A 72,089-nucleotide genomic window follows, 5' to 3' on the forward strand; every position below is an offset into this window, starting at 1 on the left:
GTCTCCTGGATATACACGAACCCCAGCGCCAACCACACCACAACCTCCTTTTCTGTATAGTTAATCTTTTGAGATATATCTGACTGATCTGTTTCTAATTTCTCTTTCTGTGTTTTTAAAAAATACTTTCCTTGTTATTACTATGTGGTTTATATTGCACAGCCTACATCTATAACCTACCAATTTGAAAAGATGTGAAATTAGCTTCAAAGGTATATCTATTCTTCACACTATTCCAAGTTATACTGTCCTGTCTTTTCCTTTCAAACTTGCTGATCTCCCTTTAGTATTTCTTGTAAAGATGTCCTCTTCTTGATAAACTCTCTCCATTTCTGTTTATCTGTGATATTTAAAACTCTTCCTCAGTTTTGAAGGACAGTTTTACCAGATAAAGAATTTTGGGCTGGTGTTTTTTTCTTTTTCAGTACCTAAATATATCATACCATTGTCTTCTTGCTTCCATGGTTTCTGATGAGAAATTGACAATCTTATTGAGGATCCCCTGTATGTGAGGAATCACTTTTACTGCATTCAGAATCTCTCTTTAGTAGTAATCTCTCACTGCCAGGGAGGCTCATTCCCAGGTGTCATGTCCCACCCTGGGGGGAAGGTAATGGATTTACAGGCTGAGTTTGGCTTAGAGAGTGGCCACATTTGAGCAAGATGGAGGCACTCAGGAGGTAAATCTTAGGCACCCTGTAGCTCTAGGCCTAGTTCATATTTCAGGCATACAGGCTCATAAGCATAGACATCAGTATCAAGGGCTCATTGTTGGACCATCCTTTACTGGTCTTTGCCATTGCACTTGGGGGACTGTTGATGTTCCATTGGGGATTGTGATAGAGCTCCCCTGGCTAGGAATTCAGCACTCCCTCACTTGTCATTTGTAACTGTAATTACTATGAAAATATCCAAACATTTCTATGTACCCTGTATACATGCCCTGGAGAACTCCCTCCCAAACATGTGCCCCCATCAAATAACATCCCACACCAGTGTTCCTCCCCTGCTATAGTTGAACATCTCTGTGGTCCAAAACTTCTTCAAAATTGAAGCCTAGTATATTGCCAAGTTCCATTAACAGTAAAATGGAATATAGTGATGGGTTTAAAGGTTAGATATAAAATACATACTAATTTAGAAAAATTAAATAAAGAAAAAATTAATTGACAAAATGAAAAAGTTTTGTTTTTCATGTTTTTGCCTTTCATCACTGCAATAGGTGTTGCCCTGTATGTACAGTGGCAAGGCAATTTCTTTCATTTCTTCCTCAAGTGTCTACATCCTTTCTTTTTCTTTTTTTTAATTATTAAGTTTGTCTTCACAAAAGTTTTAGATCACAGTAATTCACATATACAATATAGGATACTGCCACATCTTCAACATCAAACACTTTGTCCCTTCCCCAGCAATGATCATTTTCATGTTCATATTGTATTTGTTGCAGCAGATGTACAGATATTGAAATATAGCTTTCAAACATGGTTCCATTTGGGTTTACATTATGGTTTATATTTTAGACTATACTATTTTCTAAAATTTTAGATATCTTATGTTTTACCTACTTGACTGCCCTAATCCACTGGGAGCCACCAATTATCTTGAGAGATACAATTTCCTCTGTATAGGAACATCAGCCCTCCTCAGGATGTGGGTATACCTTCAGTCTCATTGAATGGGTCTAAACCCAATGATATAACCCACTATGACAAAATGAGCACTCACATGCTCTCTAGAAGCCTACCCTGTGTCAGATGAACTCCTTAAGCACCTTAAAGTGGTAACCTTCCTTATTACATTTTCTAAAGAGTTTTCTCAACATTATAGTTTCAACCACATACTTATAATCTCCTATTCAAATGTTTCCCCAAAACTCTCCCCAATTTCTTGGGTCATCTGACCCACCCTCCCATCCCTAGCCCCCCTCAAGCCTGCAAAGCCCCACCCAAAGTTATCCCTATGTCTCCCATTTTATCCCTTCCCTGTACAAATATTTACCTCCAGCTTGTCATAGATTTCACCCATGTAGCTGTCAGCTCTAAACCTTCCTCTCCCCTCAACTTTCTTTAAGCCTATCATCCAGTCTCTAGCTCTCTAAGACAGCCTGGTTCTCTCTTTTCATTATCCTTCAATGCCTGGGTTTCTTCACTCAACATAAGGTCCTCAAGATTCATACATGTTATCACATGTGTTTGTACTGTATTTCTCCTTATAGCTGAGTAGTATTCCATTGCATGTGAATACCACATTTTATTTATCCATTCATCTATCCATGGGCATTTGGGTTGATTTCAACTTTTGGCAATAGTGAATAGTGCTACTATGGACATTGGTGTGCATATATCAGTTTGGTCCTTGTTTTCCGTTCTACTGGGTATATATCCAGCAGTGGAATTTCTGGGTCATATGGCAAATCTATAGCTGGTTTTTGAGAAACTGCCAAACTGCCCTCCAGAATGACTGGATCCTTCTGCATTCCCACCAGCAGTGGATGAGTGTTCCCATTTCTCCACATGGGATTAAGATGATATCTCATTGTAGTTTTGATTTGCATTTCCGTAACAGCTAGTGATTTTGAGCATTTTTTCATGTGCTTTCTAGCCATCTGTATTTCTTTGGTGAAGCATCTGTTCAAATATCTTGCCCATTTTTAAAATGGATTGTTTGTCTTTTTATTTTCAAGATACAGGAGTTCTTTATATATGCAGAATATTAGTCTCCTATTAGATATGGTTACAAATATTTTTTCCCATTGGGTAGGTTGTCTTTTCACTTTCTTGACAAACTCCTTTGAGGTGCAGAAAGCTTTAATTTTGAAGAAGTCCCATTTATCTATTTGTTCTTTTGCTGCTCATGCTTTTGGTGTGAAGATCATGAAGCCATTTCCTATTACAAGGTCCTGTAGATGGCTCCCTACACTGCTTTCCAAAGTCTTTATGGTCTTGACTCTTATATTTCGGTCTTTGGTCCATCTTGAGTTGATTTCTGTATAAAGTGTGAGTTGATAATCCTCTTTCATTCTTTTGCATGTGGATATCCAGTTCTCCAGACACCATTTGCTGAAGAGGCCATTCTCTCCCAGTTGAATGGGTTTGGTGGTTTTGTCAAATATCATATGACTGTATTTATGAGGATCTATATCAGAACTCTCATTTCTGTTCCATTGGTCAGTGTGTCTTTCCTTGTGCCAATACCATACAGTTTTCACTACTGTAGCTTTGTAGTATGTTTTGAAGTCAGGTAGTGTGAAGTCTCCAATTTCATTTTTTTCAATGTCTTTGGCTATTCAGGGCCTCTTTCCTTTCCAAATAAAATTCATAGTTAGTTTTTCTAGTTCATTAAAGAATGCTGTGTTGATTTTTATTGGGAGTGTATTGAATCTGTAGATCAGTTTTGGTAGGAGAGATATCTTAATAATATTTAGTCTTCCTATCCATGAACAGGGAATATTCTTCCATTTATTTAGATCTTCTTTGATTTCCTTGAACAGTGTTGTGTTGTTTTCTGTGTATAAGTCTTTTACATCTTTGGTTAAATTCATTCCTAGGTATTTGATTTTTTTTTACTTACTATTGTGAATGGTATTTGTTTCTTGAATTCCTCCTGAGATTGCTCATTATTGGTATTTGATGTTCTGATTACTATGTGTCTTAGAGTATGTCTATTGGGATTTATTCTCTTTGGAGAATGCTGTGCTTCTTGGCCATGTATAATTATGTATTTCATAAGAGTTGGGAAATTTGGGGCTATTATTTCCTCAAATATTCTTTTTGCCCCTTTTCCTCCTCTTCTTCTGTGACACCTGTTATACATATGTTTGTGTGCTTCATGCTGTCACTCAAATCCCTGAGACACTGCTCAGGTTTTTCTATTTTTTTCCTCTATCTGTCCTTCTGGTATGTCTGATTTTGATTGCCCATCCTCTAGTTCACTGATTCTTTTTTTCTGCCTGTTCAAATCTGATGTTGTATGCCTCAGTGTATTTTTAATCTCTCTATTGTGCCTTTCACATTCTTTTTATAATTTCAAATTCTATTATGTTTTTTTTTGTACTTTAAAATTTTTCTTTATGCTCACACATTGTCTTCTTAATACCCTTTGTATCTTTATGCATATTTTCCTTTATCTCCTTGAATTGAGTTAGGAGATTTGTTTGAAATTCTTTGGTTAATTGTTTCCAATTCTGAGTCTCCTCTAAAGTTTTAATTTGTTCCCTTGGCTGAGTCATATCTTCCTGTTTCTTAGTATGGCTTTTAATGTTTTGCTGATGTCTGGAAATCTGATTATCTTGATGAGTTAACCCTGATGGTCATTTTCTCCCTCTTGTCTAGGGTTTTCTTGTTGATTGGCATTGTGTTAATTCTCTTCCTAGACTCTTGATCCAACTTATGCTGGGCCTTTAGAATAACATGAGTTTAACTGATCAGATTTTCTCACCCTATGTTCATCTGATTCTTGCCCTGGATATGTCATTCAAATTTTAAGATTGTTCTTTTTGTGTGATTGGGAGAAAGCTTCCTTTCCTCAGTTCCCCCCCCGCCCCCCCCCCCCGGAATCTTAAACTCTTCTGTTGGTTTTTGTGCAGAAATTTCTCCCCAGCTCTTATGATTTGTTTAAATTCTCTCCCTCATTCAGTGCCATATTTTCCTTATACTTTCAGTTCTGGTAACCTCATTCTTATGGTAGTTAAGTCCCCCCACCATTTTTTTTCTCTGTGAGGTTTTACTGTCTCTGCTTTCTTCCCCGTTAGGTTCTCCTACCAAAGGGAGCCAGATAGAGTCAATCCAGAAGCTGAGTCATTCAATAAATGTCCATTCAGCATCTACGGTATCATGCTGACAGTAACTGGATTGAGTCCACCATTGGTCACCACCATTCTGCCATGTTTGGTTTTTTTTCCTCTTGTTCCCTTTCTGGGGGTCCTTTTCTATGTAGCACTCCTTAATATCTCATATTCTGCCCTGGGTCTCTGCAGAATTGCACCCCTGTGCCTGGATATATGTGGAGTTCTAACTTGCTGTTCTGAGTTCCTCTATAGTGTATTTCACTGGTGGAAGGGACCTGGGCCACTGCTTCTAGAGAACTCCTAAGCTTTGTGTGAGAATGAATGAGGAGGAGGGGAAGAGGATCATTTGGTCTGGGATGGAAGTTTCCTACCTGATATTTTTCTCTTTCTTTGAGTCAGTATTTGTGGACTCCTTTGCCAGTCTCTAATGTCCTCCACAGTTTTAAGCCATTGGAATTTATCCTTAAATTTGCTAAATTTGTGAGGAGGTATGTATCCATCAGTGAAAGGGGTACAGATCCAAAAATACCAGAAATTTGTTGGCTTTTATAAAGGGCATTTATTTGGAGTAGAGGGTTACCATTACCACGCCATAAAGCATAAGTTAATTCCCTCAACAAAGTCTGCTGCCATGTGTTGGAGGAAGATGGCTCTTCATCTGAAGATTCTGTGGTCCCAGCTTCTTCCAATATCAGCTGCAGGCTGGGGTAAGTCTTGTCTCTTTCCCAGGGCTCATTTCTCTCCAGGCTCAGCTGTTCAGAGCTCTGGTCTCTGCAGCTGTAAACTATCACACAAATGGCTCATCTCTCTTCCCTGGGCTTCTAACATGTCTAAGGAGCCCTCTCTATTCCTCTGTGTTCTTCTCCTGTATGTTTACTTCCCAGGGTTCCAGTATCAAAACTCCAACTTCCCTTCTCTACAGTGCAGTTTCACTGTGAGTTCCCACCCCCTGGTGGGTGAGTCATCACCCATCTAGTGATGTGGCCCAATAAAAGCCCTAATCATAATCACACCCAGAGGAAGAGACCAGTTTACAAACAATCCAATATCTATTTTTGGAATTCATAAACAATATCAAAGTGCTAGGTATTTCAGATGATGTTTCATGTCACCATGTTGATGACTTACTCTGCTTGTTGGTTTTTTCCCCCCTCATTTGCTATCATAGGTACAACTCTTTGGGGCATATGCTATTCTGTATAGAAGAAAAGATTATCAGTGACTTTTGCATTTCATATAATTTGCCATGATTTCATATGTTCAATCTCCTAACCAACATCATCTCCTCCCTAACAAAATTTACCTCTTCTGAATCTATCAAAATCACTGGGTCCTAACAGGAAATTTCAACTGATTGAGAGAAGGTAGAGTTGATCAGTTGCAAAAGAAAAGTCTTGAAAAAAATTTTAAATCTCAAAGAATTTGTATTTCTAATATATTTCTCTCCCTTTAAATCATGTTTGCATTTGTTAGCAAGTGACTTTAAATCATGTGCTCCTTCATTTAACTTTTCAAGTAGATATATCTTAGTAAGTTTCTTAAACATAACTATACCTCCTGGTCTCAAATGTTTTAGGTAGCTCCTATTCCCTCTTTCCCTTGAGATTTTGAGAAAGCCATCATTTTACTCAGGTGATGGATATATGATGAAGACACTAACAATAGCATCACCTGTCATATCCCCTTAAGTGCAACTAATGTACCAGATATTATACTAGGCATTTTTCACATACTTATTTACAACATCTCTATTTAATCTTGCAACAACTAGGAGTGAGTACTGTTATCCCCATTTTACAATTAAAGTTACTAAATCTAGAGAATTTGAACTGCATGCTCAAGTTACTTAACTTGTATGAACAAAGATTCAATCCCACATTTATTTAACTCTAAACCAGAACACTTTCTAATACAGCTTTATAAATACAAAGTGTTGATATTTGTAAACAATAATGTGTATTCAATATAACCATAATTCTATTTATTGTTAATCAAACCAAAGAGCATTCTTTCCCAAAAGTAATCACATTAACCAAAGTTCCATAAGAGAAAAGGTTTTTAAAAAATAAATCAGGAAGTAGAAAACATGGCAAAATTTTAACTGCAGTTTAAGAAATCTTTTTTTCCAACTAGTGACTCTAAATTTAATCTACTTTTTGTTTTAGTGTCAGTTCTCTTATACTGTGTAACATTATAGCATTGGTATAAAACAGATATTCTAATACTGTATAATTTTCCTTTCCATAAGTATAGCCATGAAAAGTGGTTCACTGTCAGCACACACAAAGCCATGTTTACCATGAATTTTACTTTAAATAATACAAAATTCAAGGAGGCTTTCCCAATATTAGGGTGCCATTACTCTAATGGAGAATGATTTTCTGATAATAAATTTGTCTATAAATTAATCTGAATATTTTTCAAAAGTTTATTGATTACTTTTAGCATTAAGACAATATGGGTAATATTCAATAATGCAATATAGATTTCAATAACAAATATAATAAGAATAAAATATAGTAACATGGATATCCTTTCCTGGTTTATTAAGAATTGGACAAAAAAAAAAAAAAAGATTTGCATCAAATACAATTCTACTCTATGAGAGGATTTCCATTATCCTTTCATATATCTATTGCACACTAGATGATGGATATTGGACTGTAGCTGGCATGAGTAATTGTCTTGAATATTCTAGTACCTTGATTATTTAAAATATAATATTTTAATGTATAACATAGTCATTATAGAACATTTTTGAGCTTTAGAGAAATTTAGATATCATCTGCTTCTGGATTGATAAATCTATCTCATTTCAAATACCAACTAAGAAACTGCTGAAAAGTCTATATTAGAAAGGACTGAAAATTCATACCCAGATCCATCAGTGAAGAAGGTTGTGTTTGATTAATTATGTTTGTCATGGGCACAGGTATAGAAGCATCAGTATATATGCTCTGTATTTCCCGAGCAAAATCTAGTCTGACCTGAGGGTAAGCACATTTTTCAATGTAATATGAAAGATTATTCCCTAAATTTCCAATATAGAATTTTTTAACATGCTCTATAAATTTGGAATCTATTTTCCTTCATATTTTAAAGAATAATCTATCTTTGTTCTCAAGGGTAGATTTAAAAGGAAAACACTAAAAAATGTTTTCAAATAGTTTGGTCTTTCTCAGAAATGGTGTCAATGATATATTCTTGTTATTCAGATCTAGCCAATGGTCACTTCTGCCTATTGTACATTAATGTGGGAGGGCTATGGAGAAAAAATAACCATCTTATTGGAAAATAGACTCAATTAAATAAAAGGACAAAAAAGAAAGTTCTGTAGGTTGAAATCATCACATTGATATATACCCAGAAGCAGCTGAAATCTTTTTTAAATCAAGAGTATCTGTACAATTTTATTGATGTGAAATTCATATAACATAACTTAACAATTTAAAATTCATTGTCATTTAGTACATTCATCATATTGTGTATCAACGTTATCTAATTTCAGAACATTTTTATCAACTCCAAAAGAAATCTCATACCCACAAAAGGAGTTATTCCATGTTCCCCACTTCCCTCAACCATTAATCATCATTCTGTCTCTATTGACTTGCATATTATAAATATTGCATAAAAATGGAACCATTTTAAAAAATGACTTTTGTATCTGGCTTAAGTTTTGAAAACAATTAGCATGTTCTCAAGTCTTTTCCATGTTTTAGTTTATACCATTACTCTAGTCCATTTTATGACTGAGAAAAATTCCAATATATGTATATAAGACATTTTGGTTATCCATTCATTATGTGAAAGTTATTTGGGTTGTTTTTACCTGTTACTGTAAATAGTGCTGATATGAACATTTGTATACAATTACTTGAATATTTTTCTTCAGTTTTGGGGCTACCAAGGAACAGAATTTCTACATGATCAGCTAGTTCTGCATATATCTTACTAAGGGATTGCCTATTTTCCTTAGTGGTTGTACCATTGTACGTCCCTAACAACTGTTTACAAGGATTCCAATTTCTCCACATCCGCCCCAATAGTTTTTTTTTTTTCATTTTTTCTCTTCTTTGTTTTCTTTTAAATGTTACATTAAAAAAATATGAGGTCCCCACCTCCCCACCCATGCCACCCCTCCCACTCAACAAACTCTTCCATCATTGTGAAACATCCATTGCACCCAGAGAATACATTCTGGAGAACTGCTGCAGCACATGGGCAGTGGTCCACATTGTAGTCCACACTTGTTATGTTGATAACAATTGTCAATAAAATGGTCTGGAAACTGGACCTTTATATTGCTCTATTACATCTTTATTTCCCTTTTTAACATCCATGGCTAACAATGTCCTACCAGATCAGACCTCTTTCTCTTCCTGTGCTAATCTGTCAATCTCCCCATCACTAAGAAGAAGAAGTCCTTAGTTACTAGTCTTGTCTCAGGGCCTTTACCCTGGTCATTCCTTTTGCCTAGAACACATTTTGCTCAGATCTTCACATCATGTAATTTTTCAAGAAATAGTTATTGACTAAATGAATATGTGGCTGGAAGGATGAATAGTAAGAGAAAGGCCCATTTTCACCGGCTGGTTGCCCAAGTGTGAATCTTAGTGTTCAGATGTCTTTCTCAGATGACAAAGCAGGGACATAAGTGCACTTTAGAAAATACCTGTGAATATCTCTCTGCTCCTGCGCTATGCTGCTCTCTTTGTTTTTTCCAGCCTCCTCCAATGTGATAAGCTCAAGGAGCTCATAGGTCTTCATTGGATTCTCAGGAAAGACAGTATTTAGAGAGTGTTGTTTTATTGTTGTGTTGATGATGTTACCAGCCACATATGTTAGTATACTTGCTAGAATGGAATTGTAGGTAGTGGACTAGCACCAAGGGAAACATCATCTGTAAGAACTGAGTTCTTCTCTAGGGCTTAAAACCCCACATATGAAGTAAATATTAGGCCCTAAGTCTGTTATAAAACTTGTAAGTGATCTTCTTTTACAGAATCTTCTTTAGCCATGTAAATATTTGTTTTTATGATTTTAAAGCAAATGGATGAACAGACTGTCTTTTGACAATTACATGCTATCTTTCAACAAACAATACATATGGCAGAAGAAATTGTTACTGACAATATATAATAGATCTCAATTTAAAAGTTTAAGATAATATGCTCATGTGATATTACCAGGTTTTGTTTTGATTTGTCCATCATAAAAAGTTATATGTTAAATAAGGATATGTTTCCCTCAGTTGGCCTTAGATATATTGAAAATGTCATGTGTAATCCATTTTTAGTGTGTTGTTTTTTACTATACTTTGGTTTTATGTACTTGATCTAAGTTAATTAAGAAATATTTGAGGAAAGTTTTATTATTTTTATTTGTTGTCTTCATCAATTATTTTCTTAAAAACTGAATAACAATGTGGATGTCATTTTTAATTCAGGTTTAATTAAAATGTGAACATTTGAACATTGATGTGAAAAATTTGAATGTTACAGTTGTAGTAGAAGCTCTACTATGTTTAATCTTTGTTTTTATGGACATATATGTGCAGTCCACAAAAGGAGACACAGATTCCCAGTGCCACTGACAGGAATGCAAGCAGACACAGAAGAACATACAGTGAATGGACACAGAGAGCAGACAATGGGGGGGGGGGGGCGGAGGGGAAGGAGAGAGAAATAAATAAAAAGAAATCTTTAAAAATGCAGCAACAAGGAAACAAATGAAAAAACTAACTCAGTGGCTCAGTGGTTAAGTGCTGGTTTCTCACATATGAGGTCCCAGGTTCAATCCCTGGCCATGGAACCTCAAAAAACAAAACAAAACAAAACACAACAATTCAAAGCCACTTACCTGCCAGTTCCAGTCACAGAAATTCCTCTATTGCTTTATTATTTCCATGAATATTATAACACCAGTTTGTTATTTCATCTGTATACCAAGTTCTCCTAACTGGCTTTCCTGTTCATAGAAATCCTCTAAATAGAATATGTGCCAAGAGCTAAAAGCATCTGTAAGTAGTTAGGATTTCTGCCTTGATCCTCATCGTCACCAGGACTAACAGGGAGGCCTAGGCCCACCATGGCCCCGGGCCACCACATGGCATTGATCTGCATCTTCTGCCCAGAGGCTCAGAGCTGTGAAAGGGGCGCTGAGTGAGAGTATCTCTGTGTCTTGTAGGAACCAGGACCACACAGAGGACAAGGGGAATTGTCAGCCTTCCAACAGCACTCAGGGAGGAGACTGCTCAGGGGAGGGCTGGTGAAGAAAGACAATGAACAGGATTCTGCCGACCAAAAATAGCACTTGTCCTGAGCTTATGGAGGGATGGGAGGGTTAGGGAATAAAAAGGACAGGTGTGGGAAAGGAGATATCATAAATTGTCAGGTGTCCATGAAAATAAAATCATACGCAATTGTGTACACCTGTAAACAGAGTGATACAGAAGCTATATTGTGAACTTTTAAGTTAATATGCATAGACATATAAATAGGTAGACATTAATATTGGTGCGACTAACATTTTTGAACAGTTTGTACTGAGCTCAGAAAATGCTTATAAAGTCATGTTAATGAAGAAAACAAGATACAAAACTGCACATACAACACAGGCCTACAAAAGCCTGGGAGATAAGATTCTAAAATGTTAACTGTGCTTCTCCCTGTGGGAAGGGAGTAGTGGTGGGCGTTCACTTCTTTATGCCTCTATCTATCTCTAACATTTAAGAGCACATATTACTTTTACCACTAGAAAACCAGGGGCAAATTTGAGCAACAACTAACAGGGAGAGTGAGAAAAAGCCCCCAGCCGGGGCCCACTCCCAGGGAGCCATGGGCTGTGTGGGCAGCCCCCGAGCTAAAGCTCTGCACCAGGGCCTCTTTCTTGAGATCCTTCCAGGTGTCAACCAGGGCCTGCCAGCGATGGTGGCCTCCTGCTGCAGGGTAGCCTCCATCAGGTTGAGAGACAGCTGGGCAATGGCCCTGCAATTGCCCAGCACGGCCTGGTTTATGAGCTGTGGTCACAGGAGGCCAAGGCTTTAGATGGGGTGGGGCCTTTCACAGGAAAAAATGAGGCTCAGGAGGGTGGTTGGGGGGGGGGCTGGAGGTGTAGCCCAAAGGTTAGGGGTCCAGGGGTGGGGGATGAGGTGCAATGGCAGGTCTGAGTGATGCTGAGGAGTCCTGAGGGGTCAGTAGATGCTCCCAGGAAGCAGCCTGGCACTGAGCAGGCACCTGTGGTAATGGGGTCAACTTTCAAGGCTTAACCTGGTCCCTGAGTGTGGTTAGCTTTACCCCAACTTCAAGGTCACATAAGGCATTTGTTAGAGAAGGAGAAAGGAGTCAAGCACCCCAGTGGGGTCAAAGGGTTTCAATGTGTTTTATAAATTTGTTCCAAAGCAGAGCGCTCCTGTTGTCCGATACCAGCCATATAGCATTGTTAAGAGCATGTTCTTTTTTCCTATTATCAAGTGAGATCAGTGCTAGAGTATTCCTTGGCAATCCTCCCAGTCTTTCTCACCTGCACATGTGGCAAGGGAGGATAGAGAGGAGGCGGACAACTCTTCACTATGTGGTGCTGTTCTGTCACTTGGCATCCCTGACTCTTCTTAAATGAGGGTGGTCTTCCCAATTCCCTCTTCTCCTAGCCACTGAAACAACCAAATATGTCTCCACAGATTTCCCAAAGCCTTCTGGGGACTTGGCTCTGCCATGAGGCAGGGGTGAGAACCCTGTCAAGCTCTGAGGGTAGAAACCCCAGTAACAATAGCTTTTTAACCAATCCTGAGGTTTGATGCCAGCTGTCCTTACTAGCTGGGGGGTCACTGGCAAGTTCTTCCTAAATCTCCAGTCCCACAACCAGGGTATGGGGAAAATGCTCTTTACAATGTTGGGATTATGTCACATTAAATGATATAAATGCACACAGACCACAAACAGTGCTGGTAGTTATGAGTAAAATAAGCACAGGAACTCAAACACTGCAACAAGCAGAACACTGATAGCTCAGAATCTCCTAATGAGTAAAATGTTATAAAATTTAGGAACTTCTCATTTATCTGAAGAAGAGAGCTATCACTGCTGAGGCCTCTTTTCTTGTCCTTCCAATAACCATGTAAGTATTATCATCACCATTTGATGGACTTGAAGTTCCAGGCTCGGACTGAGACATTTCCGGAGCTTTCCCATGTGGGCAGTGTGGAGGGTGGGCTGTTCTCATCCCCAGTCTGTGCTTTGCTCATGAGACCAAAGTGCAGAGTGGGGCTGAAACTTCCTGGGATTCTGACACCAGACTCCTTGTGCCCTGCTATGCTGCCAAGAGGTCCATTATCTGGCAGGCTCAGCTGTCTGCACATGGTCAGGAAAGCCATGCACATACAACACACCCCTGACAAAAGAAGTGTTCCTGGAATGGAGGGGTTGCCTTTACCTTTGGAGACATCATTAACAACCCGGAATTTTTTATTTTCCACCCCTAAGAAAGCAGCTGGGGGAAGACAGGGATGTGGACGGGGGAAGCAGTGGGGACAAAATCAAGAGGCTGCTGTGGTTCAGCAACAGGAACTGGAAGCCATTGGAGGAGATAAGAACTAGAAAACTGGACACAGCAGGGAGGGGTCATTTAGGAGACTGCAAACCACCCTGAGGTCTCAACAGCCCAAGAGATGGTGACGCATCAGGTAGCTCCTTCTGAACACGGTGGCTGAGACACAGCAACCTCAGTGAATGGTGACAATCTCCCAATATGTCTGGTCCCCGTGAGACTATGAACTTAGTCCCCCTGCCTTAGCCCCTGCCCAGCAGGCACTCAGGACAAACATCAGCACTCAAGACAATGACACTATGGTAGATAGGCATGGTTTAAGATGGCAGGGAAATAGGAGACTTCTGTTAAAAATATGTACAATCATAAAGATGCTGATTCTGAACCGTAAGTGGCCAGCCAGTTACTTGGAAATGTTACACATGAGAAGTTGCTGGGGCATCCTCCCATGGTCCTGATGATGAAAAACATTCACCATGGCTTCTTTATATATCAGCCTGTAGACATCAGGTTGCATGAGGTAGGAGATTTTTTCTATGATTTCCACATATTTCTTCAACGCATTTTTTAGCTAGAAATGATGAGGCACCATTTAATGACTCTCTCTTTTCTTGGAGAAATCAAAAGAAACAGAAGGGTATCCTTTCAGTGAAGCAGAAATCACCAAGGAGCCCATCCACATGCCAACACACGATCAGCTCGCAAGAACTCAAGTGAGTGCAGTGCTTCATCCAGCTCCTTAACGCACTGCTTTCAGAGCAAGAACTTCTTGGCCACCTTGTCCCACAGCTCTGACAGAGTCTACAGAGAGAAGTGGGGCCAGGCTGGGAAGCAGGAGGGAAGGGCAGGAGCAGGACCTGGGCAGAGGAGGGTGGGGAGGAGCGGCCATGGGGGTCCCTTACTTGGATGGTGCAGTCCTTGAGGTTGAAGTCATTGTCCACCTCTGTGAAGAGACTGGTGGATGCCATCCTCAGACTCAGCCAACTTTTTCAAAAGAAGCACTCCCGGCTCCACGATGTGAGGCTCCATTTCCTAAAACAGGCCACGAGGGTGACAGCTGCAGCACTCATGCCCTCCTACAACAGGGCAGTGCAGGCCAGGTCTCCAGAAATGATCATCACCTCCTAGCCCTAAGGAGCTGAGCCACTGAACCACAATTTTTTTTTTTAATATTACATTAAAAAAATATGAGGCACTGACCCACAATTACAGCTGAGGACAAGAGGCAACCATCTGCTTCCCATCACAGCCTAGCAATGGCAGCTGCTTATTAAAGAACTGGCTGAATGAATTTCCAGTGTACATCAGACAAGGAAACTGAGTCTCAGTGAGGTCATGTGACCAAGGCCTCAGCACTCATGAGTGGCAGTTGAGCTCATATATCCTTGGGATGCACATGGGAAGGTGGTAAGCTGGCATCAGGTACTGAGGCAGCTCCAAGAATCTAGAGCATGTGAATCCAGGCAGGGGATACTAGGGGAGAAAGTGGTGAGGGACATGTGGGGGTCAGAGAAGACTGGGGAAGGCAAAGGTTTGCAGGCAAGAAGGCTGGTCTCATTTAGGAAACATTCTAGAGAGCACTGTGACTAGGGACAGGTTCTCTGGAATGGAAAAGGGGAAACAAGTATGGGGGTGGGTAAGGCCAGTGGCACTGAGCAGTCAATGGCAGCACCTACGACTGAGCAGCAGGGTCACTGACTGAGTTTTGACATCAGACCTCAGGTCCATCTCCCAGTTGACCACTTGCATGGTGTGTGACCTCAGGCAAGGCTCTCTAGGCCTCAGCAGCAAAATGGAGAAAATAACAGAACCTAACTTCTGGAGCTGTTCCAAGAATTAGGGGACCTATTCTCATCTCGAGCTCAGCACCTAGCCAGCATGCACTAAAAACTCAAAAATGGCTATGGCAAGCCACTGTGGACCTGCAAGCTGGGGTGGAGAGTGAGGGTGTGTGCCATGATGAATGTACCTTGGGACAGGCATGTGAAAGGAAGAGGAGGGAGAGGGAGATCCTCCCCATCCTGATTTGCATAAGTTCACCAAAGCTTTCTCATAGATCTTTTTCTTGTGGTCTCTTTGCCCTTGAAGGGTGATGGTGCTTATCTTCTCAGGCACTAGGGGAGAAGCAATGGAAGTGATAAGGTTGCCCTCAGAGCTCCAGGAAAAGGCAGCACAGGCAGACATGTGTACCCTGTGGCCTGTCTTAGAGGATGGAGAGCAAAGACAGGCAGCAGCGACAGAGGCTTATGGAGAAAGGGAAAGGGACCAAGGTCTCAGATACACAGTTAAATGCAGAAAAGAAGTTCCAGAATGGTATTTCACAGATGCAAACACATATAAAATAACAGTAACCAACACTTACATAGCACTTACCACGTGCCAGGTATTGGTCAACTCAATTAGTCTTCCTAATGAGGCCAAAAGTCAAGTTCTATTATTACATTTATTTTTTTCACAAGTGAGGAAGCTTAGGGTGGGGGTTAAAGAACATAGATTGCAAGTGGCTGAGCAGGGCCTTGAACCTGGGCAGTTTGGTTCCACAGTCCCCACTCTCACCCACTTGGCCCAGGATCCCCTGCAGATGTGTGGGAAGCTGTACAGTCTGGTTTAACAGTGACCCTCCCTTGAGAGGAGAACAGGTGCTATTACAGAGGGGGAGTTTTTACGTTCTGCCTTATCTTCTTCTATACTGCTTTAATTTTGTATGGTGATCATATATTACTATTTTTAATCATAAAGAAAAAGCTTTCAATATTGGGTAAAGAAATAGTAGGAGAATGTAGTATGAAGGAAGAAAATGTAGACTGTGAAATACTATCATGAAACTAGCAGTAAGGTAACTGGCATCATTTGGCCACCTGTTTTCCAACAGTCAACCCCCACTGTGCAGGCAGCACCCCAGCACAAAAGTGAACCTCACACACTTCATGATACACAAAAGGACCTCCTTTGCTCAATAGCCTTTCCGTGTGGCTTGCTTCTATATAGGGAAAGTTCATGGCCTTGGGAAAAGTGGGGGGAGTGGGGAATGGGGTGTATGAAAATCCCCTATTTTTTTATGTAATTTTTTGTGTGATGTATGCAACTTTTAAAAATGAATAAAAATTACATTTTAAAAACTCTTTGCAGAATTGAAGGGAAAAGTGGACAGTTCTCCAATAATAGATATTTCAATATGCCACTTTTCAAAAAATTTTTGTCTTTATTTATTTTTTCAATGTTACATTAAAAAAATTTGAGGGGCCCATATACCCCCTACCCCCTCTCCCCACTCCTCTCCCCACAACAACAACCTCCTCAATCATCATGAGACATTCATTGCATTTGGTGAATACATCTCTGAGCACCACTGCACCTCATGGTTAATGGTCCACATCATAGCACACACTTGCGGCGGCTTGCTCGGTCGGTAGAGGTGGGGTCTGGCTGCGGACGAGGGGTCGGTCCAGCTCTGGACGAGGGGTCGGTCCCGCTTGGGACGAGGGGTCGGTCCCACTTGGGACGAGGGGTCGGTCCGGCAGCAGACGAGGGATCGGTCTCACAAGGGGTTGCGCGGTTCGGCTGACGGGGTCGCCCGGCGAAGCCGGCGACGAAGGGGTCGCCCGGCGAAGCCGGCGACGAAGGGGTCGCCCGGAGAAGCAGGCGACGAAGGGGTCGCCCGGAGAAGCAGGCGACGAACTGGGGACAAGGGAGGCCAGGCCCTTGTCGGGGGCTCTCAGGACTGGAGGGCGCACGGCAGAAGAACTACCGCGGAGACAAGGTAAACACGCAAGTCCACTTTACTGAGGGAGAGGCAACAGTTTTATAGGGGCTGGGGAAGGCTGATTGGTCGAAGCCACGCCCTGTTCTGATTGGTTGCTGGCGAAAGGTCAGTGGGCGGTACTGGACGGGGGAGGGGTGGTGGTTAGGGATTGGCTGTCGCTGTTGCTGGGGGAAGGGGCAGGGTTTAGGGATTGGTGGCTGCTGTTGCTGGGGTGGAGGGCAGACTTGAGTTTCCCGCCCACGCCTGGCTATTGCTGCTGTCGGGGGAAGGGAAAAGGGCGGGCTGGATTTTTCCGCCCACGCCTGGCTGTTGCTGCTGTCGGGGGAGGGGAAAAGGGCGGGCTGGATTTTTCCGCCCACACCTGGCTGTTGCTGCTGTCGGGGGAGGGGAAAAGGGCAGACTGGAATTTTCTGCCCTGCGCCTGCGCAGGGAGAAGGAAGAAGAAGGGTGCCGCCCCACAAGGCATCGGGTGGCGCCATCTGGGAGGAGGGGTGGCCGCGGAAGCATGGCTGCCGAGAAGGGGAGACCCGAGGGCACTCTGCGCCCATGCCGAGCTTCCTTCAGGGGTGGCGGTGGGCCCGACCAACCACCCTATTATGGGGGCAGCGGAATTAGGCCTACCGCGGCCGCTCCCCTGCCAGGCCAGCAAACCACACTTCAGCCCGAGGGGTGACCGCACACACTCTTCCACAGTCCACCCAGTGGGCCATGGGAGGACATACAATGTCTGGTAACTGTCCCTGCAGCACCACCCAGGACAACTTCAAGTCCCAAAAGCACCCCCACATCACGTCTCTTCCTCCCACTCCCTACCCCCAGCAGCCACCATGACCACTTTCTCCACACCAATGCTTCATTTTCTTCGATTACTAATCAAAATAGTTCATGAATAGAATATCAGTAAGTCTACTCTAATCCATACTCTATTCCTCCATCCTGTGGACCTCAGAATGGTTGCGTCCACTCCACATCTATATCAAGAGGGGGCTTAGATTCCACACGGATGCTGGATGCAATTCTCCTGCTTTCAGCTGTAGGCATTCTTGGCTCACTGGTGTGGTGGTTGACCTTCTTCACCTCCATGTTAGCTGAGTGGGGTAAGTCCAATAAACCAGAGTGTAGGTGTTGCAAGTCTGTTGAGGCTCAGGGCCTGGCTTTCATAATTGCTAGAACATTGAGACAGAAGATCATTAAGGAAACAGAGGACCTGAACAACAGCACTGTAAACCAATTATACCTAACAGCCATGAACAGAACACTCCACCCAACAAAAGAAGACTATACATTCTTCTCAAGAATGTGCATCATTCTCCAAGATAGACCATATATTGGCCCATAAATCAAGGGTTAGTAAATTTAAAAGGATTGAAATCATACAAACTATCTACCTCACCACAAGGGAATGAAGCTAGGAATCAATAAAAGAAGGAAATCTGAAAAACTTATAAATATTTGGAAATTAAAAAACATAATTTTAAACAACCAATATGTCAAAGAATAAAATCACAAAGGAAATTAGAAAACATTTAGAAATGAATGAAAGCAAAAACACAACATACCATTAACTATGGTAGGCAGGGAAAACAGGGCACAGTTTATGGATACAAATGCCCACATTAAAAAAAAAAAGATCAAAAGTCATTAACTTGACACCTAGAGGAATCAGACCCAAAGTTACCAGAAAGAAGTAAAGATCACAGTGCAGATAAATGAAATAGAGAAAAGAAAAACAACATAGAATGAACACAACCAAAAGTCAGTTCATGAAAAGATCAATAAATTTGACAAACTTTTAGCTAGACTGAAAAAAAAAAAAAGAGAAAGAGCACAAATAACAAATTTCAGAAATGAAATAAGGGTCATTACGACTGACCTTACAAATTAATGATTATAAAAGAATAATATGAACAATTGTATGCCAACAAATTAGATAACAAGGATGGAATGGAAAACTTCCTAGAAACATACAAATTACCTAAACTGATTAGGAACTAACAGAAAATCTCAACAGAAGTATAATAAGCAAAGAGATTGAATTGATCATGAAAATCTCCCAACAAAGAAAAGTGGAGGACTGGCTAGCTTAACTGCAGAATACTATCAAACATCCTATTAATCTTTCTCAAACTCTTACAAAAAAGTAGAGAAGGAGGAACCACTTCATAAATCATTCTATGAGGCCAACATTACATGATACCAAAGCCAGATAAAGACAGCAAAGAAAATAAAATTACAGACCAATATATCTTAAACATATAGATGCAAAAATCTTCAACAAAATACTGGTAAAATGAACCCAAATGTATATTAAAAGGATTATACATACATTGCTGGGATTTATTCTATGAATGCAAGAGTGGCGCAAGAAACGAAAACCAACAGAAATCATCACAATACACCACATTCCTAGAAAGAAGGGGGAGAAAACCACACATGATCATATCAAGTGATGCTGAAAAGGCTTTTGACAAAATCCAACATCCTTACAGGATAAAAACACTCAGAAAACTAAGAATAGAAGGGAACTTTCTCAATATAATAAAGAGCATTTATGGAAAACCCACAGCCGCCATCATACACAATGGCAAAACAATGAAAACTTTCCCCCTAAGACCAGACACAAGACAAGGATGCCCGCTGTCACTACTGTTGTTCAAAACTGTACTGGATGTCCTAGTCAGGACAATTTGGCAAGAAAAAATAAATCATTTTTAAAAATAAATAAATAATTAAAACTGGTTTAGATGATTTTTATGTTATTACATTTTACCACAACCTAAAAAATTGTGGAGTTTCAAAACAAAAAGGCTTATCAGTTTTGAATTATCAAATGAAATTAAGAGGTCCTTTTTGATCACAAATCCCTACACCAATCATTCACGATTAAAAATTGTAGCCCTTTACTTAACTTTCAAGTAGTTTTTTCATTTGAGACCTGGGAAACTAAAATCCTCTAAATTCCATTTTTAGGTGGTGGGGAAGCAACCCTGCCCAGAACAAAAGCAGCAAACAGTTTAACTCTGGTTCACAGTGTGTAAATGTGCAAAATCAAGCTGACCGGTGAAGGCAGCTACGACCACAGAGCTGGATAAGGTTCCTGCCCTGCCCTGCACCACCATAGCACCCACTGGGAGTCCACTGGAGGGGCCCAATACACAAACAATGGTCAGGGCTTCTGCCACCACCCCACCCCCTGACACCTGACACCCAAGGGGAGAATACCCTGAAGGTTGTTGCTGAGCAGAAAGGACACACTGGGAGCAGCAGGTGCTTCCTCCAAAGAGCTCCCAGGAGACCTGCCCTCGGGGCTCTGTCTTGCCCAGGCCAGGTGTGCCCTTCCCAGCAGGAACAGAGGCTCACCGACAGTGTCCCTGAAGCCCTGGACTTCTCCAGCAGCGGTGGTGCTCTCACTCTCTTGGGCTTTTTCCCTCTGGGCTGCTTTCTTTTCCCTGAAGCACAGAGAACAGAGCAGCTCTTTGTCTCTTAGGAGAGTCTCTTAGGAGCAGACAGGCCTCTACAAATGAAGACACCACCCCTGCCCTCAGGGAGCTGGTCATGGCTTTGGGGTCCAGGAGGAAACAGAGAATCTGAGGGGGCATGACCAGCTACATAGAGCCAGGGCTTTGCTAAGTGCTCAGCATGTGTCATTTGCTCTGGCAGCATCTTATGAGGGAGCTGGGTGGCTGTTTTACAGGAGGGGAGACAAGGGCTTAGAGATGACACTATAAGCAGCAGCCCTGGCACTCCATGACAGGCCCCTGTGATTCCAAGGCCCAGGGCACCAGGCAGGGGTCTACAGGGTGGGCAATCTGAACTCAAGCCCCCATCAGGCTGAGGTGGGGCTTGGGTGGGCAGTGGATTTGCCGATCTATAGGTAGTTAAGGGTTCTGAGGGTCAGAAGCCTTGGGGCAGGTTACCCTGGAAGGTCAAAGGGGAGGGCAAGGCAGAGAACTTTACTCAGCATTGGATCAGTCCCTGACCCTAAGCCAAGAACTGACAAACCACGAAGGGGGAGAAGGAGAAACAAAAGGCGGGTGGAGGAGCACTGTCTTCTCTTCCTGAGTCCCAGACTGGGCTATCTTGTGCAGAGTTTGGAGAGGGGAAGAGAAGCCCAGCTCAGCCCCCTCTCACCAGAGCCCTGAGGGAGAAGAGGTGGCACCTCCTTTCCTTTCCTTCTACCTCAGTTGAGGAGTCTGACCTCGGGGAGCTGAAATGACCTGCTTGGGAATCTCAATCTAACATGTTCAGAGCAGAACTTCTGGTTCCCTGCCTGGGACTCCCAGGACCCTGTTCCCTGTCCAAACCATCACTAGAGGTCTCCTGCCGGCTCTCTCACAGCCTCTGCCTTGGCTTCTGAACCTTCCCACAAGTTGGGGTAGGGGAGCTGCTTATTCACTTACCACCAAGGCCTCAAGCTCCCTGCGGGTGGGGCCTCCACACTCAGTGCTTGGCCCCAGCTGCTCAGACAGTAATTACTGGCATGCAGGAGAGTGGAGGGAGAAGCAAACACTCCTGCAGGGCAGGTTTTATGGCCTCCCTCTTTCAGGGTAAGGACCTGTGCCTTCACTCATACCTAGGATTCATCCTGTAGGAGCTCTGGTGTTTCATTTTGTTTGTTTAGGAGGTACTGGTATTGAAACTGGGACCTCATACGTGGAAAGCAGGCACTCAACCACTTAGCAACACCTGCTCCCATGATGAGTTCTTTTTGAGTTTCTGAAGTCTCTGAGCTACACACTGGATGTGGGGTATGGGGTGTGGCTGGACAGCAGGATGTACCTGTAGAGCACAGGGTTTTCTGTGGCCCAGTCATTGGGCAGACTATGCACCCAGTTCTGCTGCCAAGGAGACAGCATCTCCCCTTCAGGAATTTCCACCTTCTTCATCAAGGGTGTCCTGCTGCTCTTCAGGCTCTCAGAATGCTCCACCACCTGCTTCCTGCTGACCGCCAGGGAGCGGACCAGATGCACCTGAAGCCACAGATCAGCGGGTCAACACCACACACTCCCTGGCACCCTCAGGCCCACCCTGCTGCTCTTAGAAGGTCAAGTGGTTGCTGCCCCTAGAAGGCTCTTTGCCTGCACCACACACACCCTGGAAGAGGGTTCTCCCTGTCCTTAGATAGTCACTTAAACTGTCCAAGGTGTTCATGCTGGGCTTTCTTTTATACTCATGAGTAACTGGAAAATATGGAACTGACTAGAAAGAGGGGGTTGGTTGAGTAAACAGGGTACATCCATTCAATGGAAGGTTATAAAGATATTTATAATGAGACCAACAAAGAATTATGACTAGGGGAAATGCTCATGTGATGACATTGTGTGAAAATATTAATTAAAATATTTTTAAAATTATACAGTATAATTTCAAAATTTGAAAATGCACAGAAAAATGACCAGAAGGAAATAAGCCAAAGCACTAAGAATGGCTTGTTGCAGGATTGTGGGAGTAGTTTCTTTAATCATTTCTTTGCCTTCTTTATATTTTGTTATTTTGAAACTTTCTAGAGAGAACATTATTCAGGACTCAAATTAGGAATGAAAATCCTTTTTAAATAAGTACTGCAGGACTCCAAAGGAGGGTTCAGTTCTGTGTGTTTCTTTTCAGAGCCTTGCTTTGTCTGTACAGTACTTTATACATCACAAGGAAATTTCAACAACCTCAATGGCCATCAGCACAGGCTACTTTAATTGTTACAGGAGGCCCCAGGCTGAACAACAGACTTCTGCTCACACTGCCCTGGGATAGGGTCTCCAGATACCAGCGAGGGGCAAAAGCACATTTAAAACACTGGCAGAGAATCAAACCCTTTTCTTTTCTTTTCTTTTCTTTTTTAAAGAAAACAATAAACAAAAAACCCAGTAATGCTTTTATGCTTGGGGAAAAGAACCAGGGCACAGAAAGATTAATTCTGGCTATCTTTAACTAGCTTAAATTTTAATTTAAATGTTCTAATCTTCAAGATGAGAATTTTTTCTTTATCCACACATTTTAAAAGCCATTAAGAAGGAATTTTAAATTCAAAGCAATGTCAAAATCCTTTATTTAATTGGCTTCCCCTCCAGGAAAGCCCTCAGAGCAAGGGGAATTTGGGTATGGGGTGGGGATGGGAGGAGCAGAAAAGGGCACCAGAGAAGGAGGCGCTGGGGGGGGAGGGGGAGTCGGGAGACAAGGAGGAAGGCGGGGCCGGGGGCCAGTGCCTGCCGCAGCGGGGAAGACCTGCTGGTAGACCCTCCCGCAGCGGGGAAGACCTGCTGGTAGACCCTCCCGCTCGCGGCCCGGGTCACGCGCCCCGCTGACCGCATCTCGGTCGCCCGCCGAGCGGCTCCCCCTGGAGGCGGCTGTCTGGGACCTCGCCTGGGGCGCGGCCTCAGGTCCTACGCGGGAGGCTGGAAGGCGCCCGAGAGCGAGGGTCGGGGAGGCCCCGCTGAGCTCCACCTCCCCAGGGCAGAATCCCCCAGGAGGCGGCTCTGGCCCCGGCGCGGCGCCTTCCCAGACGGGCTTCGGGAGCGGAGGAGGAGGAAGGACTGTTCTGTGCTTCACGCTCGGAAGTTTTCCTGGGAAAAGTGAAGGCGCGCAAGGTCTCCGTTGGGTCTTGAACCCGCCCTTCCTGGAGCCCACACCCCGCACGCTGGACTCGCCATCACTACTCTCCGGACACCGGCGTGGCGCGGAGGCAGGGGCCGCGGGAGCAGCCTGAGGCCCGCGACAATGACTGGCGTCTCCAGTGTGTGGAGCAGACCCGCCCGCCCGAGGCCCCCACCCCGTCCTGTCCCCTCGCCCACCCCAGCCCACAGCCCGCGCAGCTCCAGGACGTCCGCGGAGCCCGCGGGTTGAAGGGAAGGCCCTGCGCCCAGGGGCCCCGCTCCCCCACCTTCTGGAAGCCCTTTCAGGTCCTCCTCAGCCCTCCAGCCGAAACCGGTGCGCAACGCCCGCTGTGTCCGCGGCACGTGGGGGCAGAGCCGCTTGCCTGCCCGCACGGCCTGAAGGCGGGCGGTTGCCCTGGCACCCAAGGTACCCCTCTAGGGTTAGCAGGGTTCCCAGCCACCCCCTTTCCTGGGGGCGTGGCTCTCATCCGTAGGAGGGCGGGGAAGCCCACCGGTCTCTGCGGAGGGAGGGTCGGTTAAAGGTTTTGAAAACTAGGAGATAGATTGGGCACGACTCTGTTATGTTCAGGAAAATCCACCCTATCTTCTTTGCCTTGGTAAAAACCAACTTCTGCTGGAGGTAGCAGAGGGTAGTGCTTGGCCTTTGAAGTTGGAGGAACCATGTTCAAACATTTACTCGCTGCCTCACCGCCAGCAAGTTACTAAGTTCTAAGTCTGTGTCTTACTTGTAAGAGAAAAAGGCCCACTGGACTGGATTTTTTTGGTGCGAATAAATCCAAAGCTGCAATATTCTTTCCTAAATCTAGAATTTCTTGAGCACCTTGTGTGATGGGCACTCATGTAGGTCCCTGGAATACAGTACCTTATCTCATGGAGATCGACTCTAGTGGGGAGCTGGAGGGTAAACTGATATTGATGTCACACCAGATGATGATAAATTGCCATGAGAGACTTCTGGTGTCAGGCAAGATGGCAAGTCAAAGCACTGTGGTAGTGCTGAACCCCGGGGTCTTCCAGAAGAACCTGCCGTTCTGGGTCAAAGGGTAAATGCGATGGGCAGCTAATCCCCTCCCACATGGCCGAGAAGTGGGCTGCCCCTTGGATGATACCTCCAAGTAACTGAGGGTTACCCACCCCCATGCTTGAAGGTGAACTATAAATTCCCCTGGTTGGCAAGTGTGACTGGATGCTGCTGATCGTTGGGGTATGGGGACTTAAGTGGGGGAAGGGGGACTGCAGGGCCAGTGTTTTTCATCGGGGTGATTATTTTGCATCCAGGGGACAGCTGGCAATGTCTGTAAACATTTTTCATGGTGAAAACTGGGTAGGTACTGCTACTGGCATCTGGGGGTAGAACATCCTACATGCACAGGATAGCTCCGGCAACAGAGAATTACTTGGCCCAAAACATAAGTAGTGCTGCGGTTGAGAAACCCCACTCTAGGTGAAAGAAGAAAGGAGCATTGGACTGCATCCCCATAGGGATGGGATCAACTTGGGCCCCTGGAGGCCTAGAGGAAGTTCAGGTGAACAATGGACAGTGCATGAACCTGTTGGCTCTTGCACCCAGAGCTCAAGTTGCACTATCTGGGCTTTGGCCCAGTCATCAATGGAGACTTGATCCCCACGATCCCGTCAACCTGTACGCCAATTCTGCTGACATTGACTGTGTAGCAGGCAACATGGACCAACAACATGGGTGGCCGTATCTTTACCAGCATCATGTTCCAGCCATCAGTAAGGACAAGAAGGCCATGAGGGAGTAAGCAGGAGGCATGGGAGCCAGGGAGAGTGCTGCAGGGCTGCTGCTAGGGTTAGCCTGGGGGAGGCAGTGGGGAGACATTAGCAGAGGGGTAGGAGGGAGGATGCAAGCAATGAGTGAGATGGAGGCTCGGTGCAGGTGTGGTCTCCTCTGGGTACTGTCACTGCACTTTGACCAAAGGGAGCCCAAAGGGTGACATGAGCCCCCTTCTTTCACATTGGTGTGCACAAGATATATTAAATCTGCTCTCAGGAGCCCCCCAGACCTGTAGGAGACACCTTTCAGACACCAGTGCTTTTCTCCTGGCCCAGGACAAGACTGGGACCTGGCACATCCCTTTCTCTTGGGGAGGGTCACAGTTCTTTTTGATTTCATTTACCGAATGCCTTCCATTTCACCATTTCCCTCCCAGGACCCCTGTGCGACATTAGCCACAACCTGGACTGTGGGGGACCAGCATTGGGCTCAGAAGAGGCTGCACTGAAAGGCCTCCCTGGAAGGAGAGAGGCCAGCTTTGTGCCTGGGAGACACCTGTGGTGTTCAGGGAGGGGGGGGATAACCCAGGATCTGTCACTCCATCTGGCTCTTGAAGTTACAGGAGGGATCCAGGGAATGATGTTCACAGTACTTGACCTGCCCAGGCAGGAGGCTGGTGCAGGGCCCAGGCTCAGTGCTCTGCCAGGTGTTAACCATTTAGCTCCTGATCATGGGGAATCCTGGGGAGGGCATGCAGGGGTAGCTCAGGACAGGGCCCATTCACCAGACAGGAAGCCCATGAGTAATTTAATTTGTGGTGAGTCTCTGTGCAAGGCTGGAGGTCATTAGCCTTGGTGGCAATCCCAGCCCCCGCCCCCATCATGCCCTTTCTTATGCGCTCCCCATGCAGGAAGAAAGGTTCACCCCCCCTCCCCCCATGCCCTTGACAGAGGCAAAGCACAAATTTTGGACAATGGACACAGCCCTCCCAGGGGATGCAAGCTTTAAAAGCTCTGGTCCTAACTCTCCTTGAGGACAAGTTGATAACAACACAACTGAGACTGTAAAATTGTGATCCCAAGATGGTGGACCTGGAACCCCACTGCCCCAGATATCACCTACACACAGGAAGGGGTGTGTGGGGTCTATAGGGGGCAGGAATAAGTTCCCTTGTCCTGGCACCAAAGCTCATGCCTGATGCCTCAGGCCCAAGCTGGGGAGGGGGACCCCCAGGTACCAGACACAGAGGCTGGGGCCTGCCAGGGATTTCCTGGGTTATGAAATTGCACAAGGAGTGGCAGGGAAGTGAGAAGACTAATTCCTAGGGATCAGTCATGCTTATGGCACAAGGCCCACTAGAGCCTTAAAAGCTGCATGTCAATTCCCCCAGACCCCTCATAAGGAAAAGGATTTCTGGTGCCAGCAATAAGGATCCAAAGCATGAAATCTAAGGTAAAGATTTGAACGTGGTGCCCTAGAGAGAAACTGAGGAGGCAGAGTCCTGGCAGCCCTTGGGCCGTGTATTAGTCAGCCAGAGGGGTGCTGATGCAAAATACCAGGAAATCTGCTGAGTATAAAGGGTATTTATTTGGGGTAGGAACTTACAGATACCAGGCCATGAAGCATGTTACTTCCCTCACCAAAGTCTATTTGGAGCAAGATGGCTGCCAATGTCTGCAAGGGTTCAGGCTTCCTGGGTTTTTACGTTCCTGGGGCTTGCTTTACTCTGGGTTCAAGGTTCGTTTCTTCTTGTTGCTGGCTTCTCTTTCCTCTGTGGGCTTACTTTTGGGGCTCCAGCTTAAGTCTTCAGCATCAAACTCCAACATCAAAATTCCAATATCAGAAACCCTGACATCAAAAGCTCCGACTCTGTCCTTTGCCATGCCTTTTATCTGTTAGCCCCCACCCACCAATAAGTGGAGACTCAACTCCCTAATGACCTGGCCCAGTCAAAGCCCTAATCATAACTCAGTCATGCCCAGGCACAGATCAGATTACCAGCATAATCCAATATTTCTTTTTGGAATTCATCAATTATATCAAACTGCTATAGGCCATGTGCTAATAATCTGTTCTGTTCCTTTCCATATTGCAAGCTTTGTTCTAATTTTTTCCCTCCATAGTGCTGATGTAAGTCTCTAAACCCCGTAGTCCTCATTGGGGGTCCCAGATTTCCAGGTGCATTGATATTGAAATGCACTTTTGCTCTGTGAGAGGGAATTTGTGTTTGCTTCAGTAAACCCAGAAAGGGTGGCTGGCTCTTTTCTCTTCTCCCATATAAAATACACTGATGACTCTGCATGATTTTTTTGTTTGAATGAACAATGTCAGAGCTTGCATCTCATTTCAATTAACACAGTAAATGAAAGAACCAAACCTGAACTCCCAGGCTCTAGTAGAAACAAGAACTTTAATAATAAATATGCACATCTAAGATTAACTATTTACACTAGAGAAATATTGTCTCTCCCAATTGGTGTGTGTATATATATTACTTTTCTTGCTGAGTCACACCAGGCAAGAGGGGTTCCAGTGGAGTCTGAGGATGTCCCAGGTTACCTGGCGAGTGAGGAAAGGGAAGGGAAGTGCCTGCCTGGCCCAGCCCACTGTTGCTGAGATCAGCCAAACTACTTGGCCAGGCAGCTGTGAGAAGGGGGACCCTGAGGCGGGTGGGCACGAGGGTTCAGTTAGAATGTCCCATTTCAGAATTTGGGACCCTTCTGCTTCATCCCCAGAAAGGCTGAGATAGCTTTGTTTTTGATCTTGGCATCCAAGGGCTTGGTCATCTTCATAAGAATAAAGTGAAGATTGGCCGAGGGATCCACAGTGCAATAAACATTCAAGCTGTTTGGGATCTCCCACACTGCAGAAAGGGGCAGAGTAGTGGTCAGCTGTGCTCCGGGGGACCACAGGACACCACACCCCTTTGTGCCCTCATGAGAGCAGGCTTTAGCTCAGGCCCTGAGTCTCCTAATCCAACTCCAAGACCGAAAAGGGGCCCTGTGAATACCCACCTGAAGGAAAGACTCTACAGAGGCACAGCTGAAAATGAAGGAATCTTGGTTCAAAAGTGACTCTGACTCACAACTGCCAACCTCAAAGGGAGCTGCCAAGAAGTCATCTACTCCCACACTCAATCCCCTGCAGGCTTCACTGTTCAGAATCTTGGACCTGAACTTGGCTTTCTGGAACCCAGTGCATGTCCCCTGAATCCAGCACTACCCAGGACAGGACACCTGAGGCCCAGGCCTGGCCCTGGCCTCCTGAGCAGGGCTCCTGAAGGCCTCCACGACCATGCAGCACCTGACACTGAGCAAGTATTTATACCTTGATCCTGTTTTCCTGTCTTCCTGGCCTAGAGCCAGCTAGAAAGAAACACTGGGCTAGATTTTATACTCTGTCCTCAGTGATGTGGCTTCTCATCTCCTTTCTTAGCTTCTCTAATCCTCGAGCTTCCTGTCCTGTAGTGTGGGGTCTTCTGCCCTATTTCACACCTCACAGCTCCCATGTTTGATTTGAAAGATGAGAGGGCATTTAGAACCCACTTCTAGGAATGGTGGGGGTCATTTTAATTTGCATGGGCTATGGCTGGGAGAGGGGCATCACCTCAGTGACAAGAATAGAGTCAATCTTATTGTACATGTGTGGGCTATTTTCTCTCCCCTTTGGATGCTTGAGAAATTGATCTAAAGGGAGGGAGCTCAGGACACCTGGCTCTGGGATTGTGCTGTCCTTCTGGATTCTTTCCCTTTCCCAGTCTTAGGATTGCATTGGTTCCTTAGAGCATCCAAAAGGGATCAAGGAGATTTTGTCTAGTTTTCACCATCATAAATACATGGTCTGTAGCATATTTGATGCTTCTGTCCACCAGTCATGAGGCTTTTGATGCAGTCATGAGGAAGTCACCCCCTCTGTCCAGAGAGTGCACTTCAAGTTGAGTCACTCTGCTTGGCCATCTCTCCAATGGACCAAGGTGAAAAGCCCTTTATCTAGGTACCTCAACGATGTTAGCTTTGTACTTGGTTTCCCAAAGGCTTGGACATGTCCAGGGAAGGGTACATAAGAGGGAGATGGAGCAGGCAGGGAGAAGATGCTGTGGGTGGTGAGTAGTGTCTGGGGTGACTTGGTGTGTGGACAGGGTGCCTACCCACCCTGCTGTCAGGTTTACTGGGGCCAAGGAACTCAGGTCAATGGGCTGGGGACATGGTGCTCACACCTACCCCTTCCACCATCCCCTCTCCAACTTGGCCTCTGACTCACTTCGGTCCCCTATGATTTGCACCAGCTTGTAGTCCTCTGCCTTGTCCTCATGCAGGTTGTGTTTGTCTATGGCCTTGCGGATCATGACTGGAACCTTATCTAGGCTGGTCACCTGGGTGGGTCAAGGGGCAGGGTCTCAGGGTATGGGTTCAGGAGCCGACTCCCTGAGAGTGCAGCTGCCTGAGACCCTGTGGAGTCATTAGTGGTCAGGGCTGTGTCTAGAGCGTCCTCGCTGTCTTCTTCTGCTCCCCAGGGAGAGTTCCATGGAATGAGGGGGGCTTTTCCAATCATTCCTTAGCCCATCTCCTATAAGAACCTACACCTCTGTCTTGAGGTTGTTTCCCAGGGTGGGTACAAACCTCTGCCTTGTAGGCTGAACCCTAGGTCATTGGTCTCCACAAGTGTTATGGGCTCCCAGGGCTCTGGGGACAGAGGGTGACCATGCAGCAGAGGGCGCAGACTGGGGAGTGAAAACTGGGTCTCTCTCTGACACCTCCTGCCTCCAATCATGGGAGACAGCTTGTCCTCATGGAATTCTGCTGTCCAGACCCTGCCCCTCCGGGACACCTTCAGGTAGCAGTGGCACCTCAAGGCAGAACACAGGACATCTACTCCAAGCCCAGATGTCAATGAGGAGTGGGGGCTGGATGACAACCCATGGCACATCAGGACTGCCCTGGGTTCCAGGATGCAGCCATTGTCAACAAGGTCCAGGCCTTTCTGGCTTTGAACACTAGGGCTAGGGCACAGGCAAGGCTCAGGCTAAGGGTCAAACAAGTGACACCTTAGTACAACCATATGTGAAATGACAGCACTGCCAGCCTCTGTGCAGTGCGGGCTGGGGTGGCTCCCTCTGCACATCCCATCCAGGATGTGGCCCCTGCTCATGCCTTCACAGCAACTACCCAGGACCACCCCTGTCCTCCCCTCTGGGTCACAGCAGCAGCCCCTCACTGGTCAGTGTCTCTACAGAATGGCCCAACCTCCACTTTGAGGCCAAAGTTCCCCAGCTGTCCCTGTTCTGCTCTGACCCTGCTGTGGCTCTTGTTTCCCCACTTGAGAAAGTCTAGTTTGTCCAGCAGTGCCTGATGTGACCCAGCTCCTAACACCTCTCTGACCTCAGCTCTTCCCCTTGACCCCTGCTCTTTCAGCCCTGGCCTCCTGGCTGTTCCTCGGTCCAGCCAAGCGCACACCTTCCTTAGCGCCTGGCAGGCTGTCCTCTCCTTCCTCCTCTCTGGGGGAAGCTTCAGCATGCTCTTCCCAGGCCATCATCACTCAGTGTGCCAGCCTCAACCCCTCCATCCCCCATCCTGACACTGACTGCCATTAAACACACGCTCTTCTTGCTCCTGTAGTTGGCTGTCCTTCCCCACCCATAAAGAAATTTATTCCAGGATGGCAGGGAAGGAACATGTTGTTCCTTATGTGTCTACTGCCTGAAATCTGAGGGGCCAGGGGGCGTCTCCCACCAAGCTCACCAGGATGCTTTTGTACACAGTGCCATTGTCCTCATCCAGGCTGTAGCAGTCGCCCACCTGCTGGTTATAAAGCGGCCGTGAGCCACAGGGCACGTTGCTCATTCCGGTGGCCCTGGATTTGATGGAGGAGGAGGACGAGGATGTTCCTCCAGATGCTGATGTTACAATGGAACAGTTCTGTGTCGATGTTGAGGTGGACTCCTCAAACTCTGGGGACAACAAGATCAGAAGGCCTGGAGCCTTAGGGAAACCCAGACCTGCTCTAAAAGCTCCAGAAGGCTCTAAAACAGGGATTTTTAACCAGGTGTCTGTGAGTTTAAATAATTTTAATTAATTTTGAATAATCCTAAAATTTAATTGAAAGACATGCTGATTTTGAATGTCATAAAACTAATTGCTGCTATGTTCTTAGAAGGGGTTTTAACCTGACTGGCAATGGGGTCTGTGGAACAAAAAATGTTAAGAACTCTCTAAAAGTTCTATAGAAGTCAAACATCCTTAACCCCTTTGTTTCCAGTCGCCTTCATTTCCTGGCCATGTTGGGCCTCTGAGACATGGTCCAGGTGGATTTCCAGAGCAGACCTTGAGGAGCTGGCCTTGCATTTGGGGGGTGAGTCAACTGCATCCCTGAGGCTGAGGTCAAGGGCACCCTGGAGCTGGACACTGGAGTGGAAGGTGCTGCTACCACTGGGCTCAGAGTTGGGGGCCTGGAGGCTTCATGGATGGATCATCTCAACTTGGGGTCCTCACGTGGGATGCAACCAACCCCTGCCCTGCTACGACTGTACCCTGCTAAGTGTTTGGTCCATGAGTAGTAGCCAGTGGACTCGGACTGCCTGAGAGATGGGGCAGCATCACCTCATTTCACAGATGAGGAAACAGGTCCAAAATGGGGTGACTCACCACATTTGCAGGGTTGTTCAGGAGTGGAGAAGGGATCCCAGCAATAAACTGTCAGGCTCCAAATCCCACACTTAGCTTGAGGCTCCCCTGAGCCCCAAGCCAGCCCACACTTGCCACCCTGGATGGGGAACTCACGCTTCACTCCAAGGCCTTCTGGGAAGTGATCAGTCTTTAAGCTCTAACTGGCTGCCTGGGGTGGGGGCTCCCTTTCACAAGACAGGCGGTAGCTGCAGGACAGAGTGGTGGCTGTGAGGCTTCTGGGAGCCACACCTCAGTCCTCCTTCCCAGTGTATGCACAGCAGCGGCATTTGTGTGCCCCAGCTCTCTTCAGGGAATAGGTCCTATGCTGACCCAGGAGCCACCAGGGCAATCCTGCCATACCATGGCCTGAGTCTATCCTGGCCTCACCTGTCAGCCTCGCTGAGCTGCTCCATGGCCCCAAACCAGGCTGCAAATGGCTCACTGGGCACAAGGGTGTCAAAGCAGCAGCCTGCCTGGAGCTGCTGGAGCTCAGCAATCATCTGGTATTCCTGGGGCCAAAAGAAAGAAGTGGTGCCACTGAGGCCTGTGTGGGCTTGCTGAGTGGGAGGGGGCCAGGGGCTGATTTGGCTCCTGTGGGTCCCCTCACTCCTCCATTCCCACCCAGGCTTACCTGCTCTCAGGGCTGACTTCACACAACTCATCCTCCACGAAGTTGTCCTTCATCCCACGTATAACCCCCACCCTCCAGAAAAGGCTGTCTTTTCTCCTAAAACTCTTCCTGTCTACCTAAGCGGTCATGGGTGTCCTACCCAGGAGGGTCTCTGTTTTTCTCCTCCTCACCCCAGCCCAGACATTGTCACAAACGATGGCCACAGCTGCTCACCTTCCTTTTTTTCTCAAAATTGACCATCATTCCCTGGAAGACAAAGAGTTTGCATCCATCATAAAAGGGCCCGCAGCCATTGCCATCCCCATTGCCCTGAGTTCCTGTCATGCTGCACCACTGGAGGGTCAACATGTGTGGGGCAGTCCAGCCCAGGGATGGATCCAGGCAGGCTTCTGGGCACCAGGAGTGGGGACTGGGAGTGGAGACAGAGAGACCTTCCAGTCCCAGGCTCTGAGGACCATGGGGAGATGGACATTTTTACCAGGCCCTGGTTACTCATCTGTAAGAAACCCATGGCACCCCAGCTCCCAGTGCTGCTGGGAGGCTCCCAGAAGGTGTGGTGTGCCCACTGCTGAGAGCGCTGTGCTCAGGGAGGGCCTCTCATCCCAGGCCTCATGGTCCCTTTCCCACCCTGCCCCAGCCCCCAGGCTCACTCACATCCAGATATTCCTTCATGGCACAGTCCATCATCACAAATTTTGTGAGGAATGTCCCAAGGTATGGGACAGTGTCCTGGATGACACCCTATGGCATTAGGAGGGGGTGGGGTGGGGATGAGCACAGATTCTCAGGTGTCCCCAAGACCTTCCCTGAAATCTCCTCAGCCTCAGGCTCAGGGACCACCCAGCCTTCCAATGGGACAGCACAGGACACTGAACTGTCACCCCTAATTTCCCCTCCCCAACCTCCAAGGACCCCAAACTCCCTTGCAGTCACCTCTCATCAGTGCCTTTTCTTTCATCAAGATGTTTACCCTCCTCCCCCACCCCATCCACCCAGAGTTGTCTATTCCCAGCTCTTGCTGTGACTGGCGGCAAATAGTTCCCCCAGGATCCCCATGGCTCCTGGCCCTAAAGGTTCCAGTGGGGGTGCACTGAAGGGAGGCTTTCCAGGCTATGTGGCCCAGGAGGGATGGGTTTGAGGAGGTCCCCATCCTGACTTGGAAGCCACCTGGCCTGACCCTCCCAGCCTCAGGCACACTCACCCTCTCCTGCTGCTGCTGCTTCTGGGTCCTCTTGGGGTTCATCTTCAGGGTAGATAACTTAAAGATCCCCTTCTGCCAAGGTTGAGGACGAGGTCAGTGAGGCTCTCCACCTCTCACCCATTGTCCCTGGTTCCTTGGGTGATTTGTACCACATGGGCAGGTACAAATCTGCCACCATCACTTCCTGATATCCCTGCATAACCTTGTGCAAGAGGGCTGGGCTCCTGAGCCTGATTGTTCATCTGTGACTTGATGACAAAGACCTAACCCCCCTCATTGGATCCAGAGCTCTCAGTGATGCATGCTAGCAGCACAGATGCTCTGAACATCATGCTTTCCTCCTCAAAGTCGTGGGAATGCTCAGCCTCATTCTTTTTCTCCCTTTAACCTTGACACCTCACTGTGAAGGTGAGCCCCACTGGATGGTCATACCTCCATTCCATGTGAGGACACAGAGATCCAAGAGTGTATCGACTTGTACCTATTCACTCAGGGTGTTGGAGGACAGCCTTCTCCCTCTCAGATGGAGGCCTCTTCTGAAATATCACCCCACTACCCACTGTGTGTGTGAGGGGCCTCATATCGTCCCAGCCATGGAGCTTGAGGATGGGGTGTCTCTGGAGGCCTAGCTGAGTACCTCCTTTAACCCCATCCCACTTTAGTGGAGACCCCAAAGTCTGCCCAAAGTCTAACCAAAGTTGATCCCCAGGATCAACTCAGGATATCCAAAGTTGATCCTCAAGGTCAACTCAGAATATTCTGTCTGAAGCAAGTCCCTGCATCCACTCAGGAATGGTCTCCCAGATGCCAGGTCTGACTGTCCAGGTAGAGTGGGGGCCACCTGGAGCACTGCACATTAATGTTTTGCTTCTTCTTTTATGTTGAAGCTTCTAGTTATGGTCAGGAAGGACCTGACATGTTTTCCTGTCTTCCAAATATTTCTCATGGTCTTCTGGCACACACATCATTGCCAACGTGGCACTGTTATGAGACTGTCCCCCATGGATAGACACTTCTCATCCTGCCAGTTCACCATCTCCTCCTGAATCATCACAGCCACCTCCACCACATCTGAGAACCACAGCCTACTGTTCTATAACTGCCCCCCACCACCTGCCCATGAACTAAACATATCTATCTTCCACACAAGAACAGATAGAATTTTCCAACGAAACTTTCAGTGAGAAACTAAGAAAACCACATCCCACTCAGAAACCCTGGCCTCCTCTTTACCTTGATGAGCCGCTCCTTGCTCTGTGAGTAGTTGTTGTCATTTGGGGACATCTCAGACAGCTTCTGAAATAGGTGGAAGCTGTCCCTGGGGGAGAGCAAGAAGGGAGAAGAAAGGTGGGAGTGAGTGGGAGGATGTAGGGGCTATTCCACTTTATTTTAGCCACCTAGGACTTGGACGGCCTGGATGGGTGATGCTGAAACTAGGTAGCTCTGAGTGCTGCAGGATATCGTAGGACTTGGGTCTGAGCTCTCATGTGGACACAATGGGGATCCCAATTCCCATTTCATGAGCAGCTGGTTTTCACACATGTGGATTTCAATTGGACAGAGTATTGCTGAGAAGCAAACACTTCACATGCTCCCATTTTACTCGACTCTGTATCTGACAGAGGAAGGAACCAGTGCTGAGGTAAAAAGCTGACCTCAGGTCATGTGGGGACCTAGAGCACGACACTGCCAGGCCCCTGCTCAGGAGCTGCTGCCTCCCAGGCTCCCTGAATGGCAATGCCCAGCCCCCACAGGGTCCCTGGTCCACCCTGGTGCTTCCTGGGGTGAGGCCTGCCCACCTGGAAACTTCCTGCCATGTCTTCTTCAGACGGTGAATCGAATGACTCTGAAGAGCAGAGATGACAGCATAGAATGAGGAAAAGTTCCTAAGGATTCTGCACTCCTGGGAAGAGAGAAAGAATGAGCCATAAAGTGGGGTTTAGTACCCCCCTGCTCCAGCTCCAGCCCCATCAGCTGATTTCTCCACTCTTGGATTAGATAGGCACAGAGAAATCCCCTGAGGGACAGCTCTGGGCCCAGTGTGCGACACCAACACTCAATCCAAGGTAGTAGTCTGGGTGGGAAGTGAGGAGAGTGCAGGGCTGTGCTACAGCCAGGGAGGGCCTGTGGTCCTGAGAGCTCATAAGACAAAGAGGGGTTCTAGGATCCCAGAAAGGGCCCCTAAGAGTACCTTGGCCACCTCGATCCAGTGCTCCACCACCCTGGCCCTGTCCGGGGCCTTCATGTTCCAGTCCCCGAGGCAGGTGGTGATGACGCAGTTGGTCACATAGTTGAACTGGGTGATGGTGGCGCGGATGGTGGGTGCCAGGTGCTCCTTGCCCTTCTTGTTACACTGGGACCAGATGGAGCCCAGGCAGTGATAGGGCACCACCTTCTTGAACAGCTCCTGGAGAGAGGGGATGTCAGCAGGCCCCACCCTACCCAGCTCAGACTCTGCAGGCCAGTGTCCAGTGGTCTCAGCTGGAGCTCAGCAGCCTGAGGACAGGGTGTGTTCTCTGCCCCTTAAGGGGACCTAGCACTCAAGTGACTGAGGGTTCAGGGCTAGTGGGGGAAAAGAGCGCTGCATTTTCAAGTCCACCTCACAACCCCAGCACCTGGGGGCCTCATGCCTCCAGAGGTCCAAGCAGCACCGTCACCCCTCCTGATAGTGTCTCCTGTCCCCTTTACAGTCAGGTGCACAGTCCCTGTGGGGACCAGAGGCCTTGGGTGCCGGCCAAAGGATCAGTGCACATCAGGGTCTCATTAGTGTCAATGCTGTGGAGACCCCAGTCAGAGTGGGCCACCCTGGAGCTGGCTGTACCTTAGTGAGTTGCCTTGAACCCCCCAAAGCCTACACCCCCAAGCCTTCCTATTTCTTTGCTCTCATGTGGTCCTCATAGTCAGTACATGTGGCAGGTAAGGCCAGTGTCCTATATCTACCCTCCAGAGAAGTAGTGTGGGCTTGGGGATTAATCCATTTGCCCAGGTTACACTGCTGGGGGGGAGCCAGTGTTTAGACCCAGATCATAAGATTCTGGATCAGGGGATGGTAAGGACTGGGCTGCAGTTCCTGGGAGGAAGATCCACCCAGCTCCACCCTGCTGAGCCCAGCTGCTCACCGCATCCCTTCGAGTGAGCTGCTCTGCCACCAGCTCAGGAGGGAAGGTCAGGAGGTCAGCCTTCCTACTCAGTCTGTGCTCTGAGCTCTCAGGCCAGGTGCAGGAAGGCTCTGGTTGTGCGGCCCACCCTGGTGCTGGTTTCAGCACTGGCAGTGGCTCTGGTGGTGGTGCCACACTTGTCTCACCCTCGAGAGTCAGTGCTGCTGAAGGTGGGTTAAGAGGCGGTAGCTCCACAATGGGCACTGGTGTGAACTGTGCAGGTGGCACTGGAGGTAGTGGTGCGATGGCCTCCAGCTCAGGAACTGGAGATAACGATGGTGATGCGGCTTCCTCCAGTCTGGGTGTAGGTGCTACACCTGGGGCTGGAGCCGCCTTGACCATCCGCACTGTGTGGGTCTCCTCCCTCATGGGCGCCGAGTCATTCTTCCTCTGGCGTGGGACAGGGAGGCAATTGTGGTCAGAAGCTGAACCATGGACCCCCAGGTGGGGCTGGAGCTGAGGGCAGACCTGCTGCACCCAAGCCCTCAGCGACTGGAGTCAGAGGGGGACGTGTGTGCCTCTAGCAGAGAAAGGTCCCCGGCCTTCAAATTGAATTTGAGGTTAGGGAATAATAGAGAGATGAGACCAGACCCTGGCAAAGGGCAGAAGCCTGTGGTGTCCCTGGGGGAGAAAGACCCCTGCAGGGCTGAGGATCTGAACACACACCTTTGGAAACAGCAGACCCACATGGTCAGTAATGATTTTTGGGACTCCACTGGTCTTGGGGACAAAACCACAAGGTGATGCTTTTTGCCACTCTGACCCCAGATCAGGTAAAAGAAGGAAAATAAAAAGAGCCAATTCTAGGCAGGGTGCAGGGAGGCTCCTACCCACAGACAGCTGGAGGGAGGAAATGCTCCAGCCTTAGGGAAGTTATGTGGCCCTTGCTGTGGAAAGGGATGTCTGTCTGTCCTCTGCCCAGCCATCCCTTTCCTGGGAGCTTCTACCAGGGGCAGGGGGGATCAGAGCCTTGTGGCCCATGGGAGGTGCTCAGCGCAGCAGTGCTGAAAGGGCCACAGGAAAGGACTGTTCGAGGTCCATGGCACTGAAGGCAGAACGGCTGCGCTAAGCTACCTTCCTTCTTGAATATTGGGCAGCTGAGGCAGGCCTCAGCTCCTGGCCTGGGCAGGTTAAGGTGATGGATTTTGGAGATGGCAAGAACCCATGTAAGTGAGAGGAGCTGTGTGACTTGGAGCAGGTGAGGAAGGACAGTCCCCAGGGCTGCTGCCTGGGGGACTGGGGCCAGGGAGTGAACAGAGGTACAGCAGCAAAACGCAAATGTGTCTGAAGTGAGGCCACCCTTCAGCCTGCCCGGAAGGGAAATCCATGCAAAGCAAAATGCAAATATGTCTGAAGTGAGGCCACTCTTCAGCCTGCCCTGAAGGGAAATCCATGCAAGGCAAAATGCAAATGTGTCTGAAGTGAGGCCACCCTTCAGCCTGCCCTGAAGGGAAATCCATGCAAAGCAAAATGCAAATGTGTCTGAAGTGAGGCCACTCTTCAGCCTGCCCTGAAGGGAAATCCATGCAAGGCAAAATGCAAATGTGTCTGAAGTGAGGCCACCCTTCAGCCTGCCCTGAAGGGAAATCCGTGCAAGAGACTGCTCTCTGATATTCCTATAACACTGGAAGTGCCCTGCCCCCTGGTCTGAGGAATGCCCCTGTGGTGGGTGATTGGGGGTGACCCAGGTTCCTGGAGAAGAGGGATCTTGGGCCACTCAGGCATGAAAGCCTTGGGAGAGAGAGCAGTAAAGTGGCCAGGGAGGGATACAGATCCTGGGGTGCTCTCCCTGGTTTTGAGGCCCCCATCGGCATCCACTCCCACCTGGAAAAAGCGCTGGCCCTGGCCAGGGCCCTAATGGACCTGCACCTTCTGTAGAGAGACAGTATAGACAAGTCCCTCCTCCAGCTCCTTGCCAACCACCTGCCTGGAGCTCTGTGAACACAGTGCCCGGCAGCCGGGTCAAGACCATCAGCAAGTGGCCTGCCCTACTCCTCAGGGGAAGCAGCACCTCTTTTGGGCAGGGATCCAGTTCAGGACCAGATGGGTGTCTGCTTTCCACTCCAGCTCCATTGGAGAGGAGATGACAGCTTGGGGGCTCAGCATTAACATGGCACATGTGGGGGTCACCCCCAGATGCCGTGACCTGGCAGGTAACAGGGCAGCACCTCCTGGGTCCCATACCTCAGTGGCCTACTCCTTCCCAGGGTGATCCCCTGCTCATGCCTCCCTCACCCTGAGAGGTGGAAGGGATGTGGGGCCCTCCCAGCAGGAGCTCAGAAGTGACATGTGCTGAACTGGTGCCCTGGGCCACCCCACGTTACCTTTGGGTACCTCCTGGCTGATGGCCAGGAACTTTGAGGCTGAGGCCTGAGCCAAAGTTGAAAGCGATGGAAAGGCGACTCATTTCTGGTTTGGTTGAGGCTGGAGCCTCGGGATATAGGACAACAGCAGGGAAACATTGTGCTCTCTTGAGCGTCTCCTGCCAAGTGAGCTGGAAAGGGGGCTGCCTTTGGAATCTGGGTGCCTGGTTACCAGGGTTCCAAGTTCAGTTGGGGTCTGTCACCAAAGAAGTGAGGTCACCTCCTTAGGTTTCCTTACTCAGTCCCTTCAATGATAAGAGGCCCGCAAAGCCCTCTGCAAGGCTGTCTACCCTCCTCACCTAGGTCTCTTGCCAACTGGGCACAGTTCTACCAACTTGTCCCTCCCCACATCTACCTGGGAAGGCCCATGCGCATCTCTCAGCCCCAGCTATGAGGACACCCAAATGAGTTCAGATCTGCCTACTCTTTCTTTTCACTTTGTGACCCCAGCCTAGTCCCTGAGGCCTCCCCAGTCTCCTCATGACACTGTGGGATTCATTCCAGGCTCTGCTTCCTGGGGACATCATCCAGTCCATGTGGGGTGAACACCGCATACCCATAGTCTTGTTTCACACATAGCTAATACACATAGACATGGAATAAACAGGAGGGGATGGACATAACATTGATACAACTCAAAACGGGCTGGGTAGGGCAGTGTTATCTTCAGAAGCTCACTTTCACCCCTGGACTGCTGTCTCAGGCTGTACTGTGATGAGATTGAAATGAGATGAAACTCAGGCATTGTTGCTGGGCCACAAATCCTCCCAGAGGCTTCCCATTGTATTTAGGGTCAGAGGCAGATGCCCCCTCTCACCTCTGTGGTGACTGCCTGTGCCCTGGTTCCCTGCCATCTCTGCTTCCAGGTACAAGCAGCCCCATAAGCCCCCCTTGGAGTGAGTCCTGGCCTAGGGACTCACTGCTAAACAAAATATGACTGAATGTTGGACACCCTTCCTAAGACTCACATCAAACGCTTTTCTGTCTCCATGACTCTCTCTTGTAAGTGAACTCCCCCTCTCTCTATCTCCCATCCCAATATGAATCCTGAAGATCAACACAGCAGAGCTGGGAAGCAGCTCCTTCCCCCAGCTGAGCTCAGCTGAGGCTCTGCCCTCAGCTGCCCGGTCCCAACCTCCTCTCTGGTCACAGTCCCTCTGCCTCAGACTCCTCCCCTGCTGTGCCTTCTCCCAGGGGCCCTCTTCCCACACGTGTGCAGGGCTGGCTCCTCTTTTCTATCTGGTCACAGTGCAAGAGCTGCCTCAATGTGTCCTTCCAGGCCCCCCCACCTGGTGGTCCCTAGCCCGCCGTGCAGCACCCTGCTTAGCTTTCTCTATAGTGCTTTTTCCTTTCTTATGCTTGTGTTTGCTTTCATGCTTTTGTCCACTTCCCTTCCAGAATGTGAGTAGTTGATGGGTAGGGCCCTCTATACCCAGGTCTGACACAGAACTTGGAGCAGGGTGAGTACTTGGGGAAATGTTGCTGAATGAATAACTGAGGTGATCTTGGAGGCCCTTTAGCAGCCTCTGCCCACATCAGAATGTGGAGATGGGTGCTAATTATGGGAGGTGCATATTGAATCTGAGGCAGGTGGATGGCCATAAAGACCTCTGGATGCCTCTTCCCAGTGTCCGGGGGCTGCAGCATGCACAGTGGGCACAGCTGGTGACATGACAGCCCCACCCCTGCTGGCCAGCATTAGTGCTGCTGCTCCTGGCAGGGCATACACAACAGGGATCACACACTTTGAGTTTCCTCAAGGCAGCTGTCCAGGGCCCCAAAAGAGCAGAGGCTTATCGAAGGAGCACCAAGGAGAATGGACAGTTGCCTACATCTGTGGAATTCCTGTGCTCACCCATTCTAAACACCCCAATAAATACAGGAGACTGAGTTCTCTCTCCTGGAGCCCCTTCCACTCTAGGGAGGGGCTCATCCCAGTTCCAGGCACCCAGAGGCCCTCTGACCCCAGGCCTGGTAATTCACAGTCATCCTGTATCTGTCACCACCCTTGCAACTTGGGGGTCCCTTTGCACATCAGCTTGTCATGTTTCCCCATCCAGATGTATGAAACTGTGGTGACAGGAGTGGGTGCCACTCCCCACAGCAGAGCTGCCTTCAGCATGTTCCTCAGTTCCTCCAGCTGAGCCCCATGGTGTCCTCTCCTCCTCTGACCCCAGCCCCATGGTCCACACCTTTGATGTCATGTGTGTGCTGGGCCCATGCTGGGATGCCAAAAGGAAAATTGTCTCATAAGGGAAGTCAGAGCAGTGGACCCAAGCTGGAGGGGCCCTTATTCTCCCAGCAAGTGAAGGGGGCACTGTGGCACTGCAGCCTAGAAAGAAGTTGCCCTAAGTTACCCTTGGTGCTCTGCAACCTCAGAGGCCCTGGGCCATTCTGTGTGCCTCAGAGCCTCAGTATCCACATGGTACCTGGCTGGTTGGATGTGGAAGTGCATAAGCTTGTGCTCACACAGGACATGGAGACAGGCCCCCTCAAGGGGCAGACCTGGAGGTGAGCAGAGACCTCTGTCTGTGCAGGGAAAAAGGAAGGTGAGTCTTCCAGATCCTTCTGCTTTCTGCCTCCTCCTGTCCCCAGTGTGAGAATCTGGGGCCCCTGAAGTCCAGGATGTCTCTAGCAGAGGCCAGGAGGCTGAGAGGGGCAGGAGGGAGTTCAGGCTGGGGGCACACTAGACCACCACGGCTGAAAGTGGGGGACATGCCCTGTTGCTAAGGAGCCACTCCTGGGCCCCCCTGACTTTACCCCACATTGATGGGTGAGCAGGCAGCACCAGCATCAAGTCCTCCAGCTCTAGGAGAGCAAGCCCAGCCTCCAACACGGGCTCACGTGCACTGCTCTCACCCATTCCTCTTCCTGACTGGGGCCTTGTCCCCTGGCACGTTCACTGGAACAGAACAACTCCTGAGCCCAAGTTCCTTGCAAGCCTTCAGCTTGCCTGCTTCAACCCCCAGCACATGCTCCAGAGTTGGAAATCTCTGGCTTTCTCTGATGCTCAATAAAATGAGCATCTGGGATCCTGGCAGAGGGCAATGTCATGCTCTAGATGTGGGTTTCTACTTGGACACTTTGACCCCAAAGTTCATGCTTTACAGAGGAGCCCAAGAATGTGACAGGGAATAGCCATGCGTTCAGGGGGCTCTTGGCATGGCCTTGGCCTGGTTAAGGCAGAAGGAGGTTCCCATGAAGCTGGAACACAGGGCGGGGGAGCACACTGGGGAGGGCTCCTTGGCCACAGCACCCAGAATGGAAAGAGCTGGTGGGAGCTGTGGAGGTACAAGCATGTACCCAGCCCAGACCTAGATCCCTGAGCGTAAGTCATGGATGAGGAGGCCTGCCTCAGGTTCCTACTTTGACTTTGAGTACTCTGGGTTCTACAGTGGCCTCCCTGGCTTGACAGTGTTGCCCATGAGTCCCAGGCCTAAGAGTCAAGCAGCTGTGTTCAGGAAGGACAGTGCCCAGAGAGGCTTCTTGTCTTCTTGTTCTTGAATCTTACCAGTGGCTCAAAGGCATGCAGTGACCAGCCTGATTAACTACAGCTCAGAGGCAGTTCTAGGAATGCCTTTTAATGTTTTCTTTCTGCTGCCTCACAGTCATGCAATCACTCAACAAACCTATATGGAGTGCCTTTGGGGGTCTGGAGGCATGGGAGAGGCTGTTCTTGACTCTCATTGGCCTGCTATAGTGGGCAGCTGGGGAGGGGTAGAGTTGGACATAACAACATTGGAAATGCTGACAGAGAGAGAGGAGAAGGTGTTATGGGAACATGGAAAGCACCCACTCTGGAGGGGGCACATCAATGTAGGGTCCTGGAGGAGTTGGCAGCAGAGTGAGTCACTGGGAAGTGTGCAGGTGGTGGGACAGGCATGAGGGAAGAGCAGCCTGACTGGTGGGCAGTGTGAGCATGAGTGTGCTGGGCCAGGCCCATAAGCACATGTTTGTTTGCCAAAGGGCTGCCGATGCAGAGTACCAGAAATGGGTTGTTATTAGGGGATGTATTTGGAGTAAAAGCTTATGAGACCACAAAAAGTCCAATTTGAGTCCCCATAAAAGGAGCTTTCTCACCAAAGGCAACTGCACCAGAGTGACACACATGGCCACTGATCTCTGCTGAGGTCTGTTCCTTTCTGCAGCTATAGGCAAACAGCACATAGGGCTTGTCTCTTGCTGGTCCTCCCACCCAGTCTCGCATGGCAGGAGTTCTCTTCCTGTCTGTCTCTCTGTGCTTCCATTTATATCAGATTAAGCAAGGGGGTGGAGAGTCAACCTGACTCAGGCCTCATTGATGTAGCCAATCAAAAGACCTGATCAATCTTATCAAGTAATCTAATCAAAGGATACCCAACTGAATTTAGTGCAATCAAAGGGTATCACACTCTCAGGAAGAGATCATTTTAAAAATATAATTGTTCTTCATTCGGGATTCATAAAGAAATTCCAAACTGCTGTACTATGAGTGATGTCAGACTGTAATAAGATGGGAGGAGGCCCTTGACCATGAAGGGAGGACCTGAAGATTAAGATGCAGTGGCCCAAGATGAGTGTGGCTGCAGGCATCTCTACATGTCATTCATTGGGGTGGTACCTCCTAATGTTAAAGCTTCAGTGCCCACAAGACTTTAATCTCTCCTGACACCTGTATTTACAGAAACTTCAGAACTGACACTCTGGGGTAGGGCTAAGGTGTCCCTGCCTGGATACTGCCTCAAAGCCACTGGTTGGCATAAGTCACAGAACATTATGGGCTTACATGTTTGGAGGTTTGAAATCCAAAATCAAAGTATTGGCAGGGTTTGTTTTCTCCCAGAGTTTGTAATATTCTCTTATGATTTATATTTGCACTTCTCTCTCCATTACTTGAGAAACTTGGTTTGTCTGTCTCTTTCTCTCTTTCTCTCTCTCCCTCTTTGGTTTCTTTTGGGTCCTGGCCTAACTGACTCAGTTAGAAGGAAGGGTCTGCCTGGGGAGGGAGAGGTTCGCATTGGGCGAGGTGCCCAGTGGGCTTCATGGTTGCCCCATGTGTGTGCAAGAGGGGGTCATGGAGGTGCTCAAGGTCAGAGGAGCTGGACTCAAGAGCATCTGAGTGACCCACCCTGACTCTACCATTCCATGGCCAGGGGTGGAGGAGGGTGCTGTGCATCACAGGCAGACAGGGTGCAGCTCAGCCATGGCATGTCAAGTTCACATAGTGCAATATGTCTCTCTTCCTCCTCCTCCCTCTTCAGCCTCCTTCCTCCCTCTCTCCCTTCCTTCCTCCTGTTGTCCTGTCCTTCTGCCCTTTTCCACTCATTCACTCAGCAGGCACTTGACTTTGCTGTGTACCAAGTCTCAGGGCAGAAGCCAGGGTGGACATGAGGCAGGAAGTGGGGGTCAAAGCTGAATAAAATTTGTTTCTTCATGTTGAAAATCCCACAGCCTAGAAGACTCAGCATGCAGCAGAAGGGATCAGAGCTAGAGAGCGCTGCAGGCATCTGGAGGATGAGGGCAGCAGTCCCTTCTGTGTGTGGGGGTGGACAGGGGCCATGACCTGGGGACCCAGGGAATGAGGGTCAGGTGGCTGCCACAGTCCAGGGTGGGAGCTGAAGTTCCCACGTGCCCTGACCTGCATCTGAGCAGGCCCTGGGGTTGAGGAGCGCCACAGTGATGAGACAGATGCCCTGAAGGTGACCCTGCAGCAGAGGCCACCAGGGCTAGAGGAGCCAGAGCCCCCATCTGATAGTAGCTGTTTACACAGAGCTACTTACACTTCCAGGGGGTTGTAAGGGTAACTTAGTGGGTTGAAACAGAAGAACAATGAATGGAATCAGTAGCCAACCTATCAATTGAAAAATTAATTTAGTTCTGACAGGAAGATTTCTTCTTATTTCAGTTACATTAATAAGCACAATAAATGTGAAATAACAAAAAGTGTCAGAACTTCACCAATTCATCTTTGTTCAAGTGGGTAAAAGTTTTTGAATGTGGAAGAATATCACCCCACCTATTTTTTTTTTCTTTTTATGATATAATAGCTACAATCATAGCACAGGTCCAAGTTTCATCTGGATTCTTTACATTTTCTCCTTCACTCTATTGCCTCACTTTAGAGGCAATAAATCAAGCCCTAACCAGCAGTGCTCACCTAGTTCCATGGTGTAAGTGCCCCCACTGTGGCTGATTTCAGGCTCCAAGGTGAAGTCACTGAATAAGGCATTCAGGAAGAGAAGTGCAGCAGCACCCCACTGTGGAATATTTCCCACCTACAGACACAATAGATGCAAATCGCCTTGAGGGGAGTAAAGGTCACAAAATAATTAGGAAGTGATGAGTTTGGATTCTTTATCATCTTCATTTAATAAGCTTATATAATTTAATTGTTAAAATGACTGTTTAACAACTGCTTGCAAACTTACTGATAACTTGATTGTTGGTTCTTCCAAGTTGCCAATCAGCACACCACTGCATCTGCCTCTGAATGCCAAGGCAGGGCTCTAGGAGGTGCCTGAACAGGGCTTCAGGGGATTCACCAAGACAGGCAGGCCTGGCCCAGGTTCAGACCCTCCAACATGCAGGCTCCTAGATGAGTCACACGCTGCCAAAAAGGTCAGGAAGCTCTAGGGCGAGAGCTCCACTGAGCAAGGAGGAAGGTGACAGCAGGGAGGATGGCTCCCTTCCTGGGCAAGTCAGCACCCCTCTCCTGGCTTCCGTTTCCCCATTTTAAAAAAGGGGTGATACAACCTACCTCACAAGGTAACTGTAAAGATTAAATTAGACAATATGAAATAGAGGGCCTAGGACATGTGCCACATGATAAAGTGACACCAACTGATGAACGCTTTGATTGCGTATTTAGCTAATTGCTGTGGAGAGGTAATGTTGAGACCAAAGGAAGCCGAGGACTGTGGGAGCACAGATGTCACCCCCACCACAGCACAGCACAGGGGTGTTGGGGAAGGGAGTGTGAAATACAGAAAACCTGCACTCTGGACTCAGGGCTCTATGCCTCTCCTCAGTTTGATCTCCACAGCTGCTTTTATTCCATGAAAAAAATCTTATAATGAAAAGTCTTTAAGTTTTACCTTATCCCAGAACAGATCTTGCCTGCTTTCACCTTCCACTGATTTCATGATGCCTTCCCTTCAGAATGGACTTTTACTGCTTCTGGACACAGTCCTTCTTCTCCTTGGTTGGAAAGCAACCCAGTTCTTCATTTAACTCATGAAGATTGCTGTCTGCTCTGTGTCAGGCACCAAGCTAAGCACTGGGGAGAAATACACAGCTGTCAAGCAGTGCGACTCTCTTGTACTGAACTTAGAACAAGTTTTAAAAAGTCAAATGGCCTGTGTTCCCTCCATTCTGAGGTCACCACTGTGAACAACTGGGTATCATAGTGTTTCAAACCCAGTTTCTGTTTTCTTACCTGAAAGTACACCATTAGCCCATTTCTAAACCATCAGTCTTAGGTGGGTTTCTAAAGTTGGGAAGCACTGCTTTGCCATTGCCTTGTAGATGCTGTTTCTGCTTCAGCCAATCTGCCTGGCCAGCTCTGTACTCACCAAAAAGAGGACAAAGTCTGGATTTCAAAGCTCAAGAAATGGATCTTGGTGACCTCTGATTTGGGTTGACTCCAGCGCTTGCTCTACCTCTTCCCTGCAGTGGTTGCTGGAGGAGGCGGTTAGTTCAGGGGGCCAGACCCAACAGCTAGGGACCCTAATTTAGAGTTACACTGCAACCCTCCTGGAGCTCACCTGCTTGAGCTGCCCGGGCTCCAGCCCAGCCCAGCCACTCTAAGCAGACAGGCCCAGGAGCAAGGTCACAAAAAGAATCAGGGGAGTCTGTTTAAGTTTATATGAGAAGTATCCTTTATTTATTAAATGAAAAAAAATCAAGTTAAGCCTGATCCCTTTGTGCTTAAAACTTTTATAATTTATAAATATGTATAATTATGGCAGAGAAAGGACTTTCATTTTCTACTTTATTCACTTGTAGATTTTTGAATGTTTTACAGTGAACATGCAATACATTTGAAATGTTAGACACATGTATGAAGGAGAAATTGAGAGCAAGAGCAAGCAAGAGGATTCTAACACAACCTTGGGCAGCCCCTGCATATTTGGTTAGCTTGTATTCTTAGAAGTAGAATTCCTAGAAATGGTATTGTTGTGGAATTTAAGAGAAGTTCAATTATTCGAGTATAGAGAGGCCAGGACTCAGGAATGATTTTGAGAAGGAAAAATTGGTTTATTGACGGCCGGCCGGACTCGGGAGCTTTCTGTTTGAATCCCGAGCCCGGAACAAGATTTTCAAACGTCTTTTATACAGAGAGGAAAGGCCAAATGGTCCCTTTGTTTCAGTTCTCAATAGGCTTCAATTAGCATATATCTCTTTCACATCTTAGGTAAGCTTTTAGCAAGGACTCCAGACATTTTAGATAAGCCTTGGTTTTTGCATTTCCCCTAAATACTTAAAGTTTATAGCCCTTGCTTTGTTAAACATTTCCTGGGACTGGAGCCTGCTGTCACCGTCCCTAAGGGCAGGACTGCAGCCTCTTACCGTTCCACACCCACAAGTCAAATAACTTAGTTATCTCTGAAGAGACAAAGAGCCTTCCACCCATAGCCCACATCAGTATGGCTGCATTTTAAAGGTACTTAGTGTATATTACAAAATTAATTCTCAGGATGATTATGCCTGTTTCCCTCTGACCAGCAGGAGGTCACAACTAGCTGTCTTAAGGCTCAGTACTGCTGGGAGCTGTTTTCAACATCTGCAAAGGGAAAGGGACACTTGGACAGGGACATGCTGGCTTATGCTCTCTGAGATACTCCAATTCATCCTTCTGTGCCTGGGGCCAGCTGCACCCTCATCTCTCATGCACAATCCAGATTCCAAAGGCAAGCTGCAAAACATGAGCCCTAATGAAAGTCCAGTGAAGATCCTTGATGAGTTTTCAGGAAACGTTGGCTGTCCAAAGACAGCTGAAATCACTTCTCCTTTAAGGCATTCAACTGACTGCATAAAATGTCATTCATTGCTGATGACCACTCTGGTTGATCATAGATGTAATCAGCCATCTATGCAGTAAACTCACTGATGACTAAAACTCATAAATGTCCTTCTATTACAGTTATCCCAGTGCTTCCTAGACCAAACAATTCAGTACAATTACCTGGCTGAGTTGAGACAGTAGCCTAACCATCACAACCACAGTCCTCATAGACCACCGAGATTACTACATTATACAGTCCCTGGATTATCCTCTAGCTATCTTTCAATTAACATTATCCTCTGTAGCCTACCCCTTTCAGCCACAATAATGTTTATAAACCAGCAGTGTTAGTTAGGCTCACTATATTGTTTACCATCAACTCGAAGCATTTCCACATATTTACAGCCCCTCTTCTTAAACATTTTAACTGCATTCATCATCAGCTCCCCCCTGTCAAACCCACATTTTGTCTCCTACTAACCTATCTTCTGTAGTTTAACTCCATAAGTTTACTCATTGCATTTACAGATCTATGTATTAAAGATCACTCTCATTGCAGTGCAGTGTGTAGGTCAGGTTGGAGATGAGCAAGAAAGGGGCAGGAAATCCAATCAAGATACTGTGCCAGGGGTCCAGGTAGGAGGTGATCTAGCTCCACTGAGATTTTCGTGGTCATCTGGAGATGGCAGGAGATAAAAACAATAGGACTTGGTGAGAAGATTAGAGAGTGGGAGAGGTCAAGGGTGATTCTGGGGTTTCTGGCTTGCACAGTGGGATGGATGGTGGCCCCTGTCATTCACTACTTGAGAAAATTAGAAGAGTGGGACTGGGATGGAGGAAGAAAGAAAGCAGGGAGGAAAATGATGAGTTCCACTGTAGACACATGGAAGCCATCAACACATCAAGGAGAAATGTCACCTCCGTAGTTGGACATGCAGTTCTGGAGTTCACGTTCAAATTCTGGGCTGCAGAGTCAAGTGAGTGAGTCTTCTGCATGTAGATGGTCATTAAAAGCACAGGAAGGGCTGAGGTCACCAAAAAAGAGTGAGATGAAGGGCCCGAGGGCTGAGATGCCACTGGAGGTTAGGGATTCTGCATTCCTGGTGATTCCAGGCTTCCCTGGGTGCTGATCCTGTCCAGCAGTTCTGCTGTCAGGAGCTAGGAGGGAGGGAGTTGAGGAAGAGATGGACAGGATATCTGTCTGCAGATCTCAATAGGAGAGATGGAAGGAGCAAGAGAAGCCTTATAGAACACGTGCAAAGGCCAGGTACTCTCACATAAAATTCGCCCTTCTCCAATCTGGCATTTGCTACCAACTCCCCCTGAAATCTTCTTGTGGGGTCACCATTACCTGCTTTCTGCAAAACCCAGTAGAAGCATTTCATCACTCTTCTTACTGATATGCCAGCTGTATTTGGAGTGATTGACAGTGTTCTTTCTGGCTTCATGACACCCCATATCCAGGTTTTTGCCAACCTTGCTGGTTTCTCCTTCTCAGGCTCCAGTGAGGGCTCTTCTTTCTTCAATTGTTCTCCATGTTGATGTTTCCCAGGTGGGCTCTGTCCCCAGTTCATGGCTCTTCTCTCTGTCCTCCCTTCCTGGATTTGATCTCTTATGATCTCCTTGCCTCCAGATCTTAGGTCTGCCTCCCAGGCCCAGGCTTCCCTCCAGAGCTCTGGTGGCCTCCTGGACACCTCTGCCTAGAGGATACATAGACTCTTTAACTCCACATAACCACCTGAGTTTCACTCACACAAATACTTCTCTTATGGCCTCAAAGCAAGACAGCTTACCACTAATTAGCCAGGTGCCCAATCAAGACACATGGGCACATGATTTTTCTCCTCTGTATTTTTACCCCCATGTCCAGTCAGTCATCTGTCCTACAGATTTTACCACCAGAATACCTCTCTGGTCCATTCTCCACCGTCCACACCCACTACCACTTCCCAGTAGGGGCCTCTTCCTCTCTCCCATGGGCCTCTGCTCTAGCCTCCTAGCTGCTCCCCTTAACTCCACACTTTCCCACTCAGATCCATCCACACCAGCCACCAGAGCAGTCTGATAATGTGCAAACCTCAACAGGTACCCCTGCCTGACTTACCACCATTCAGTGGTGCCCTGTTAACCAGAGGATGAAGTTGAAGCACAGTAACGGCTTGAAGACACTGCCTGCCTCTCCAGTCTCACCTTCCCTGTCCCTGTTTTGCATGCTACACTTTAGTCTCTCTTTCTCTTTCTTTCTCTCTTTCTTTCTCTTTCTTTCTTTCTTTCTTTCTTTCTTTCTTTCTTTCTTTCTTTCTTTCTTTCTTTCTTTCTTTCTTTCTTTCTTTCTTTCTCTTTCTTTCTTTCTTTTTTTCTTTCTTTCAGGAGGAAGCCACTTGGTTCATTTTCAGTCTGATATCAGTATCAGTTGCCACACTACCAAAATCTTTCAGTAACTTCTATCTAGAGAAATGAACTGAATTATCATCTCTAAATGCTTGTTCATCTGATGAGATAATAGTAACAGATAACTTGAACTTAAGGTATACTATATATCCAGCACCACTAGGCTCTTCATAATAATTTTCTCATTAATTCTTCTAAAAAACATTGGGATAGGTAGTTTTGAGAACCCTGAGACTCCAAAAAGCAAAGTTGCCTAATGGAAAAAAATAGATTATTTACCCTAAACATTGATCAAGATAGTGGGAACTCCAGGAAGCATGTTATTTCAGAAAGAGCATGAACTTATGAAAATAATTTTTTTCCAGTAGCCACCAGCTGACATCACCTATCATGACTTTTAAAGCCAATTGTGTTTTTTCCCTTGGATTGTGAGTTAATATATAGCTAACCAGTGCTTCAAACTCACTCCCAAACTGTGAAGAAAACAGGCCTATTACCCTTCAGAAAATACAAAGCTAGAGTTTCACCCAACTAACCTGGAATCAAGGGCTTCCCCTGAGATGGCTCAGGAAGGATGGACTCTTCCTTCCCAATCACCCCACTGAAGAATGCATGTTGCTAAAGAGCAAGCCCAGCGTTTAGATCAGATGTCCTCTAAGAGGAAGAGCAAGAGACTTTGGAGTGCTCAGACCTACAAAATCCGGTAATAAAATGAGTGTTTCAGGCCCACTTACTCCAAATTCCAAGTCCAGGAGAAAGGCCACATACCTGCCAACCTCAAGGCTATGGCTCCACAGTGCACAGCACCATTTGTGTTCAGGTGGAGCCGCTTTCCATGGCGAGCTGCTTCTCTGCCTCCTGGGTCAGGCTCTCAGGGCCAAGGTGCTCTCATGGTCACTCAATTCATCACTTGGCTAAGAACTCAAACATGAAGGTCTGTTTCAAGTTTTCCTTTTGCTTCTAGGTAAGAATGTTCTTTTCCCCAAACCTGTTTATATCTTCTAGCCTGATTTCAAAACTATACATATGCTGAAATTAAACCATGAAATACAAAATAACTGAGGGACATGGGTTTCATTACAGAAACTGATTCAGGATTCTCTAAATTAAGAAATCAAAGCAAAAGAAAAGATACACGGGGCCAAATAGCATGGTATGAGGTAGTCAGTAGTGTAGTTTATAGTCCAGTCATCCCACCTCAGCCTTCCCAGAGCCTGGAAAAGATTCGGTAGGGTCAGGAGTCCATAGGCTGCCAATGCAGGCCCCTCCAGAACTACGTGGTCACCAGGACCCAATGAAACCAGAGCCAAGCTGTTTTGTTCTAGCCATAGCAAGCCCGTGTGTTTTCTGGAATAGTTTCTGCCCCAACCCCCTTGCCGGGGATGTCATCCACTCAGCCTCATGGAGGTTTGGAAACTAATACAGAAAGCTGCACTTTGGCTGGATATCATCAAGAAGCTATTGCAGCTCCTGATCTCCAAACCACCCCTCCAGTCTTGGGATCAGAGCCCTGGGCTCCTCAGCAGCCTCTGGGGAAAGGATGTCCAAACGGGCCAACTCAAACTTATGAAGATTTTTCTGGACCAACAAGCTCTGGACATCGGCAACTGACCAACTGAAATGGGCAGTGTAGTTTAAAGTCCTCATGAGGACCTGTGAGAGTGCCTGCTCATCCTGTGTGCTCTCATTCTCCTGCATCAATGCTCCAGCAGCACAGGGACCTCTGAATTTGGAAGGGTCTCAGCTACTTCAAACTCTTTGGGAAAGGCCATGGCTGTGCCACACACCTGCCTGGACACTGCCTTTCATGCTACACTGTAGGAATGTATCACTGCTCCTAGATCCCCTCCCCCAACTTCTTGGGTTCTTAACCTTCTTGCCATTGCAAATGCTATTCCCTCTGTCCAGAATACCCTTCCATGTGCCTGACTCACTTCTTCTTCACTTAAATCAGGTATTCCCCTTCTTTGAGAAGTCATCTGATGTTTTCCTTTCCCCCATACAAAGACTGGATCAGATGTCCCTTTACCAAGTTCCCATAATACGCAGGTGATACATATATCTCCATTTTGCCCCTGGGAAACTGAGGTTTAGGGGAGTACAGTGAGAGGCAGTCAAATCTACTGGAAGGAATCTGAACCCTGGATTTTGACCTGCTCCTGGCTTGTTGTGGGCATTTGCTTCCCTTGTCTGAGCCTCAGGATTCCCATCTGGTAGTTAAAATATGAATGCTGACTCACTGATCATTTACTAGGTGCCTGTTCTCTTAACCACCCTAGGATGCTGACACTTCTAGTATCTCCCCTTTTAGGACTAGGCAAGAGAGGCACAGGGCAGTCCAAAAGAGAGGGAAGCTGTTGGACAATCTCATACAACGCTGTTGTTTAGCCACTCCCTCCATCCCACTCCCCCAGGAGATGCACACATAGGCTGTGGAGCTATCTGGGGGCCTCTCTCCTCTGAGCTCCTCTGCTCTCATACTTTCCTGGGTCAACCTGTGAGTTTGTCACTGATCCTGTCCTGCCCAGGCTCTTTTGGCCTTCTCAGACACTTCAAAAGTCCATTGATAGTGTCTCCACCTGTTACAGCACTCTCCCAGCTGCCACCCTGTAACTAAAGAAGATATCAATTAAATCCTGGAGTATTAGATTGTGACCTTGAACCCGAAGACCTAACCATGTGTCCTTGGGCATGCCACCTCCACTTTGTGAACCTTAGTTTTCTTGGCTGCATAATGGTTGAGAGTCAATCTGTAAGCCCAGGGCACAGAGTCCATGCTTGTGATGGTCGTCATCCTCCTCTACCACTAGGTCCAGGAAGGGCCTGAAAAAGAGTGAAAAAGCCCAGCTCAGGGCAGTGGGTGACTCAGATTTGCCCTGCTCTGTGTTCTGGTCTTACCATGGCCATCACAGTGGGTCTCATGATCCTGCAGGTGTGGATTGCTGCCACCTTCTTCTTGCAGCCAAGATGAGCACAGCTGACAAGCAGAAGCCCTTGGCTCTCAACAACAGGTGCGGGGAGAGGGATGAACTGTGGGGTCCCTGCTTGGCATCTCTGCTCCCTGCCCCCTTGCTCTTGTGAGAGTCCTGGGGGTCCTTGTCTCTCTGAGAGGAGGTATGGGATCATACTTCAGCAGGGGGCTCTGGAGTCAGGCTTCAATTCCTGCTTCAGCACTTATTGGCTGTATGACCTTAAGTGACCTTGCTGCACATCTATGACCTTCAGTTTCTCCATTTCTCAAATTATTGTACTTACCTAGAGAGTGGTTGTGAGGATGAATTTCATTAACATCTGAAAACTCTTTAGAACACCAGTGTCTGGCACATGTCATCTTTCCTGATTTGTTCATTCAGAGAAACTTAATCATGGATGAAAGAACAAGGGCATTGAGGTCCAGAGAATCCTTTTATGACAAGCTCTGAGGCCACTCGAGTAAACAGGCAAATACAAAGAGAAACACATAATCCCGAGGGGCCAAACAAGGAGGAAAAAAAGGCATCACCGGGAGGAGAGGGAGGAGTGGTGAATTCATCTGCAGGTGGGACGTTGCAGTCGAGGGGCATAGTATGGTGGGATCTAAAGGCAGAGAGGAGAGGAGGGCATGGCTGGGGGCTGCACAAGCCTGGGGGAATGCTGGAAGTCACAGAAGGGCAGAGCACCCAGGATACATTTGAGGGGTGAAAGCCTTCTCATTTGGGGGGTGCAAGGCCTGGAGTGTTAGTTAAGAAGGCCCAGTCACCAGACCATGAGGCCTGGACTTTTCCTTAATGGAGGGGTCCCAACACTTATGAAATCCTTGACCTTCCAGCATCCAGCCTCTAGTGGCCCAGGTCCTGCACAATGGCTGACTACTATTTAAAATCCCTCCTGCAAGGCTTGGGGTTGCACAGCAGCCAGGCATGCTCTTCCCGCCATTCCCATCCCACCACCTGCACAATTCCTGATGACTGATTCTGATATCACCTCTTCCAGGAAGCCTGTCTTGGTTTTTACTCCCTCTGAACTGGGTGCCTTTCTGTGTTCCCATAATACCCATCTCTGTGTCAGTATTTACTACATTGCTATGCCCATCTCTAACCCTCCCCTGTGAGCTCCAGGAGGGCACGGATTGGGCTTGATCCATCTCCTCAGGTGCCTGGCACCCAGGAGGCCCTCTGTACATGTACACTTAATGACTGCATGAATGGAGGCAGCTGAATGTACACCTGCTTAGGGTGCAGTCAAAGCACCACTTGTGAGCTGTGGGACATTGGGCAGGCCACTCCACCCCTCTGAGACCCAGGGGTGGAGATTAAAGGGCATAATGACACTGGGGCTAGGAACCCTCCCTGGACATTGACACTGAGCAGCTATTTTGTCAAGGAGTGAGCTCTACCTTCCAGTCAGCATAGCCACCCCTGGGAGTAGACCAATGGCTGCCATAGCACCCACACTATACAAAGGAGGACACTGAGGCAAGCCTCCTTATCCATGGCTGGGTCTTGGGAATCTGTGCTTGAGTGGGAGTATAGACCAAGTGCCCGCTAAGCTTCTCCAGCTGTGGGTGACTTGGCTCTGAGAAGCCAGCTTGCCAGATCCTACGACCTAACTATGCCCAAGCTCCAGATAGAAGCAGCCCAAGCCTCACAGTACATGGAGGAATGCAGCCCTTGTGTAGAGTGGTTCTGGACTCTGACCTTTGTGACCTTGAACCCCTTGAGTCCCTTCTCATGAAAGGGGACCATTTGTGGGGACTGACTGGGACCGTTCTCTTCCTACTGTCTTCCAGTCCAGGGTGGTAGAGCTATGCATAAGCAAACGGACTCAAATTCTCTTAGGGAACCTTCTGATGCTGGAGTCTGTCATGTCCCATTTCTTGCCACAAGTCACCGAGGGCTTGGGAGTACCACTCTGAGCTCCAATCTTCAACGATCCTGTGGTGCAGTTGTCCCTCCTTTGACTCATACCTAGTGTGAAAATGAACTGACCCTGAACACAGCTGAAACCTGCTCAGCGCAGACTGTCCAGGCAGGCACATCCGAGAAGCTGGAAGAGCGCGTGGTGCCTGCCTTCCAGGACAGCGACTTTCACACCAACCAGCTCCTGTTGATGTGGGCTATGGGTGGGAGGCTCTTTGTCTCTTCAGAGATAACCTAAGCTTTCTGTCCTGACTTGTGGGTGTGGGACAGTAAGAAGCTGCAGTCCTACCCTTGGTGACCATGGCAATGACTCCAGTCCCGGGAGACCATTGAGCAATGCAAACTCTATATACATACCAGTCAGTCCAGGGAAACTCTGATGGTAATGATGCTGAAACTTAAGGGAACTTGGACTTGACCTTGAATGAGAAATATAATATAGCCTGTGCATAAATTCAAAATTATCTAATTCTGTATCCAAGTGTGCCTAGTCTCTAGAGATCCAGTTAAGTGATATAGGCTTTGAATGTTCAGAAAGGATGTAAGACTAATTGTGTATTCGAGGTTGCATCCAGATGGAATGTGAGCAAGATGTTAATTCAAGGTCACCTGAAATTGGGCGATATGTTAATTCAAAACATATCTGGTACTCAGGCAAAGACTTAAGTAACAAAGAAAGTAGTTTTCTTTGATAAAAGCACCATTTGACTCCCCACCCTGTATAAAAGGAACTTAAAAATCTTGTTCCGGGCTCGGGTTTGAAACAGAAAGCTCCCAAGTATGGCCATCTGTCAATAAATCATTTTTCCTTCTCAAAATCATTTCTGAGTCCTGGCCTTTCTATATGCAAATAATTGAACCTCTCTCAACTTCTACAACACTGTTACCCCACTGAATCTACACCACCACCCAACATGTTGAAAAGATAAGTGCCTGCCCCTGTACAGCACAATGATGAATCTGCCACCCACTAGCTGTGGGCCTTGGCCTTGTCATTTAACACTCTAGACTCATTTGCACCTCTTAAAAGCAGAATGCTAAGAGGACTTAACTCCTAGGGTTTTTGTAAAGACTAAGTGGATAATCCATGGAAACTGCCTCCCTGGACCCTGGCTCAGTGGGAAGGGCACTGGAGGGGCAGAGGTAGTTGATACGTAGTGTTTTTCTCTATCCCATGAAAATGCTTCCTGTATTCTTCCTCACTGGCCCTTGGAGCTTGGGGGAAGCCTGTTTTTCCATCTGTAAAGAAGGTTTGAGATTCCAAGCAGTAAGTCCCATCCTGGGTTTAGCTAGTGCAGGGATCACTAGGGGTTTACAGCCCCCCCCCCCAACCCACCAGATATCCAAGAAGGCAAAGTTCAGGGCTCTCTCATTTAAAAAATGTACATAAAGTGCCCACTGTATGCAAGAACATTTTTAGGCACTTAGCCTAACTCAATTAACAAAGGAGACAAGAGTCCCTGCTTTTCTGGGCTCCATTGCTGTCAGCGAGTCAGAAGGTAACAGGGACTGGGCCCATAAGTAAAACAAGACACCTTCATTGTCTCCCATAGAAATACACGAAATCTCCTGTATTTGATGGGGATGGCAATGCCACCAACTAAAAACAGCACTTGGGCTCTGGGTGTGGAGAGAGGGGAAGGACTCGTCTTACCACAGACCACTAGAGGGAGTTGGGGATTGAGGCAAGATTGGCACAGGGCAGAGCTCTGTGTCCACACATGCCATGTTTCCAGCTAGAGGGCTGAAGTCTAGGGGCTTCCCCCACAGAAAGAAAAGAGTCAAATGGGGGTGTGAATGGGACCTGGGTGCCGCTAGATGTTCCTTAACTGGGAAACTCTTTGGAATGGCTTCAGGGACAACAGGGTGTCCAGGCTGGTTCTCAGAAGAGAGCCAGCTCTTCTTCCTAGGCTGCTCCAAGTGGCTGCTGGGATGGGGGATCCTAGGGCTCTGAGGCTGAGGAGTTTTCAGGACTGGGTCTTGGGGGCTCCTGAGAGCTTGTGCTCATCACCGCTCCACCCAATGCCACAGGATGTCATCCAGGGCACTTTCCCATACATGGGGACAATCCTCATGCAGTTTACACCACTTTACCTGTGCTAGGTAATTTTTAGGGTTAAATGGCCTCTCCTTCTTGTGAGAAATTTTATTTTCTTGGATATCTGTGAGGCTGCTCACCTGAAGTCTCTTGTGTTATCATCCATGAGGATGTCTCCTTCTGTGCATGATGGAGAAATAAGGACTGGTTGTGCCTTCCCACCATAACTAATAAAAACACTAGACAGAATATGTGAACCCACAGTTCTCAGGTGCTGGATGCATCAGTGCACAGCAGAGATCCCTGAGGGAAGGGAGGCTGTGAGGTGATGGCCCCAGCCTGTGGACAGTTCACAAGCTACAGTGCAGTCCAGAGGGGTTTGGCAGGGTCCTGCACTGAGGATATGCAGCAGGGAGTCAGGAAAGTCATGACAGCTACTTCTGCAGGCAGAATGCCAGAGGGAGAGAGCTGCCTGCAGAGGAAAGGGCTGAGCAGGAAAGACAGCCCCAGAGCAATGGAGAGGCCTCCCCTTGGGTCTTCAGCTGCCCCAGCACATGTCCAAAATCCACCAAAGGCCTCTGGAGAAAGCAGGAGAAACTACAGGCAGTGCAGCCCTCAGAACTCACCTGAGACTGGGAACAGGTCAGGATTCCACCAGTCACCATGGGAAACACTAATAATTTACAGAAGTTTGGGCTTCAGAGGGTATTGCCTCTCTAGTGGGGAATAATTAGTCCTTGACTAAAGGTTGCTGTGGTTCCACCTAACACAGAGTAAAAGCAACCCTGGACAGGACCAAACTGCAGCCCAGAACAGAGCTCCAGGCTGTTGAGAGGAAAACAAAAATATCTAGCATCCAATGATACACAATTCACAATGTCTATCATCCAACAAAAAATTACCAGATATGTAAAAAAGCAGGAAATACTCCCTATAAAGGGGGAAAAAACCAATCGTTAGAAGCAGACACTGAAATAACACAGATTGTAGAATTTACAGAGAGGGACATGAAAAACATTATAACAATTATCTTCCCACCTGAATAATTTTATGGACAACAGAAAACTCCCCTCCAAGAGTGTCAGAGACAAATGGAGTCATCGTATTAAGTCTCATCTCAATCCTGAGAGGGAGCTATTTTAATCTCTGAATTCATAGTTGAAACAAATTCTTTAAAATCATGAGTGGGGAATAGAACTTCATCTTTCTGTGGGCAGAGTCCATAATCTTTCCCAGATTCCTTGACTCTCTAGGGCAGGGGTTCTAGAACTTGAACTTGAAATTCAAAAAACTTGAATTGAACTTGAATTGAAATTCAAAAAAAAACATTACTTTTGTGGAGATGAGGTGGTGTGGGTGTGATATCTTGATTAAACCATACACAGCATAGTGTGGACTTAGGAAGGGATCCATGGTTTTCACCTGACTGGCAAAGGGGTCTGTGGAACAAAAAGGTTAAGCACCCCTGTTCCAGGGGCCAAGTCACTGTGGCCAGGGGAGCAGGCCCTCGTGCAGTCAGGAGAGTCCCACGGGTCCTGAGAGCCACAGGGCAGGCCGATCTCAGGGCTGGGGCACATTTCATCCTGGGAGAGATGATTAGGTACCAGGAAAGGGGAAAGGGTTGGGGATGTCATGGGGACTGATGAACAGGTTTTGGATATATGTTTATTAAGAAACCTGTGAAATAATCATGACTTTTTACTCTACAATTCCAATTCTGGCAGCTTATCTGAAAATGGAATTGGAAAGGTTTTGTATGAAATAAAGAATGTAAAATATCTCATTAATATATTTTATATCTACATTTCAAAATAATATTTTTGATATTGAATTCAATACAATATATTATAGCCATTCTTATCCATTTTTCAGTTTTTAAAAATAATATCTCCATGAAAATGTCATATGTATGTGTGGAATCATTATATTTCTCTTTGGCAACACAGCAATAGAGTGTGCTAACACAAACACATGCACACACATATTTGTGTTATGCACTGAAAATTTCTTTAAGGATACACAAGCAACCATTAACACTGTGCCCTCTGTTTGCTCTGGGACAAAATATTGCTATCTGAGTTGGAGGAAGAATCATTTTACACTATTTCTTTGCATGTTTACAAAGGAAAGAGCCTGTATCTACATTAGAATAATGCGAAGGGAAATTTCAAAGGTGGCACAGTGCTCATGCTTTCCTCTAGTCCCATAAATCACAGAAGGAAGGCAGAGCAGTCATCACTCATGTGATAGATATGGAAACTGAGGTTCAGACCAGGGAAGTAAGTGGATCTGGACCCAGACCAGGGCTGTGAGAATGGGCAGGAGTGCAGGCTTCCTTGTTCCATTCCTTCTCCTCCCTGTGGCCCCCACCCATGGCTCTGCAACCTGCTCAGCACTGTGGTGGACCATGGTTGTCATCAGCTGCAGGCAGGGCAGGGTGCAGCAGCAGCAGCCACCTGCTGACTGGGCCTGGGAGATGAAGGAAGAGAGAGGGTGAGGCAGGGCTGTCACGAGAGCTGGGGTCCCTTCCTGCCAGGAGAGACTGCTCTTGGATGCCACCTGCAAGAGGCCCATGCTTTGGGCAGGCAAATAGGGAAGGTGAAAGGGCAGGATGCTCTAGACAGGTGGGAAATGGCCTTGGGCTTCCTGTAAGTGTATATGTGTATGCATGTGGGGGGGGGGGAGAGGAAGGGAGGGGGGGAGAGAGAGAGAGAGAATGAGAGAGAGAGAGAGAAATGCATTAGACCCTAAAATTCCATTGATGTCTACATGCTAGTGTTCCCTAAACATGTAGGGCCATCCCCTCTTCTCGCACTGATAACCTTGAGGTTGATACTTCTGGTGTCCTTGAGTCCCCCTGGTGTGCCTTTGAGCCTACTTAACTGCCTGGGGGCTCAGTGTGATTTCCTAATGCCTTGCACCCCTGAGCACAGTACAGATCCTGACACAGTAGAGAAGCTGGGAATGTATAACAAGTAAAAATGTCTATGGGTCACAAAGATTTGCTCTGTAGCACCTTTCTTGGGCAGTTATTTAATTTTGGGAGGATATTGTTTCCTCTGTTGTAAAAATGGAGATGACAATGCTTACTCCTCAGTGTTGTGGTGAAAATCAAATGAAGATTCTATGCAGAAAGTCAAACTCATTGTAGGAGCTCAGTTCTATATGCATACATTTATTAATATTTGTTTATTCATCTATTCCTGCCAATAGATGTGATTGTCCTTCCACCCAACCACTATCCTTGGCACCAAAAAAAAAAAAAAAGACCCAAGCAGATGGGGCTCCCCAAAATGTGGGAAACCTGCAGAGTTTCATGTTGTCTCCCTTTACCATCTGGTGAGTTCCAAAGTCCCGTGGAGCCTTGTTGGGCACCTGTCCCTGCTCTGTAGCACCTGCTCCTCCCCTTCCTCTACCCACTGCAAGCACATCTCTACTCCCTCCACTGGCCCTTAGTCAGAGACCACCTTTTATGGGCTCAGAGACTTTGTCTTGCCCAATTACACTTTACAATTATCTTGCTTGAGTTTAGGAGACTTAGTGCCATAGACTTTCTATAGAAGACATGTGCATAATGTACACAATCTGGACCCTGCCTATTGCAATGGAATTCTGAGTAAAGCCAAGTGCATACTTTTCTGCTGAAGACACTGAAGGCCTCCCAGAGACCTCTTACCTGTAATAGACCAAAATGTGGAAGAGATAACTCACACATGTGAGGGAGGCAGGCAAAATGGTCACCACCCAGACTCCTGCAAGGGACAGGATGACATGGGGGACCTTGGAAAATAGACCAGAAATAGTATTTTCTAAACATCACATCAGGAAGGTAAGACAGAAGATACCATAATCCCTGAAGAATTGTTTTGGTAAATAAAATTTTGGCTTGTTTTTCTTGTACATTTTAGATGAACCCCACTTGATATACAATATTTGCTACACAATCCTCTACTTGTTACTATTGTTTTCACTCTCCAGTATGTAAAGGAAGAGAAAATGGAGTATACACATCATAAGAGTCACTGGCATTCTTCACTCACATTTGAACTTGTTTGGGTGGTGACCCACCTCTAAGGACACAGCAGCCATGTGCAGGATGACTGGAACTGAGAGACCTTGGCTATCAGTTCATCCATTTTCAGGATGTTTTTAATATTTAGAATTTCATTTGCTTTAAAATTCATTTAGTGTGTTTGTCAGAAAAAGAGAGGAGGAGGAGGAGGAGAAAGAGAAGCAGCACCAAAAGCAGCAAGGAGAAAGAAACATGATTGGTTTAAAAGCTGCTGTAGGGGGCGGGGCAAGATGGTGGTTAAATGAGTGCACCTGATAATCTCTCCTGCAAAGAAGCAGCTGGGCAGCATTGGAAATTCTTCGGGACCAGGCTGTTTCAGGATTTTGCAGGGCAGGAGGTGTCTGGACATCAATTTGGTGGGATGTCCACCCCCGAAGGCTGGCTGCCGATCTGCAGTGGCCTTAAATCGCTCACAATAAAGAGATGTCACCAGGAGGCTGTTTCAGGGGCTGGCAGGGTGGGAGATGTCTGGAAGCCGATTAGGGGAATATTTTGCGAAGCGTGGGAATTTAGGTTTCAGACACTGAAATTGGCGCTTCTGGCTGGAACCCCGCCCCCTGGGCCTGGCTACCATCTGCAGCATCATTAAATTGGCTGCAGTGTAGAGGCACCCCAAGGTGACTGTTTCGGGGGATTGCAGAGCGGGAGGTGTCTTGAAGTCGAATTGGTGATACAGCCACAGAAGAGACCCTAGTGAGAGGGTGAATTGTGGGGTTCTGACACATAGGTCAGAGTTTACGGATGTAACCTCCCCCATAGGGCTGGCACTCAGCTGCGGGGATCCCTGAAGGCTGTGTTGCACTGCTGTGCTCCCAGGCTCCCTGTTAACCAGATTTGAGGTTACCAGGTCTGTGTCCCCTAAACCCTGGTGGCCCACACCCCAGAGACTCACACCTCTTGAGTCTGCAATATCACAGACTTTCCATCCCTGAATCCACCATGCCCTGAGATCCATCTGAGGTCCTTGAATGTCCTAGCCCTCAACATTTGCATTTTTTCTTTTTTGTTTTTTTTGTTTTGTTTTGTTGTTTATTTTTATTTTATTTTTTATTTTTATTGTCCTGATTGTTAACATTGCATTATCTCCTAGTCTTTTCTCCCATTGTATCTCCCAAGGTCTTTTTTTTTTTTCGGTTATTTAGGGGTGTTTTTTGTTGTTGCTGTTGTGGTTGTTCTATATCTTTTTTTCTTTTCCTTACTTGTTCCCCTCCCTTTACCCACCTCCCTTCTTCTTTCTTTCTTTCTTCTCTTTTTTTTTTTCTCTCTTGTCCCTCATTTTCTTCTTATTTTATTTTATCTTAATTATACAATAGGTGTTGCAGGGAACACCTCACATTTGCTGGGTTTCCTCATCCTCCGTTGCCTCATTTCTGTGTAAATTGATTTTGGCTACCTACACTATCCCCTTTCCCCCACATCTTGATATCCTCCATCATCTACTGTCACTCCTATATCCCACCTCCCTTTCTTTGAACCCCAAATTGTCTAACTCTTAATTTCTAATACCTTTGTTTTGTTTTCTGTTTTTTATCCACTCTTGAAACTATTGCATTTCTTATCTCTTTCCCTCTCTCACGAAAACAATAGCTTTTTAATTCATACCATATTCCTCCCGTATTCAGTCGACTACCGCATTACAGGTACTCTACCTACTGCTATAACTCTACACAACTTACATGAATCTAACATCCATCCTCCCAGATCTCATATTGTTGCTCTGTTAACATATATCACCAATACTACTTTACACTTTTTCCTTGCTTACACAATTGCCTTTCCCTGGCCCTAATACTTTCCTTCAAAGTGAACTCAGCCAGCAATAAGAAATTAGAAGAAGAAGAACAAAGTGACAAAGAGAAGATATAACACTTACGCAAAAACAACAGCTAATTAATCCCCAAGACTAGACAAAGAAGCTAAGGAACCGATTAAACCCATCAAGAAAAAATGATGACCAGACAGTAACAAAAATCTACAAACCAAACCAGTAATCAGGAAAACATGGCTGAATCCAATGAACAAACTAAAAACCATGAAGGGGAGAAGAACTTCGCACAAGTAATTAAAGATCTTAGAACATATATCACTGACAAATTTAATGAAGTAAAGGAAGAGGTTAACAATATGAAGACAACACTTGGAGGGGAAATTGCAGACATACGCAAAAAGATAACAGATATTATGGGAATGAACACCACAGTTCAAGAAATCAAAAATACACTCGCAGCAAATAACAGCAGATTAGAAGAGGCAGAGCAGAGAATTAGCGATGTGGAAGACAGTACATCAGAAATCAAACAGATAGTAGAATTGGTCGATAAAAAGATAGAAAAAATCCAGCTAGGACTAGGGACCTGAATGACAATGCAAAATGCACAAACATACATATTATAGGCATCCCAGAAGGAGAAGAGAAGGGAAAGGGGTCAGAAGGAGTGTTGCAGGAAATAATGGCTGAAAACTTCCCAAATCTACTGAAAGAAACAGATGTACATATCCAAGAAGCACAACAAACCCCAAACTTCATAAACCCCAACAGGCCCACCCCAAGGCATATACTTGTCAAATTATGCAATGCTCAAGACAAAGAGAAAATTCTAAAAGAAGCAAGAGAAAAGAAAACCATCACATACAAGGGAGGCTCCATAAGATTAAGTGCTGATTTCTCATCTGAAACCATGGAGGCAAGAAGACAGTGGTATGATATAGTCAAGGTACTAAAAGAAAAAAATTTCCAAACAAGAATACTCTATCCAGGTAAACTAGCATTCAAAAATGATGGAGACTACAAAATATTCACAGATAAACAGAAATTGAAAGAGTATGCCAACAAGAAACCTCCTCTTTAAGAAATTCTAAAGGGAGTTCTGCAGGAAGAAAGGAAAAAGCAGGACAGACAGAGTTGGAGGAGAGTGTAACAGCAACAAAAAAAGACAAAAAGAAAAGAAAAAACAAACAAACAAACAAAATATGACAAACACAAGCCCAATCAAAATATGGCTAATATAAATAATTCCTTGAAAGTAATAACACTGAATGTCAATGGATTAAACTCACCTACCAAAAGATTCAGACTGGGACATGGGATAAGGAAATATGACCAATCTATATGCTGTCTACAAGAGACACATCTTAGACCCAGAGATTCATGGAGGCTGAAAGTGAATGGTTGGAAAACAATCTTACAAGCAAACAATAACCAAAAAAAGGCAGGAGTAGCTATATTAATATCAGACAAAATAGACTTTCAATGCGAAACAATTGTGAGAGACAAAGAAGGATACTACATATTAGTGAAAGGGACAATCTGTCAAGAAGAATGAACAATCATAAATATTTATGCTCCTAACAAGGGCTCCTCTAAATACATGAAGCAAATGCTGGAAAAAATAAGTGAAAGAATAGATACATCTACAATTATAGTGGGGGATTTTAATACACCACTATCAACTCTGGACAGAACATCTCAAAAGAGAATCACTAAAGAAATGAAATATTTGAACAGTATATTAGAGGAGCTGGATCTAATAGACATATACAAATTATTACACCCAAACACAGCAGGATATTCATTTTTCTCAAGTGCACATGGATCATTCTCCAAGATAGACCATATGCTAGGCCACAAAGAAAGGCTTAATGAATTCACAAAGATCAAAATCATACAAAATAATATCTCCGACCACAGGGGAGTGAAGCTGGAAATTTGCAAGGGCCAGAGGCCCAGATTTCACACCAAGATATGGAAATTAAACAGCACACTCTTAGAAAAACAGTGGGTCAAAGAGGAAATCTCAAAAGAAATCAATGAATACCTTGAAACAAATGATAATGATAACACAACATACCAAAATTTATGGGATGCAGCAAAAGCAGTACTGAGAGGGAAATTTATACCCATAAATTCATATATCATAAAAGAAGAAAGAGCAAAAAATGAAGAACTAACTGCACATTTGGAGGAATTAGAAAAACAACAACAAAGTAACCTAACAGGAAGAAGAAGGAAGGAAATAACAAAGATAAGAGCAGAACTAAATGAAATAGAAAATAAGAAAGTACTTGAAAAGATAAACAAGACCAGGAGCTGGTTTTTTGAGAAGATCAATAAAATTGACAAACCTTTAGTGAGACTAACAAAGAAAAAAAGAGAGAAGATGCAAATACACAAAATAAGAAATGAGAAAGGAGATCTCACCACTGACCCCACAGAAATAAAGACGATCATAAGAGGATACTTTGAAAAACTATATTCCATCAAAAATGACAATTCAAAGGAAATGGACAAATTCCTAGAAACACATAAGCAGCATATATTGATGAAAGAAGAAATTGATGATCTCAACAAACAAATCACAAGTAAAGAGATAGAATCAGTCATTAAAAACCTCCCAACTAAGAAGAGCCCAGGGCCAGATGGCTTCACAGGTGAATTCTACAAAACATTCCGGAAAGAACTAACACCAATCCTGCTGAAACTCTTCCAAAAAATCAAAACAGAAGGAATATTGCCTAACTCTTTCTATGATGCCAACATTACCCTAGTACCAAAGCCAAACAAAGACACCACAAGAAAGGAAAATTACAGATCAATTTCTCTAATGAACCTAGATGCAAAAATACTTAACAAAATACTTGCTAATTGTATTCAACAACACATTAAAAGAATTATACACCACAACCAAGTGGGTTCATTCCAGGTATGCAAGGATGGTTCAACATAAGAAAATCAATCAATGTAATACACCATATAAACAGATTGAAGGGAAAAAAATCACATGATTATATCTATAGATGCAGAAAAAGCATTTGACAAAATACAGCACCCTTTCTTGATAAAAACACTCCAAAAGATCAGAATAAAAGGAAATTTTTTGAACATGATAAAGAGTGTATATGAAAAACCTACAGCCAACATCGTTAAAAATGGAGAAATCCTAAAATCCTTCCCTCTAAAGTCAGGAACAAGACAAGGATGCCCACTGTCTCCCCTTCTATTTAACATTGTCTTAGAAGTACTTGCTCGAGCACTGAGGCAAGAACTAGATATAAAAGGCATTCCGATTGGAAAGGAAGAAGTCAAAATTTCATTATTTGCAGATGACATGATCCTATACATAGAAAACCCTGAGAGATCTACAACAAAGCTTCTAGAACTCATAAATGAGTTTAGTAAAGTCGCAGGTTATAAGATCAATGCACAAAAATCAGTAGCATTTCTGTATACCAATAATGAGCAAGATCAGGAGGAAATCAAGAAACAAATACCATTTACAATAGTAAATAAAACTATCAAATATTTAGGAATAAATTTAACTAAAGATGTAAAAAACTTATACCCTGAGAACTATATAAGACTGTTCAAGGAAATCAAAGAAGACCTAAATAAATGGAAGAATATTCCTTGTTCATGGACAGGAAGACTAAATATTATTAAGATGTCTATCCTACCAAAACTCATCTACACATTCAATGCAATCCCAATAAAAATCAACACAGCCTTCTTTAAGGAACTAGAAAAACTAACTATGAAATTTATTTGGAAAGGAAAGAGGCCCCAAATAACCAAAGACATATTGAAAAAGAAAAACGAAATTGGAGGAATCACACTACCTGACTTCAAAACACACTACAAAGCTACAGTAGTGAAAACAGCATGGTATTGGCATAAGGAGAGACACACAGACCAAGGGAATCTAATTGAAAGTTCTGGTATAGAACCTCATATATATAGCCATATAATATTTGATAAAGCACCCAAACCCTCTCAACTGGGAGAGAATGGCCTATTCAACAAATGGTGCCTGGAGAACTGGATATCCATATGTAGAAGAATGAAAGAGGATTACCATCTCACACTTTATACAAAGATCAACTCAAGATGGATCAAAGACCTAAATATAAAAGCCAGGACCATAAAGACCTTGGAAAGCAGTGTAGGGAAACATCTACAGGACCTTGTAATAGGAAATGGCTTCATGAATATCACACCAAAAGCACGAGCAGCAAAAGAACAAATAGATAAATGGGACTTCCTCAAAATTAAAGCCTTCTGCACCTCAAAGGAGTTTGTCAAGAAAGTAAAAAGGGAAACTACACAATGGGAGAAAATATTTGGCAGCCATATATCCGATAAGAGATTTATAACTTGCATATATAAAGAAATCTTATATCTTGAAAAGAAAAAGATAAACAACCCATTTAAAAAATGGGAAAAGATTTAAACAGACACTTCTCCAAAGAAGAAATACAAATGGCTAAAAAGCACATGAAAAAATGCTCCAAATCTCTAGCTACCAGGGAAATGCAAATCAAAACTACAATGAGATACCATCTTACTCCCATAAGATTGGCAGCTATGAAAAAAACAGAAGAATACAAATGCTGGAGAGGATGTGAAGAAATGGGAACACTCATCCACTGCTGGTGGGAGTGCAGAAGGATCCAACCATTCTGGAGAACAGTTTGGAGGTTTCTCAAAAAACTAACCATAGATTTGCCATATGAACCAGCAATACCACTGCTGGGTATATACCCAGCAGAACTGAAAACAAGGACACAAACCGATATATGCACAGCAATGTTCATAGCAGCATTGTTCACTATCGCCAAAAGTTGGAATCAACCCAAATGCCCATCAACAGATGAGTGGATCAATAAAATGTGGTACATACATACAATGGAATACTACTCGGCTTTAAGAACAAACACATTACAAACACACATGATAACATGGATGAATCTTGAGAACCTTATGTTGAGTGAAGCAACCCAGGCATTGAAGGGCAAATACTACATGACCTCAATGATATGAAATAAGCAGGTTGCCTCAGAGAGCTAGTGACTGGAAGATAGGCTTACAGGAAATCGGGGGGTAGAGGAAGGATGTAAGCTGACATCTACATGGATGAAATCTATGATAAGCTGGAGGTAAGTATATGTACAAGGAAGGTATAAGATGGGGGCATAAGGTTACCTTTGGGGGGGCTTTGCGGGCTTGAGGAGTCTAGGGATAGGCAGATGGGTAATATTGCCCAAGAAATTGGGGGGAGGGTGGGGCAACATATGAACATAGGAGATTGTCAGGTGTTGGTTGAGAGTATAATGCTGAGAAAAACTTTTCAAAATATAATTAGTAAAGTTATCTGTTTAAGATACTCAAAGAGGATAATCTGATGCAGGACAGACTCCTAGGGAATATCTGAATGCTCATTTTGCCAGAGTGGGTTATACCATTGGGTAGAGACCCATATAATGAGAGTGAAGGTAAACCTACATCCTGGGGAGGACTAATGCCATCAAATAGAGAGAACTGTATCTCACAAGAGAAAGGGTGGCTTCCAGGGCATTAGGGCAGTTGAGCAAGTCAAGCCATCAACACTGCTGCAAGTATCTCTGAACATGGCTCCTCAAGAAATGAAGATTGACTGTCACTGTGGGCCCCAAGGGGAGGGGGAAGTAGATATTGAATAGATGGAACCAAAGTAAATGTGAGAGCAAAAGAAGGGTTTCACAAGAGTACACAAGGATGGATATAAAACATGTAATATTACACCAAAAACATATAGGGGATGACAGACTAATAATGTAAACCATAATGTAAAACATAGGATAACTAAAAAATTTAGAAAACTGTATAGCCTAAAGCATAAACCACAAGGTAAACACAAATGTCACCTTGTTTGAAAGCTATTTTCTCAATATCTGTACATCAGTTTCAGTAAATATGACATGAATAAGTTAAAAGATTATTGCTGTGGAAGGGAAAAGGTTTTATAATGGATATGTGGAAGTACTGTATATTGTATATATGAATTACTGTGATCTAAGGCTCTTGGGAAGAGAAGCTCAATAATTAGGAAAAAAGAAAAGAAAAAGATAAGATGTAGAATTTTTCCAAATCAATATGTATTCTATATCTAACCTTTAAACTCATTGCTATATTCCATTTTACTAGTAAGGGAACCTGACATTATATTGGGCTTCACTTTTCAGGAAGTTTTGGATCACAGAGTGGTTCAACAATGGCAGTGGAGGAATCCTGGTATGGGATGTTATTGACAGGCGATATATGTTTGACAGGGAGTTATACAGGGCATGTGTCCAGGGTGCATGGAAATGTTTGGATATACTCATAGTGGAAACAATTAAAAACAACAGCTGGGGGGGGTACTGGGTTCCTGGCTGGGGGGGGGGGCTCTGTCGTGGTCCCTAGGGGAGCAGCGGCAGTCCCCCAGGTGCAACGGTAAGGATCAGGAAGGAATGAGGGTCCAACAGTGAGCCCCTGATACTAATGACTATGCTTGTGAGCCTATACACCTGAAATAAGAACAAGGCCTAGAGCAGCACTTTGCCTAAGAGTTCCCTCCTGACAGACTCCATGTTACTCAAATGTGGCCAATCTCAAAGGCAAACTCAGCATGTAAATGCAATGCCTTCCCCCCAGCGTGGGACATGACACCTGGCCATGAGCCTCCCTGGCACCGAGGGATCACTACCAAGTACCAGCTGATGATGCAACTAGAAAATGACCTTGAATTAAAGGTTCAACGCAGACCAGCAGAATATCCCTGTCTACATATAATAACAGGAGTTTAAAATGCTGTTTGACCTAATGTAAGGGGGAAATGGAAAGGAGAAATGAGTTTATATGGCTATGAGTCTCTAAAAAAGAGTCTGGAGGTTGTCAGAAGGATTGCCCTTATGCACACCTGAGCAGAGTCTCAGAGACAGATAACGTAGATACAACCCCAGGTATTTGTCCTTTTGAGGGCTAAAGAGACCCACAGGTTCTATGGTCATGGCAGATGGGGTTCACTGCAATGCCAGTTGGCCCTTCTTTGGAGCTGGTGTTTCTGCATGATGGAGCTGGACTCAGATGGGATCTCTGTTCACAAACCTTTCATGCTACTTTACTGGAATTGTAGTTGATGCTGGGGCTTAAGATATATGTAGGGGATTTGAATCTCTGGACTGACAATATGATAGCCAGGTCCTGACCTCAACAGACTTCAGCTCCTACACTCTGAAATATTGGACTTACCCCACTCAGCTAACAAGGAGTTGAAGAATGTCAACCACCACACCATGGAGCCTAGAGTGCCTACAACTGAAAGCAGGAGGATTGCATCCAATATCCATGTGGAATCTAAACCCCCTCTTGATATAGATGTGGAATGGACACAACCAAGCCAAGGTCCACAGGAAGGAGGAATACAGTAAGGCTCAGAGTGGACTTAATGATATTCTATTCATGAACTATTATGGTTAATAATCGAGAAAATGTGGCATTGATGTGGAAAAAGTGGACATGGTGGCTGCTGGGTGTGGGGAAGGGGAGGAAGAGAAGAGATGTGGAGGCATTCTTGGGACTTGGAGTTGTCCTGGGTGGTGCCCCAGGGACAACTGCCAGATATTGTATGTCCTCCCATGGCCCACTGGATGGAACATGGGAAAGTGTGGGCTATGGTATGGAACACGGGACATGGGGTGCAGCGATGCCAGGAGATGTACTCACCAGATGCAATGGATGTGACATGATGATGCGGGAGAGTGTTTTTGGGGGGGGACTGGTGGGGTGGGGGCAGTGGGGGCAAATGGGGACCTCATATTTTTTTAATGTAATATCTTTTTAAAAATGAATAAATTGAGTAGAATTTGGAAAAAAAAAATATAGTAGAAGTTACCTGATGGCCAAAAAATAAATAAATAAATAAAAATAGACACCTTCCTTGAACGCGTTACCAAAGAGCGCCATCTGCTGGCCGTCCAGGAAAGCGCAGGATGAAAAACTGCTTTTCAAAATCTCTCATGTCCCAGAACACTTGGATCTGATCTGCACCCCCTTACTGGGTCCCTGGCCCTATTTTGATCACTTAAGCTGGAAATTTAAAGATTTAGAAAGCACAAGTGATTTCTCTAAAAATTTTCTATGTATGAAGGCATAGAAAACCAGAATTCAGATTTAATTTAATGAAGATAATAATACATTTATAGATACATCTTTTGGCCACATAGACTGAACATTTGTTAGTGAACATTATTCTCTTTCTCCCTGGAAATTAATTGTATTTCTGCAGTTAGAATTTGAGGCAAGTTTCACCGTCAGTCAGTAGGGATTATGAGAGCAACTCCCTTGCAGGAAAAAAAAAAAAAAAAAAAAAAACCAGTACCAATCCATTCTGAAAATATGCTTGGCAATATTAAAAATTCAAAAGGAGAAAGTGGATTTTTTTACACTGGTAAATTGA

General features: G+C 46.1%; 1 protein-coding gene and 1 long non-coding RNA gene across 2 annotated transcripts; both read right to left on the reverse strand.

The window, feature by feature from the left end:
* Nucleotides 1–31,011: 31,011 nt before the first annotated feature.
* LOC101413494 (ral guanine nucleotide dissociation stimulator-like) lies at nucleotides 31,012–33,471 on the reverse strand. The gene is made up of 5 exons (XM_012518502.3): nucleotides 33,390–33,471; nucleotides 32,949–32,981; nucleotides 32,492–32,613; nucleotides 32,219–32,310; nucleotides 31,012–31,389 (listed from the first exon to the last, which is right to left on the reverse strand). The coding sequence occupies exons 1-4, from the start codon at nucleotides 33,420–33,422 to the stop codon at nucleotides 32,262–32,264; spliced, it is 237 nt and encodes a 78-aa protein (XP_012373956.3). The 5' UTR covers nucleotides 33,423–33,471; the 3' UTR covers nucleotides 31,012–31,389; nucleotides 32,219–32,261.
* A 464-nt stretch (nucleotides 33,472–33,935) lies between these two features.
* On the reverse strand, nucleotides 33,936–35,838 carry LOC139437414 (uncharacterized). The gene is made up of 3 exons (XR_011647210.1): nucleotides 35,736–35,838; nucleotides 35,170–35,254; nucleotides 33,936–34,008 (listed from the first exon to the last, which is right to left on the reverse strand). It is a non-coding gene; the product is annotated as an uncharacterized lncRNA (long non-coding RNA).
* Between the last annotated feature and the right edge of the window lie 36,251 nt (nucleotides 35,839–72,089).

This window comes from Dasypus novemcinctus, chromosome 23 (assembly GCF_030445035.2).
Source record: "Dasypus novemcinctus isolate mDasNov1 chromosome 23, mDasNov1.1.hap2, whole genome shotgun sequence".
NCBI lineage: Eukaryota > Metazoa > Chordata > Mammalia > Cingulata > Dasypodidae > Dasypus > Dasypus novemcinctus.

Coding starts and splice junctions, on each gene's coding strand:
- LOC101413494 (XM_012518502.3), bottom strand. CDS start 33,422: ATGATGGACTGTGCCATGAAGGAATATCTGGAT. Junction 32,982..33,389: donor CCATGAAGGAATATCTGGAT/GTGAGTGAGCCT, acceptor TTTGTCTTCCAG/GGAATGATGGTCAATTTTGA. Junction 32,311..32,491: donor CAGCTCAGCGAGGCTGACAG/GTGAGGCCAGGA, acceptor TCTGTCCTGCAG/CTACCGCCTGTCTTGTGAAA.